Source organism: Ictidomys tridecemlineatus, chromosome X (assembly GCF_052094955.1).
Source record: "Ictidomys tridecemlineatus isolate mIctTri1 chromosome X, mIctTri1.hap1, whole genome shotgun sequence".
Classification (NCBI taxonomy): domain Eukaryota; kingdom Metazoa; phylum Chordata; class Mammalia; order Rodentia; family Sciuridae; genus Ictidomys; species Ictidomys tridecemlineatus.
The window spans coordinates 121,860,460-121,930,597 of NC_135493.1; the positions used below are offsets into that span (position 1 = coordinate 121,860,460).

Below are 70,138 nucleotides of genomic sequence, written 5' to 3' on the forward strand. Positions count from 1 at the left end.
GAACTTTTGGGCTTTGTTTGTACATCCTTGAAGCACTCTGTTAAAAAAAAATGTATTTTCAGCAAGTGCTTCATGCATGTATTTAAACATCTGGTGAATAGTCCTTATATTTTATCACCACAAATCCAGTCTTCATGAATGACAATCAAAAACTGGGAATTTCTTTGCAGCTATAGAAAGAGCAATATATCCAACTGGACATCCTAGGATTACATGATGTCTGGGAAATATTTCAATAAGAAGGGATTGTTATTTGGCGATTAAAAAATACTGTTCTTTAAAATGCATCCACTTAATATCCAGTTAAAGTTTTCAAAATAATTGACCAGTATGTTAAGTGTGTGTGTGTGTGTGTTTAGGTGCTAACTTACTCCACCACTGAGCTACATCCCTGGCTCTTTTCATTTTTTTTAATTACTAAAATTTGAGACAGGGTCTCACTAAGTTGCCCAAGCTGGCCTCCTGCCTCAGCCTCCAGAGTCACTGGGAATACAGGTGCATGCCACTGTGCCCAGGTCTTGTTTATGTATTTTTTTTATATATATATACGTGCAATAATGAGGTGGAACTACCTGGATTTGGTGATACACAGAACCCAGAATAATATCTTAAGAAACATCTTTTGCCATGGGAAAAAAAAAACATCATAATGTAAAAAGTATTTCAAGTAGACGTGGAGGTCATTTTTGCCGCCTTGGGTGCACTTAATGCTGAAAAGCCAGGGAAACTGCCGTTCGGAGTGGAGAGGACAGAGTTTGTATTTCCAGAGTGAAACATTCATTATCAAGCTTTTCTGAATCATATCATCTTTTGTTCAATGCTAAATGATCAGTAGATGCAATAGATCTTTCCTTAATAAACATTACATCAACAAAACTGTGCACAATCAACATGCAGATTACGACTTCTAAATCTGCACTAACAGAGAAGGGGGGGAAAAATAAAAGCCTAGTTGTTTATCAGGGTTAAGGAAAGACAATGATAAAGGGTCACAGTCTACTAACTAAAAATCAGCCTGTTCCAGGAGTGTGCTGAATTTCCATATTATTCGATAATATTGGACAATAATGATATTATTATTCAATAATAATAATAATTATTATTATTATTATTATTGGTGCCAGGGATTGAACTCAGGGGCACTCGACCACTGAGCCCCATCCCCAGCCCTATGTTGTATTTTATTTAGAGACAGGGTCTCCCTGAGTTGCTTATGGCCTCCCTTTGGTTGAGGCTGGCTTTGAACTCGAGATCCTCCTCCCTCAGCCTCCCGAGCCACCGGGATTATAGGTGGGCGCCACCGTGCCCAGCTGAGGAGCAACTTTAAATTTCCTGGCTAAGTTCACATGGGTGTGGCTGGTGACAGAAAATCGCCCATGCTTGAACCTCTGTTGTTTCGTTCTTTCTGTTTTGCGCTTTGAAATTCATACCTGGAATGGTATGGAGTTCGCGTATTGACTTTGAAAGGTCAGTGTTCTTTCATCATCTCAACCAGACACATTTTGTATCTTTCCTCATTATCGAGGACGTGCTTTTGTGCTTCCAAGTAAATACACAGCAGTTTCACTCTCCCTCGTGTGCACACGTGTGTATAAAGGTGGGCACACCTATGCAGACACATGTTGGTATGTGGATGTAGCCTATGGATAGTGACTAAATAGAAGGTCTAGGAGTCTGTGTTTATATACGTGGGTTAGTTTTGTAGCGCTGTGACCAAAATGTCAGACAAGACCAACTTGGAGGAGGAAAGATTTCAGAGGTTCAGTCCATGGTTGGCCGACTCCATGGCTCTGGCCCAAGGGGAGGCAGAACAAGATGGCGGCAGGGCCTGGAGGAGGAGAGCAGCTCAGCTCAAGGGAACTGGGAAGCTTTGAGACAGGAAGAGATTGAGAAGATAAATCCTTCCAGGGCATAGCCCAGTGACCTACTTCCTCCGGCCAGGTCCCATTTCCCAAGGAGTCCATTCAGCCATCAATAGATGGATCCACTGATAAACTCATAGCCCTGGAGATGTTATAATGGCCAAAAAGCCCCACCTCTGATCTTGGTTGTGATACAGAGAATGCTTTCACCATGACACTTTGGAGCACATTCCAGGTCCAAACCATAGCACTAGCCATTCTGTAACTACAGATACAATCATTTCCAATTTACATCTTTATTCTTTAAAAAAAAAATGCTATTTTAAGTCTATATTTTCTAACTTCTTATATAGATGATATATTTCACCTAGATTCATTTTTTTTTCTAGAATAATGCAAACTTGTATATGGATATCTTGGTTGAGGGTTTGGACACCAAAAATTAACTTTTCAGTGCTACATAATTGCTAGAAATACTAGATAAATCCATTGCTATTTCTGTGATAATTTCCCTTATTTGCAGGGTTTTGCTCAATGCAATGTTTTTCTGCAATTTGCAAATAAAATGACTTACAAATAATTAGGATTTAATTTTCCTTTTTTTAAAAAAAAATATTTTTTGAGATGGGGGTCTAAATATGAGTTTAGCACTTGGTTTCAAGTTTCTGGGCTCAAGGTCTTCCCCGCCCAGACTCTGGCGTAGCTGGAAAAACAGGTGTGTGCCACCATGCCCAGCTAACAAATGACCTGGGTTGTTTTTTTTTTTTTTAAGTCATTTTGTATTGCTGCTGCAGGCTTTTTGTTCATGACAGTGTTTTTGTAAAGTCTGGACATTTTAGATCCCATATGGGCTTGTGTTTTGTCCTGGTAACTCTGTTATTTAATTCGAACACTGTGGAAAGATCTGGAATGGTCTCATAGCAGTCTTTGGTGAGTCTTGACCACGCTCAGAAGTTAAGATTTTTGTTCAGATTCAGAGTGCAGTCTGTTTTCTTGAAGAAGATCATGGGCCGTCCAGCTTGGTCATGCGTTGAACCACAAAAGGCATTGAGTGCCCTGTTCCATCTTCCTCTGCAAAGCAGGCCACCCTCAGTGTTAGTTTGCATGCCTCAAAGCAAAGTCCAACAGCTGTCAAGACCCTTCTCCTTCAAGCTGAGTCAATTGAGAGGAGTTCATTTTATCACAGACCAGTATCTTCTTCTTCAATAAGGCAGAAATCCAAGTTGGGACCGTCCTAATCAGTACTGAGTTTGACTTGCTCCGTGCATGGTGCGATTTAGTCTGGGTGGGTCTACGTGCATTTATTTGCTGGTTTGGGGAAAGAAAATCCAACAGAAACCCGGAAAGTAAGCATCAGGGCTGCAATCCTTTCTGAGCAGACGCAGCTGAGGTGGAGAGGCAGAGGTCAGCCAGTGGTACCTCTGGTAGCTGTCAAACGGATAGGAATTGAGCGATTCCCAGAATGCAGTCCTTTCTAGACGTCTGAAGTAAGTCTGAGGGTTCCTGCTGTCACCCGCCAGGGGTGGTGCATTACAGGATGAGTACATTATCCCTGTGCCTGATGCATGCGATTAGTTCACACTGATCCCGAGTCCTGTCCTGCTGGAGTTGCCTTCAGGGATGAAGCCCACGTGCCCCTCTTTCTCAAATGGTGTTTAGAAGAATAACAAGAGCCGCTTCTATTGTAAATCACCCACATCTCTCTGGGCTCACAGAGTCGGTCCACTGGATGCTTCCCTATTGGGCGGTAGAGGAAATCCCACCCTGAACCAACTCTCTTTAAATGCTACGTAGTCGTGATCATGGTGCATTATTTGTTACAGAATATTTGTCAGTAAACCACACTGGACATGTGTGTGTGCAGGCAGTTATTATAATTATTTTTGTTATTTTTATCTAAAAACAAAGCATCACTATAAAAATCAGAAAAAAAAAATGTTTTTAATTTTCCCCAATGTGATTCAGTTTAACTGTCTTTTTTCTAGTTTTCTCTTTTTGTTACGCTCCTCATGCACCTGGAGGGAATAAAGCGATGGATAAATATGTTCCAGAGTATCTAAATGTTTACGAATAACGATGTTAAGTAACCAGGCACGGGAGACGGGAGGATTCCCAATTCTGCTGCCTTCTCAGGTCTGGGGTTACATCCCTATGCACTCTGATGGTTTTGCAATGTCATCCCCTGGGCAGGGAGCTGTATGCACCCCTACTGTGTTATTCCCTGGGCAGGGAGCTGTATGCACCCCTACTGTGTCATTCCCTGGGCAGGGAGCTGTATGCACCCCTACTGTGTTATTCCCTGGGCAGGGAGCTGTATGCACCCCCGTTATGTTGATGAGGTGTACTTCTGGGACCTGCCACTAGGGGAGCATGTCCCAGGGAGTCAGGAGAAAACAGAATGGGCTTCATGGGGACAACAGATGGATCCCTGCCGGAGCCTGGAGCTCACCTGCAGGCCCACAAGCTGTCCTGTGCCTGCTGTTGTCAAGAGCTAGGTTTTTGATTGATTTCCTTTGCTCGGCATTACTGCAGCAACTGATGCGTCCTGGAAGAAATAACCACAATGTGCCTGAAAGTAATTTGGCTCAAAGCATGGCAGCTCCAATAAAATAATGATTTTGTCTGAACTCTAAGGGCCTGCATGAAACCACATCCTATTCTGAGGAAAGCACCGAGGCCCACAGTCCCCTACCGGGAGAGTAGACGCGGGTGGCGTCTTATGCATGAGGTCCCCACCAGTGTTTTGCAAACATTCAGCAAAAGCAGCGAGCCTCACCTGGTGGTGGAGGCAGAAGATAAAATGTAACAAAGAAAAGAGGGAGAAGAAGTAGAAAAAAAAATACCAGAATTGTAAAGATAGAGCACCCGGATGCAGCACTCTTTCTCATCCGTGGTTTTGCTTTCCCCCATTCCAGCTACCTGCATCAACCAAAGTCTAAAGTATTAAAAGGAGACTCTCATAAAGAAACAATGCACAAGTTTTGAATTGCATGTCATTTTGAGTAGCACGATGAAAGTTCGTGCTGCCCCACTTTGTCCCGCCCTGGATGTGAATCATAATTTGGTCCAGTGTATCCACACTGTATATACTACCTGCCCATTAGTCACTTAGTAGCCGTCTCAGTTACTGACTACCAGGGCATCACAATAGCTGTGTTCAAGGAACCCTTGTTTTACAACATTTATTAATAATGAATGCCCCCAAAGTGCAAGAATAGTGATAATAACAATTGGCTATGACTACAAAATATATGCTTTGTGGAAAAGTGGAAGATCTTTAATAGGAAAGGAAAAATTCATGCTGAACTTGCTAAAATTTATGGCAAGTTATTGTTGTTACTTTTTCTTACTGGGCCTAATTTATGAATTAAATTTATTACAGGTTGGGATAGGAAAAAAAAACAGAGTATATGTGGGGTTTGGTACTATCTGAGGTTTCAGGCATCTGCTACGGTGTAGGAATGTAGCCCCAGTGACTAAGGATGACTAGTATAATGGCTGATTAGAGCTGTCTCTCAGCATTGCTTGTATCCATGATTCTTGCCCTATTTCGGTCCCTGTTCTTTTGGTGAGGTCCCTATCAGTGACTCCAGTAGCACGTCTCTTCAGCAAGTTGTTATCTTGAAGGAGAACACACAGGTTTCTTAGATTCATGTATTCTTGCATTTACATAAATGGAGTAATTTTCTGTCACTGAAACTGGAAAAACCCAATTAGTCAGGAGGAAACTGAAGTATGCACTTTGCCAAGTTGCAGATGGCTCCTCCAATATTAATGCCAACACTAGAAAACGTCCACGTGGTGGATTCCAAGTATCACCCCAGTTCCTCTAGAGATCTGGGTGTGGTGTGTGCTTTGGGGGCATAAGGATGCCATGTTCCCCTAGGAATCCAACGACCCCAGAGACGTGCAGAGATAGTTTCAAGGCGACAGAGTTAACAGACACCAGGTGGTGTGGGAATTGTAGGGGACAAACATAGCAACCGCTTCCTGGTGTTCATGTGGGTTTTCAATAACCGGCTTGGAACTTCTCTATCTTGTATTCATGAATTAAATTAAAAAATACACAGGAGGTGGAGGTGGGGGGATCACAGATCCGAGGCTAGCCTGGGTGATTTAGCAAGACACTGTTTCAAAGTAATAAATAAATAAAAAATGGCTGGGCATGGTGGCACATGCCTGTAATACCAGCAGCTCGGGAGGCTGAGGCAGGAGGATTGCAAGTTCAAAGCCAGCCTCAGCAAAAGCAAGGTACTAAGCAACTCAAGGAGATCCTGTCTCTAAATAAAATGCAAAATAGGGCTGGGGATGGGGCTCAGGGGTCGAGTGCTCGTATGCTTTCAACCTTCAGAGTTCCACCTGACCTGTGTTTTATTTGCCACGAGTTCCTCACGGATCAGGAAGGTGCATGCATATAAATCCCTGAACATTTTTGGGTGGGATACGTCATCTCACCTTTAGGCTAATGCATGCCCCTGGACTATAGTTCCTAGAGAGTATGCAGAAACAAAAGTGGAGAAGACTCAAATTGAACTTGAAAATTCGTTTTCCCTTTAGAAAGTAGAAAGAGGGCATTATTATTAATAGCATTTAAACTCTTTGAGTTAAAATATGAACATTTTCCACTTAAAATGAAATTTAAATAATGTAGGGCAGAGTCCTGCATACATCAGTGGCCCATAAGTGTAGATGATACAATGAGTCTCTTGTCTCTGTATCATGACAAAAAAAAAAAAATCAGAATATTCTAACGTGGATTTTCAAGGCCTCGATGCTGTCTTCGTTAGCATTGGGTATCTAGGCTGATCTTGCAGAGAAACCTCAAGGGAAGATATTCTAAAACTTTGCAATCTAATATTCTGTGTCCTTCAACAGAAGTTGCTTCTTCACACAGTCGAAAATCAGGTCCCGATTGTGCAATGCTGTTAGAACACTAAAACGAGACCGTTCCATGTTTCGTGCTGTATACACCCTTGGATGGGCACAGTCTAGGATTCAAGTGACTAACGTCCCAGCTGCTCCAAACTCAAGAGAGACCTTAAGCCAGAGGACCCCACGGAGCCGTGCCAGAATTCCTGACCTCAGAAGCTGCAAGGTCACCAATGTCATCCTCTTGAGTCACTGCATTTGGGGATGATTTGTTCCATAGCCACAGAAAACCAATGCATTTGCTGTACCTTTATTATGAACATTATATTATATCATATTATTATTGTGGGAAAATATAGCACATGTGGCGCACACCTGTCATCCCAGCAGCTCAGGAGGCTGAGGCAGGAGGATTGCAAGTTGGAGGCCAGCCTCAGCAACATAGTGACATCTTAAGCCAACATAGCAACATACTCTGCCTCAAAGGAAAAAAAAATTTAAAAGGCTGGAATGTGGCTCAGTGTTTAAGGGTCCCTGGATTCAACCCTTAGCACCAAAGGAAAAAAAAATTATATAGCACATATTGTAATAGAGGTTAAATCCAGTGTGCTATGAGAAAACAGACAGAGGAACAGTCACTTTTTCCTTTTAAATACCGAGAGCATTTTCAGATGGTAGCCTCTTTGAAGAGAAAAATGGAAACTGGGTGGGTGTCTGGTGATTCTTCCGGCTTAGCAAGTCTACCTTAGCTGGTTTTGAAGGGGAGGCCAGCCTTCCAATTCCTCGTGCGTTTTCCCTAGTGGAGGAAGGAAGAGAAGGTGCAGGTCGGGTCTCTGATTCAACCACGGGCCAGGCACAGCATTTACAGAATACACTTTTCCTCACAAATGACGGGATCTACCTCATTGTGCAGTACGTGGTCCGGGTTATAAATGCCCGTTCAGCCTGATATAAAAGGGTTCCTTAAACGTTTCTTTGGTCTGTCTTTCAGGAAATGGGGATTTAGATAAGTCATAAATAGCTCATAAAGATGTCTTATTGCAGATGACTTTTGTTTTAATGCTCAATTACCGTTTTTTTGCAACTGCATTTCTTTCACTTCCCTGGTTACCTTCTGGCTCTCTATGAGTCTGTGTGTGTGTGTGTGTGTGTGTGTGTGTGTGTGTGTGTGTGTGTGTGCCCCTGCTCAGTTACAATGTCTTCAACCAACACTGCGACTTCAGTGGACCAAGCAGAATCCAGTGAAGCTTCTGGACCTCTCATTCGGTGCCAGACACAGAATGCAAGAGAATAGCTGAGCCTCAAGACTCTTTCCGGAACCTTCTCAGCAGGCTGAACCCACCATAGGTGGCCACAAAGCACACTTGGGGGCATCTGTACTTCCTACGTCTCTGTTGCTTGAGTGGATAGCCTGGGGGAGTGTCCGCCATTTTTAAATCTGTGGTTCTCCACTGTGGTCTCCTGGGGCAGTAGCTACGTCTGTTGACTCATCAAATAGAATAAGCACAATCCGGATCAGCCATCCGCTGGAGACACTCAGATAAAGGAGAGTACTGAAACTTTTCATGATTTATTTTTTTAAACCACGATGGGTCGTCGTGATTAGAAATCCAGCAGTGAGATTTATTTCTCAAGCCTTCATTTCCCAGTAGAAACGGGCCGTGCTCCGGAAGGTGGCCTTGTGGGGTAGATCGCTATGAAGCTGGGTGAGTCTCATGGAGTAAGCCCGCAACACCTGCCCAAAATAAATAAAATACACCCCTGAAAGATCTTTCCATCCGTTTTCTCACACCTTCTATTTCCTCCCTAAAATACTGTCTTCATTTACCATATGGGATAGAGAACCCCCTTTTAAATTAAAAAAAAACCATATAAACACATCTAAGAATTGCAAAACTTTATAAAAAAAATGTTAGTATAATCTAATTATTCACATTTTCAGCTAAGTAATCCGAGGTGAAGACGAAACCCTAAATATACTTTTTTCTGTTGAAAAGTCTCTCTGTGGTTTCCTTATGTTTGGAAACATTCAAAATAATCCTCCAAACCTGCTGGGATTACACGTGTGCAACCTCCGTGCCTGGCAAAAGTATTTATTACCGTGTGTGCCGACGCACTCTCTTAAGAAATTAATGGGTAGGTAATCTCATTCTGGATTTATCGATATCTTCGCTTTGGACATTTTATACAATGCGGTAAGGTTACGACAGAAAGCACGTAGGAAATGCCGGGGATGTGAGAATTCACAGGTGCCAGTTTGAAAGGGTTCTTAAAAAAATGCACCCAAGCCAACAAAGAAAAATAGACGGAGTGATGGACTCAGAAAAGTCTCCATTTGGTACCTGTCACCTTGATATCACGGGCTGCTCAACACCAAAACTAGGTGGATAGACGATGTACAGGTAGTCTCCAAATAGACCACTGATTTCCTATAAGTGTGAGCCAGTACTTATGAGTTGAAAAGGGAAAATCAGTGACTTCCTAGAGGAAAGTTTGGGAGACTCCAGGTTCGCCAGAGGATGAAGTTTGACGTCACCCGTGTTAGGAGAAAGAGGTATCACGGCGTTCTGACTCTCCTACCAAAGACAATACACCGTCTCTTTTGTCACATTCCTGCCCCAAACAAATAAATCAAGAGCAACCCTTGGGGGTCACTTTAAAAAGCTTCTGTCCAAAGACATCCAAGAACACAGGCGTCCTGCGACCTTCAGAAATGCCAAGTTCGTAAAAAGAAAGCACAAGAGAAAAGCAGGAACGGTTCCAGATCCAAGGGGACTCAAGGTACGTGGAATGCGGATCCTGATTCTAGACTGCACCCTGCACCAGGAGAAAACAGGGAAAGATCCAACACGCCGGGGAACTAAATAGCCACACTTCCCAGGGTGAATTCTTGGACTCTGGGTAATTGCACTAGGTTTTTGCCAGTCTGTATTCTTGGGCATCACGCACCAAAATCTTCAGGGCAAGGTGCAGGTGATTCCTGATACTCAGTCTCGAGTTGTTCAGAAAAGAGTGAGCACGTGGGCTAGAGGCGGGAATGCGTGTGCGCGTGGAGAGACGGCAGAATCGAGACGGCAGAATCGAGACGTCTTGTCCAACAAGAGAGGGACATCATTTGTTGGACAGAAACAGATACAGACAGAAATCGATGATGGGGAGCAAAACAGGCAGCTGGCAGAGACAGATGTTGATAAATAAATGAAAGAACAAAGCAGATGTGGCCACGTTGTAACACCTCCCACATCTAGGTGAGCGTTCGCAGTCAGTTTTGTGCAATGCTTACACATCTTCTGTATTTGACCGACTACCTATCTATCTATAAAGTTGTGAGAATAAAAACAGAAACGGGGATGAAAATCCACATCAACGAACCCAAACGACGATGCCTCTCTGGGTGACCAATAACTGCTCTCGAACCGGTTCTGTGTCAATTTTTGTGCTGGCCCATTCTGAGCCAGGGAGATGGTTTTCTGACAGGAGATTTGCACTCTCCTCTTGGTTTATCCGATCTACCAAACGCAGGCCCCGGGAGAGGAACCACCAGAGCTATCCCAACTGGCGAGCTCCTGGTGGTCCATCTCTGGCTCTAACTTCTGCTACATTCTCTAAACTCGAGTCAAATTTCGAAAGCAACACCTCGTGCAATACCATTTATTAGGTATCGAACCTAAATTACCCATGGGGACCTTACCTCGTCCAAGAATTTGTGTTAAACAGTGAAAAGGAGCGCGGGGGCCCCCCCTCACCCAGAGTCATGCCTGATAATATTTAGGTTTCTCAAGCTGCTGGGGATTATGCCGTGGACGTCTCTGTATCATGTCCGGGAAGCCTGCGCTTTTTAAACGGCAATTGCAAAACCTCTGCAGAGTCCAATGCCAAAATGTGAAAAATTGGAAATGATCACATTCTTGATTCAAACTTTAATAGTACACACTTTTTTTCTTTTTTTTTCTTTTTTTACAACGTGCTTATTGACATGCAGTGAACTGAAACACAATGTGGTATTGGCTTCATTCCATGGTCATTCCAAATTTTACATGAAATGTTCACAGCAGGGGCATTATCCCGTAAATGCAACATGAAAAAGAAAATAATTCCCGTGTTGGCTCCCGGCAACGGGATCCAAGTAAAATTGCAGGTACGCGAGCTGCTTGGGTTATTCATACACGTCAATGTCATCCCTGGTTTTTTCAGAAATAGCACTGGCGTGACTTATGTTTTGAGGAATCTGGGCCAGGAACCTTGGGTGCCAATAAATTTGTGTCTATATGGAAAAAATGCATCCTCTGGTCCCCCTGTCTGGGGGAAAAACCACAGAGGCAGGGGAATGACCATGGGGAAAAAAATAGGTTGGAATAAAGCAAACACCCCCTGTGTTTCCGAATGCGTTCAAATGGGTTGTGAGGTTATCACAAGTTGCTAGATCTACACAATGAAGACAGTAGGTGTCAAATACTCAATGGCAAATGCACATAATATCGCAACTGAGTCTCCAACGGTCCCCTCTCCTTCTGTCCCGGTAAGAAGCATGGGTCCCTTCTACACTCACCTGGAAGTCATACAACCCAGGAGTGAGGTGTGAAGTAGGGAGATGCATTTGCCAGAGGATTCCACCAAAGACATGGGCCTGACTCTTCGTCAGCTTCCGAAGGGCCTCTCCGAGATGGGAAATGATATTATGGTGTGGAGGGCGACTCTCTCCAGAGTAGCAGCCGGTGAACAATGCCACGAGGGAGGCAGGTGACAATTGGACGTGTTGAAAACCTTGATCAGGCGGCTGATTTGCAGGAGATATTGGCTATCCCAACAGGCGAGCTCCTGGTGGTCCATCTCTGGCTCTAACGTCTGCTACATTCTCTAAACTCGAGTCAAATTTCGAAAGCAACACCTCGTGCAATGCCATTTATTAGGTATCGAACCTAAATTACCCATGGGGACCTTACCTCGTTCACCATCCCTACACCCTACCGAAATCCATTACCCCGGAAATCTAACACATTTAAAACAAAGGAGAGGATCACCATTAATGTAAGTAATACATTTCCTTTATGTCTCCAGCAAGCTGTATGTATCTCTCCCCGTAGGATCAACAGGGCTAGACTACTTTGTATCGTATGGTGCACTGATGATTTCAGATCCTATCCACGATGTTACTTGCACCCTGCCTATTTCTAAATCACTGAGAATTTTTTTTTCCAGCTAGAATATGAATAAATGATAAGACGGAGAGATGGAAAACAGAAGATTTCAGTCATTCCTTTGTCATGGAGGCTCTGGTAATAAAAATACAAGAGCAGAGAACATTTGATTTTTTTTTAAGGTAATCAATGATCCATAAAGAGGCAGAGCTCACTGGATACACTTACAATGGGGGTCCCCTACGTGAACAGTATAAATGGCCTGATGCATGAAAGATGGAGAAACTCCACGTGGAGCTATTGGAGTCCAAGCCTGCAGCTTTTACTAGCTTTGCCCGCTTCCTCTCCGGTACTGGTTGCAAGCATCCTTGGAGGAATGGAGACCACTAAGCGATTCTCCATGCTTTGCAAGGACTCAGCACCCACTCTCACACACACACGGCAGCGGTGGATCCTTCCTATTGTCTTACCTAAGTAACGGGAGTCACAAGACATGCATCCCTGTCCCTGGATTCCCGAGCCATAAATCTCAGGCACGTCAAAGTGCTTGTGTGAAGATTTCACGAGGTCTGCGTGCTGCTGCCTCAGACATCTGTGTGCAATAGCTCACGAGGTTCTTCCAGGACGGTTACGAGCCACAGGACACCATTTTTCTGCCCTGAAAAGCCAGCGACACGGCAGGATGGCTTCTGTCCCCTCTAGCCTCATGTTAGATATCCTGCAAACCTTCAAGGCGAAATGCATGTGATTTACCCTTTCAGCAAAAATGTCTCTATTTTCAGCCACTTGTTACTTTGGTTAAAAACTCAACCCAGTTACATGTTTTTTTTTGGCGGGGGGGGGGGCGGTGAATACATTATAAGATTAATGCTTCTGCTATTAGCACAAATTATTATGACTGATCTAGCTTGGAGGTATAAAAATCATCAAGACCCCACCCCAGCCTGGGAGTTTTAAACTTGGAGAAGTGCTGGCCTCGACAGATTTCCAAGCTAAAATGCTACTACAATTTGCACTTCACAAGGCAAAGAGAAATGATGCCGAATGGTGTCACTTAGTAATGTTTATTTTCATGCCACTGAATAAAAAGAGATCATTTATATGATAATATGCAGTTGCAGAGTTGAGCCATTCTAGAGACAACAAACGAATAAAACTCATGGAGAGACGTGTGGGTACTGTAGAAAAGTAAATTCATGCGTCATAAATTGCATCTCTGCTGGGAATTATGACTTCGCTTTGAGAAACTGGTAAAATAAAGACCACTATTCTGAGAATTCAACGGGTTCTTTTCTGTGTCTCCTCTGTTTATGCATGCCTAGGTGTTGTGTCTTTGTCACTGAGCCAAGACACGATTCCCTTGGACGTCCTTCCTGGAAGAACCATAGGCGTGATTTTCATTTTAGGCTCATTAAAATCACTTTCAAATAAATGATTCCACAGTGTAAGGTAGCGTGTAGTTTTATTTTATCAAACAACCACTTACTCTGGGATTCTCATTAGATAAGATAAAGCTATAATTCTTATGGTAATCTACCTATAGGTGACGATTATTCTAATCCATCATCTGTGAATAATCTTAGAAAATGAGGCTTAGAAAACACATTGCCCTCCAATGGAGCACAGTGCCACTGGGAGTGGGCGGAGCCTTTAAGAGGCGGGGCCTAGTGGGAGGAGCGTAGGTTATTGGGTGGGCATTCCCTTGAAGGGGATATTGGGACCCTAACACTTTCCTCTTCTTCTCTCTTTCGCTTCCAAATTTGCTCACACATGCTCCCTGCCCCAATATGCTACCTCCCCATGGGACCAAACACAACAGGGGCTACTGACCATGGGCCACTCCCTTCTAAACGTCTCTGTTGTTTACATCCTGCTTTAATGGAGGCAGAAATGAAGACTTCAACGCCTGTTTCTCATTGTCCCTGCACAACATGATTTCCAGAAGTTAGAATTGTTGTTGGGATTACAAAAATAAGCGATACAAATCATAACTATTTAACATCATCTTAAAAGTGTGAGTTTAGGCTGTGTGTGTGTGTGTGTGTGTGTGTGTGTGTGTGTCAGCTTTACGTTGCTATGATAAAACACCAGAGAAAGACAACTTGAAGGAAGAAAAAGTTTTTTATTTTTCATGGTTTTGGTCCATGGTTGGCCGAATCCTTTTTAGATTAGGTCCTGAGGTGAGACAGAGTATCGTGGTGGAAGAAAGTGGGTTATGAGAGCCTTAATCCACTCAGTGCATTCATCTCCTGATGCGGATTAACTTGGCGGTGAATAGCCAGGTAGGCTGTGGCCGGAGGAGATGGGGGTGTCCCTTGGGGGTATATATTATGTTCTTACTGAATGTCACTCACTCTCTGCTTCCGGTGCAATTTCTGGGTGTTTTCCTGCACCACACTCTTCTGCCGTGAGTTTTCTACCTTATCTCAGGCACAGAGCTTTGGGGTTGGCCCTCTATTGAATTGAGACCCTCGAAACTGGGAGCAACAAATAAACTTCCTCCTCTAAAATTGTTAGCAGGTCTTTTGATCGCAGCAGTGAAAAAAAAAATAGCGAAAATAATTGCTAGAAGCAAATTGCAAATTTTGGCAATGAAAAATAGTTCATTGACCAGCTACACTAAATACAGCATAGTGGCAAATGCTAAGACATCCATCCACTCTGGTTCATGCCCTGAAGGACCTTATTGTGTATCTAGGGGGGAACTCCATACATATGCATGGTTGGGTCAGGCGGCAGTGTATGGTAAGAGCAAGAAGACAATAAATTTATTGTGTGTGTGTGTGGGGGGGTGGGGGACACTTCATGATGTGAGGATTAATTACAATTAGTAAACAAGTAGATGAAATTTGGAAACGGGGGCAGAGTTGCAGTTCGTTATGGCTTGGGTATGAGGTGTCCCCTAAAAGTTCACGGGTGAGACAATGCAAGGATATTCACAGGAAAAATTATTGGATTATGAAGGTGTAACCTAGTCAGTGGATTAATCCACTTGGATGGACTCACTGGGTGTAGACTCATAGTGGATTAATCCACTTGGATGGACTCACTGGGTGGTGGCTGCAGCAGGTGGGGTGGGGCTGGAGGAGGGGGTCCCTGGGCTGTGCCTTTGGGGTCTCTGTCCTGTCCCTGGTGGGCAGAGCTCTCTCTGCTCCCTGGTGCCCTGTCCTGAGCTGCTCTCCTCCTCCAGGCCCTGCTGCCATATTGTAAAATGATTGGGTTGTAAGAGGTGTAGACTAATAGTGGATTAATCCACTTGGATGGACTCACTGGGTGTAGACTAATAGTGGATTAATCCACTTGGATGGACTCACTGGGTGGTGGCTGCAGCAGGTGGCGTGTGGCTGGAGGAGGGGTCCCTGGGCTGTGCCTTTGGGGTCTCTGTCCTGTCCCTGGTGAGCAGAGCTCTCTCTGCTCCCTGGTGCCCTGTCCTGAGCTGCTCTCCTCCTCCAGGCCCTGCCGCCATCTTGTTCTGCTCCCCTTCATTAATTCATTTAGACGTGGTGCTGAGAATCAAGCCCAGTGCCTCGCACAGGCTAGGCGAGCGCCCTACCACTGAGCCACGGTCCCAGCCCACATGTCTCTTTTCTCATCCTGATTGTTATTAAGCCTTTTCCAGAGTGTCGGTCAGTCCACGGTTACAACCGCCATCCCCCGTGCCTGGGATCCCGGATGGAATCCTATTTTGGCAGCTGTTAGCAGAACCCTTCTGAGAAGTCTTCTTGGTGAACTTTGCAAGTCCAGAGAAGGCAAGCCATGCTGATTTCTTTTTTTTTTTTTAAGAAGGCAAATTGGATAATGGGAAAAACGTAATGGAAGAAGACAGAAAGGATTCAGGGGTCACAGCAGAGGAAGCTAGATTTTCCTCTTATGTGTTGACACTACGTTGGGCTATTTTCATGGACTTTGTCTTAATTAAGTTCAAAGACAAGCCGATGCTCAAATCCAGATATTATTTGGGGATCGTTTTCTATTAAAGTTAAAAAAAAAAAAAAGTTTTATTGTGAGAAGGAACTTGAGCCTTAAAAGACTTTTTCCCATGGTGGGTTTCACCTGCCTGTGTCTGTGTCTGTCCTGGGGTCTCACCTAAGCGCATTATAAGGTCTTTAGTGACACAGAGACAGAGGACTCATTTGCAGGCTGCAGACCAGCCTCCCTGTCCTCTGTGCGGGCTGCGAGGAGACAGCCCTCTAGTCGCGTCTCCCCACCCCGTGTGCCAATGAGCCAGTGCCAGTGTTCCAAAAAAAAAAAAAAAAAAAAAACCGGATGCAATAGGAGATTAACACAGCACGTCGAGCCGCGTCAAGGACCACAGCGGTTTGGTAGCAAGGGACAACGAGAAGAGACCCCCGGACAAATCGGATGGGCATCTCTTAGTGACTTAGCACTTTTAGACTTGGCTTCCATATTGCCGACAAACTAATAGTTTGGAGGTCATTTGTGGCGTTGGGTGATGGGGTCTGAGTGTACCGCCAAGGGCTCTTGTATAAGAAACTTGGTCCCCAGGGTGGCCACGTTGAGAGGTGCTGGGCCTTCGAAGAAATGGAGCCCAGTTGGAGGTCACTGGGGGCTCTGCTCATGGAAGGGATTCATGCACCTCTCAGAGCTTCTGAGTTGGTTGCTGCAAGAACGAGACGGAGCAGAGGCCATCCATCCATGGCACCAGAGACCCTTCCAGCGGGAGGGGGTCCCACCGCTCTCTCCTCCTCCCTGCGCCTCACTGGACTGGAAAATCCTCCTGCACTTCCGCTCCTGTGGACGCAGCTGCGTGGTTTGTCCTTGGGGGACGCGGACCGGACAAGGCTTAGGAATGAACGAGAACCGTAAACAAGACAGCTTTTCCTCCAGAGAGTGGGCACAACCCGAGGTTGCTGAGGACGCTGAGCTCAAGAGCAAAGATACAGTGTCTGAAGGCTGACGCTCCTGGGTGACGTGGGTGAGGGTTCATTAACGTCCTTGGATTAAAACCAAAAATAAAATAACAACGACAAAAATTCAGGCGACATCCGTGTGTTCGAGCTCTTTGGCTTCAAACACAATGCAAAAACATAAAACCATGAAAAGTGGATATTTAAACGCAGGTGTGACATCACCCCGTGTCTGGACTCCTGGACTCGAGGTTGATCAGTTCCTTGCTCCCCTAGAATAACCAGGACCCCGTGTTTTTGTGCCTACGTGGACTGAATGGGGCTAGACGGACTACGTGAAACCAGAGACTCGGGGAAGGACACTGAGAGATGGCCACTGTGTGTTGCAGGGTGAGTTTGGCTTATATTTAAGGGTGTCAGCTTGGGGCACCCAGTGGTCAGACTCACGGCTAGGAATTAGGATGACCATCTCCTGGCTTCGTGCTAAGTGGGCCACTTATATGTCCAATCTGCTTTATTGCTGTGATTCAAAATCCTATCAAGAGCAATTTAGAGGAGGTAAAATTATCTGAGGATCTTAGTTTCAGAGGTTCAGTCCCTGGTGGCCAACTCCATGGCTCTGGCCCAAGGGGAGCAGAACAAGATGGCGGCAGGGCCTGGAGGAGGAGAGCAGCTCAGGACAGGGCACCAGGGAGCAGAGAGAGCTCTGCCCACCAGGGACAGGACAGAGACCCCAAAGGCACAGCCCAGGGACCCCCTCCTCCAGCCACACCCCACCTGCTGCAGTCACCACCCAGTGAGTCCATCCAAGTGGATTAATCCACTGTTAGTCTACACTTCTCACAACCCAATCATGTCACAATATGGCAGCAGGGCCTGGAGGAGGAGAGCAGCTCAGGACAGGGCACCAGGGAGCAGAGAGAGCTCTGCTCACCAGGGACAGGACAGAGACCCTAAAGTCACATTCCCAGGGACCACCTCCCGTAGCTATACCCTACCTGCCTACAGTTTCCAGTGAGTTAATCCATATCAGCAGATTAATGCACTGATTAGGTTAAGGCTCCCGTGACCCAATCATTTCACCTCCAAACTTTCTTGCATTGTGTCCCACGTGAGATTTAAGGGACTTGTCATCTCTAAACCATCACACAATCTCACCAGGGTAGGGACTACTGAGAGTCCATTCTCCGGGTACCTTCGGCTGGGAACTCTGGGGCATGCAGAAGTGGTTGATTAACCTGAATTCTCAAAAATGTAAGTCATTGGGTAAGTGATAAAAAAAATACAAAAAAAAAGAGGAATTTTAGTAGAGTTCGAGTGGACGTTTGACAAAACTCAAGACGAGATAACATCCTTGGAGTCTGATGAGGAAAAATATAAATATTTTTAGGTAAATTAAGGGGAAGAAAGAGAATCTTCTCTCCTTTTTATCCACAATTTCACTAAAGGTCACAGTTAGGGTAGTAACAGAATATATTGTTTTATATAAAGTAAGGTAAGAATGTTAAAAAGATAGAAATAGGACTATATTTGCAGACAGCATGATTTTCTACATAGAAAATGCTCAGGCATATACGTCGGTCTTAGTCCTAATTACTGAATTTTGCTGGAGTACAATACAAGGCCAGATAAGGACATTTAATTCTTTCTCAAAATGCTAGTAGTAAGCAAATGGAGTGTTAATACCAAAATGTCCTCTGTAATAACATTGCAGCACAGATCATTCTGGGTAAATTCAACAAAGGTCGAGCAAAAACCTCTACTCTGAAACTCTAGAACATTGCTGAAAGAAATGATGGAAAGACACGCCGCCGGCGCTCACAGGTTAGAAGACTCGCCGTGGTCAAACCTCTGTTCTCCGTGGAGTATCTGCAGAGGGAGGTCCATTCTAGGGATACATCAGCAGTCCTTGCTCAGCCACCAAATGCATGTGGATTCGCATTGGGTCTTCCCCCAATGCATGTGGATTCGCATTGGGTCTTCCCCCAATGCATGTGGATTCGCATTGGGTCTTCCCCAAATGCATGTGGATTCGCATTGGGTCTTCCCCCAATGCATGTGGATTCGCATTGGGTCTTCCCCCAATGCATGTGGATTCGCATTGGGTCTTCCCCAAATGCATGTGGATTCGCATTGGGTCTTCCCCAAATGCATGTGGATTCGCATTGGGTCTTCCCCCAATGCATGTGGATTTGCAGAGGACCTACAACCCCGGAAACAGCCCCCGGTAAACACGGACCAGGGCTCGCGTTGCTTGTCTTTGAGTTGCGAAAGCTATAATCATCATAAATAAATCGGGGCTGTGTGGGGTCAGAGGAAGGAGAGGAGAACAGCCCCACGGACCTGCAGGGAGAGAAAATAAAAAAAGCATACGGCCTGCCTTTGCAAGGTCTGACCCTTGATTCTCTGCAGTTTACGGAGAGTAGACAGATTTCACAGGAAACCAGAGACGCACGTGGATGGCAGAAAGGAAAACATCATCCCCGAATGCCTGTGTGATCGAGAGAAGCTTATTTACCCTCACCAGCTAAACCCCCCAGGGCAAGGTCCAGCCGTCCCCCAGGCTAGAGACACGGGGCAAAGAGCCGCCTGAGGCCCGAGCCCTGAGAACGGAGCTACCCGCTTGCTGACCTCCACATGCATCCTGTGGCTCACGAGCTGGTCCACCACCCAGAGAACGCGGGGAAGAAGGCAGTGTCTGCACCTGGCCGCTTCCACGCCGATTTAAACAATTCAAAACAAATGGGGAAGGAACCACTGGACGTCAGCATAGAAAAACAGGAAATCTGAATGCACCCGAGGCAAGAATGGGAAATTCAAAGCCCTAAAACACGTAGAATTAAACAGACTCGTTATTGTGTGACCCCAAGGTTGTCCAAAAAGAGTTTGCAGACAGGACCCTGCACCATGTGTTAATTATAGAAGGAAAATGTTAATAAATCAGGCTTTTCAGAAAGATTCTCATGGAAAAATATCATTAAGGAAATAAAAAATGGGGGTGGGGGGTGGGTAAAAGTAGGGGGGACGTGGTACACTCCATGCCTCTGACCCAGGTCTATGACCTTCAAATAGCATGGCCACACCCAAAGGAGAAAGGCATGAGTCAGAGCGTGGATCTAAGTGTGGATCTAAGTCCCAGGAGAAGCCGCTCGACACCCATTGCAAGGACCAAAATTAAAAAGACTGAGATGATCAGCTGTTGGCAGAGCCGGAGAACAGTCAGAGCTCCCGCATGCTGTTGGCAAGGGCTGCGTGCAAAATATCCATGCCGTTTCCTCCCAAGTTTACCATCTGCTCACGCGACACCCAGCTCTTCCTTGCCCGAGTATTGACCCAGAAGAAATGAAAATATGTGTCCACAGAAAGACCTGTTCACACATGTCAAGCTCCTAACCGCCAACCTCTGGAAACCCTCTAAAGTGCACTCATTTGCAGTAAGGAGGAGTAAACAAATGGAGGTCTATTTATGCAGCGATTGTTGCTCGGCGGCAATAGGAAGGAAGGAAATACTGATACACACCATAGCAACGGATGAGTCTCAGGAACATTTATGCTTGAGGAGAAATCCCCGAGCACAGGAGAGAGTCTATTGCAAAACCACGTTTGCATGATACGCAGGAAAGGCCAAACCCAGCTATGGTGTCAGACCTGGTCCCAGCAGTTGTGTCTTGTGGGGAGAGGAGGAGAGGGATCGGTTAGGCAGGTGCAGGACACAGGATTCCAAGGGGATGCAATGTTCCGTGTTATCATTCCAGTGTGTTCAGACAGTTGTACGCCTTCACAGAGGTCCTCCAAGTGTAGCACCATGCAAATCGTCTTAAAACCTCACAGAAGCACTATATAAAATGCCAGGGTCTCTGCATGAACCTATGGACCTTCTTTTGTGCACTTCCAATCATCTCTAGACTCCTCATCCTACCAATCCTGTGCAAATGCTACACAGATAGTCGCTACCCTGTGTTGTTTAGGAAATGGTGACTCGAAAGGAGTCCGTCAGTGTTCACTGCAAATGCAAATTTTTGGAAAATTTTTTATTTATTTATTTTATTCACTGCACATGACAATGATCTTGGCAATTCATACATTCGAATCAATTGGGGTATCATCTATGTGATTCTGCCATCTGTACAATCAGAAAAAAATGAGAAATCATACCCCAATTGGAAAATTTTTTATAGGTGGTTGGTTGAATTCATAGATATGGAAGGTTGAATATATATATACAAGTGAATAGACATATGTACGTACACCCCTTTACACACACACACACACACACACACATAGAAATGCACACTATAGTTTATACCTGGAATTTCCCCCAAAGGCCCATGTATGGAGGGTTCTGTCGCCAGCTCAGTGCTATTGGGAGGTGATGGAACCTTTAAGAGGCGGGGCCTAGTGGGAGGAAGTTAGGTTATTGGGGGCGTGTCCTTAAAGGAAACTGTGAGATGCTGGCATCTCTCTTTCTGTTGTGCCAGTAAAAAGAAGTGAATGGGCTCCCTCCACCACACTCGGCTGCCGTGATATATGGCCTGAAATAAGGCCCCAAAGCAACGGAGTCAACAAATTACAGAATGGTATCCATGGGTATCATTCCTTGCCCATCAAACGCAAGAGTTTCTCCAGAGAAGGGATTGACCTTGATCTCAGGTGCCTGTGAGAATCCACTCAGGTGTTCCTGTAACACAGCAACACCTGAACATCACCCCCAAAAACAGTCTGATTAAGTTGGGCTGGCACGGGTCGAAATAAGAAACCTGGGTTGCTCATTACATTCTCTTGGGAAACTCTAGAATATTTTGGCACCCTTTGTCTTTATAAGTAAATCACCTCAAGGGTGTTGTTACAGTGATGAACAGCTGGCTAACACAACTATATACAGGGGCTGTAATATTTTCAGCCATGTCTTTGTCTATTTTAATTCATACAAATCCCTTCCTTTCCCAGTTTTGGCAATCCCAAAAGCCTCTGGATGTGAGCCCCGAGTATTGTGTCAACAAATTACAACCTTGTGTCTAACAGCCCCCAAACTGGAAACGACTCAGAGGTCCCCTGACGGACAAGGCATAAATATCGTGTAGAATACACAGACAGTGGAATGTTTCCTGTACTGAATTCAATGAATCAGACGCTCATCCATCATCATGACTAACTCAGGCACGCAATTTTGTGTGGGGAAAAAAAAAAGCAAGACCAAGAAGAGAAGACAATACGGTATTGTCTACATAACTTATTCATACTGACGGTTCTAAATATTATTTACAGATGTGTGTGTCTAATAAGAGGAGAGATGTTCTCAGGAGGATAACAAAGACCAAGTGAGCTTTGGCAGTTATGTTTGGAAAAGGAAGAGCAAATGAGGATATGCAGCCAAGTTTAGGGTCAGTAATTCTGCTGTGATTTGAAAAAATGTCTCCAAAGCTCATGAAGCAAAGTCCTTAATGGTAAAGCCCTTATTATTGTCTTCTGTCTCCCAGCACACTACTATTGCTGTGGTTTGGAGCTTGACTGTCCCTTAAAGTCATGTGTTGAAGACCTGGTTACCATCTTGTGGTACCATCAGGAGGTGCTGGAGCTAGGAGTGTGGCTTAGTGGGAGAAGGTTAGGTGGTTGGGAGTGAGCCCTTGGAGGGGGGGTGACGGGACCACAGACACTTCCCGGTTCCTTTTTCCTTTACTTTGTTCCATTTACTTTGTTCCTTTTACTCTATTCCATTACACATTCCCCTTTACCAGCCTGCATCCTCATAACTCCAAATCAACCCTTTCTCTATAACTCAATGACCTCAGGTATTTTGTGACAGCAACGCACAGCTGACGAACACAACTATGTGTAGGGATCATAATATTTTTCAAGATTGTCTTTGTTTTAGTTCTTACAATCCTTGCTTTTCCAGCTTTTCTGATTTTTTTTTTTGTCAATACAATAAGACTCATGAAACTAAGAAGGAACGATTGCACACACACACAAGCGGGCGTGCACGTTTTACCTGCATTCTGGGTTCCATATGGTATGATCATCTCGAGAGAACGCTGTATACGGGAGGATCTAATTTCACTGCAAAACCAGAATGTTTCCGCGCTTGGTGCTGGAATCTGAGCCGTCATGGCTTCCAGACCTTCACATCTAGCATGATGAAGTGTGAACGGAGGATACCTTTTAGTACATTTAACTGCCTTGGTCATCGGGTATTTCCGACGTGGCCCTCACACTGCAGATTCTCAGCTTACCAAGAGGTTTAAAAAACATCCCTTAAAGTGGGACATACTTTCCTTTCCTTGAGCTCAACACACGATTTAAATAATTCTGCTCTCTTTCCTAGTTTGGAAATGCTCTTCTGTGACAGTCAGACGCCTTCTTACAGAAACCACCGTGGAATGGTAAGAAAATCACACTGTTCCACGCCTGAGTCCCTTGCTTCTTTTGCGAGAACGGGGGTCACAGCCCGTAGATCCACATTCTTTCTGTGCACATCCCAATCGGAGGGGAAGAGATTCAAGGGTGCATCGGGAGGGTTTCGAGAAAGGAAAAGAAACATTTAGATGCATATTGCGTGACCGTCACGTAGATCATTCTATCGCTGACTCCAGCGGCACGACATGGGCATCCTTCTGCACGTGGGAGGAATGGAGAGTCAGGGAGGCTGATATTCCTCCCGCAGTTTCTTAGAGTGCACGGTGCGTGCTTCTCCACTCTGTCCAGCTGCTCCTCACACACACTCCATGAAGCACGCTTCTCCTCTCTTTCTAGCTTCTCCTTCTGCTCCTCGGGGCAAGATTTCCCTCCACTCCGCTCCTTCTATTTCCTTGGCTGCTCCTTTTACATCACATCTCGAGCTACTCCACCGCCCCCCAGCTGCTCCTTCTAGTCGGATTCTCGCCTCTCCCCTTTTCCCAGCTACTCCCTAAACCTACCGGCATATACCTCAGTTCCCATTTGCTTCCCTCCACGTCTAACTCAACTGTTTCCTACCGTTTTCCAAGGACGACTTCACGCCCTTGGCCTTGCTCTGAACTCGCAAATGAGGCTCCGCACCGAGATGGATCCCAGTTTCCAAGTTAATTCCTTTTGAACGTGAAGCCTTTCCGTTTTCTAATCTCTTTGACAGATTCAGTTTCCTTTCCATAAACGTTTTTTTTTTTTTTTTTTTTGAATAACTTTAGGCAAACAGAAGAGTCTCTGGTTTTACGGCGTCTCTTCTGACACCACCTCATATGCACATAGCGACAATGCGTTTTCCCAGGCCTTGGCAGCTCTGTGGGTGGCCCAGAAGGCAGCTCAGATTGGTTTCAGAGCCTGCAAAGAACGAGTGATTCTCTCCACTCTGAGAGAGGATGGGAGGGGTCCTTGGTTAACCTCAGTTTCGTTGGAAATGACAGGCAATTTCCCCCCCGCCATTCAGGCCCCAAAATGCCATCCCTCTTTGATTCTACTCTCCATTATTCCCTATCAAACTCATCACCCAGACCCAGTGACAAAACGTACCAGTTATTTTCCCAAAACTCCTGCCACAGCTACCTCTTCTTGGAGGCCTCCCTGTTGGCCGCCATATTGATGGCTCATTCCATCTTGGGCTTCAACATTGTCAAGGCTGGTCATTTGCCAGCCGCGACCAATGTGTCCCTCACTTCCTCCTGTTGTTACCCATCTCACTATCCCTCTCCCCCAGAACCATCGACTTGAGTTAGAAAAGAGCACAACTTTCTCCCGGAACAGTTTCGGGTTCTCAAAGGAGGTGCCAGTGCAGTCCAGAGACACGCACGGCGTTAAAGGCGCTTTATTATCAGGATTAGCCTGGGATGACCGGTTTTGTAGGAAAACACATTAGAGGTATCAGAGGTTTAGGAAATCACTGTTTAGGGTGTTACTTGCCAGACTTCATCCATCATGTCAAACACTTAACACTTTTGTGGTAAGAACATTTAAAATTTACTCTCTTAGTGATTTTGAAATGCTCCCGATTTTTTTCTCCTCCTCCTTCTTTTTATCACTATACCTACGACACGTGGACCTTTTCTTCAATTCAGATTCTACCTGAATGGCTGAAAATCTGCTCCATCACTGCGGCATTCTTTGAATTTCCCTGGAGTCGAGTTCTCCGTGATTTTTTTTTTGAACACCCGGAAACTAAATTGCACTTACACCCAGAATATTTTAAAAATCTTTGCTCCCCTCTAACCCAAGCATACCTCAAATTATTATTATTATTTTGCCTTGCATTTTTCACATAGCAATTTTCTGCCCCTGGATTGTCTGATTTTCTATCATCAGATTTCTGCCCAGTGCAATGCTGCATCTTTCAGACACACTCAAATGGGACTGGCCTAGGGGAATGAATGAGCCATTCATTGACAGCTTCCGTTTATATCCTCACTCACAGTCTACTTGATGCACTGAAGCCAGGCTACCAAGGGCTTAGGGAAGGCAATGCTGAAGTGCTTCCGGGAGCAAGCATGTGAGGGCTCCCAGATGCACACACAGCTTTGCACACTTGGCACAAGACATAACAGAGGTAGGTGCTCCTTTCTAAAAATCCATTCCAGGAAAAACAAATGCCTTCATGAGATCAGCGAAGAGTAGTTCACACGAACAGCTGAATCTAGCAAATGCTGGAGATGACATGGCACCAACCCAGAAATCCAAATTTGCAGAGCCAGGCACAGCTAAGAATCTTCCAGAAAGACTTTCTACACTATTCCAGTTGGGAACACTAGTATTGTGTCTTCCATGACCATAATGAGATGCCTGAGGCGGAGTGACTTATAAAGAAAAAAAGGTTTATTTAGTTTCACAGTTCTAGCTGCTCAAGGTTGTCTTGACCCGTAAGGACCTCATGGCCGATGGCCTCACAGTGGTGGGAGTGTGGGCCAGAAGGATATATCACTTGGTAGGACACAAAGCCAGAGGACATTAGTATCCTAGAAAGACTGGAATGTCTGAGGGACATAATGACATCTCACCAGGCTCCTCCTCCTAAAGGTCTGAGCACCTCTCACATTGCCTCTCGGGAGACCAAGCTTCCTACGCGGGAACGCTTGGGGCACAAGCCACATCCAAACTCTAGCAGAAGGAAGCAAGCTCATGTCTTCCCCGCAGACTTGCAGCAATGGGTCTGTGTTCCTGCCGACTGTGACAGTGTTGCCCTCGATTGCTATTTCGCAGCTTATTTAGCTTGTGCATGGTGACTCTTTTGCTTGCCACCTACAAATAGCTTTCCTCCCGAGGACTCCCAAGGGCCATGTGGTTCCTGACCCTGGGCAGGGAGGAGGTCAGCAAAGATGCACTGGATGTCCTTTCTGTGGATCCCGACGGTCACAAGTCTTCCTTCAGCTTGCGCCGGCACCAGGCACCAATCTTGAGTTTAAGCCAGAAATGCCTCCTCCACCTGATCCTTCTGTAGCAGGAGACTCCCGAAAGGCACCCACTGATTCTTTGCTTAAGTTACTTAGAAAAATAGAACCCTTAAGAGCTCTTAGTGGACCATCTCTGTCCCCAAGGCGTGTTAGCCTACCTATAAAACACAATTTCATCAAAACCACCAGAAAGAAACATTTTCAATTCTGCTTCTCATCATCGAGCAGAGAAAACATACTCACAGCATCTAGGGCAGCGTCTAAGTTTGCGTCTTTCATGCCAGAACTAGACACTGGGCTCTCTGCCTCCAGCCAAGTGCACATTTATTCCCAAAGTGACCAGTCAATGCATCCTGACGGAGGAAGTGACTTTGTCACTTAAAAGGTCCCTCCCATGGATGCTGAATCTCCTCTGAGGGATGCCCTACTTCTTCCCCTAATGCTGCTCCTGGATTCATCCATTATAAACCCTCCGCTGGCAAGTGTTGCTCCGCACATTATGGGCGGATCAAAAGTAAGGGAGCAGCGCTCATGACACTTTGCACGGTCGGCTGCTGCACAATGCTGTCACTCACGTCAAGGGCCCACGACCCTGCACAGTCGCCACCCAAGTTCCCCCAGGTGCACCTGTCCACCTCCTGAGCTGCCTTCCGTTCTGGCCTGAGCCTGTGGGGAAGCCTGTCACAGGAGGACACACCTTGCCACAGAGGACCCTGATACGAATCGCTGGTGAAATCTGTCATCTCCTCACACTCTGTTGTCTATGAAGAATCAATCGGAGAACTGCAACAATTATGCACAGAGTTTCAAAGAATCCTAATATTATCATAACTATCATTTTCTTAGTTTTTAGAATGAAAACGTTAGAGTTTTAAAAAGTTATTTTTTTTGCCTCTTAGATGGGCAGAGACGTAGGGGTGATTTTGACTATTAAAGTGCAACAATTTCCCCATATTTCAAACTTAAGTCTTTTAAATACAATGAAACCGAGACTTGCTGTGCAGATAGCAAAAGCACCACAAATGTGAATCCTGATAGGAATCAGAGGGCAGCCATGGATTACTTAATTAAAATATACAAGTGCATGAAACTCTTGAGGTGATGTAAGTGACGGAGACGGAATTTTCAGAAAAGGATTCATCTCAGAAACGCCACGTATCCTATTAACCTAAGTGTATTACCAGTTTTCCAAACCACCGACACACGATCTTCGGAATAACGTTCCATATTTAAGTCGGGTGGAATCTAATCTTTGAAAAAATACACAGAGTCACGATATAGCAGGAAAGGAGCAGTTCGTTTCCGTTCGTTGCTGGTCAAAAAAAGAAACTTTTTCCCCCCCTCAATTTAGATCCGTGCCTCACATATTTGCAATAAGAAACGGAGGCCGACGAACACATTTCTTGAGGGTGCGTTTGGGAGATGGTGGTTTTTATACACATTATACAGAACTCGGCCGCTGCTCCGCCACAAGTATGGGGTTGAACCACGACTCGAGGTTTCCATGATCGATGTCCAAATCCAATGAAGGCTAAGGCCAAGAGGGACATGAAGACAGGAGCCCGCGGATCTTCCCATCTTGGACACGGGCTTGGAATTGGGGGATCAGCCCCATTTCTCGGTCGTGTTGGAAGAGAGTTGATTGATGGAGAAACTCATCCCATTTTTCAAGTGGAAGACTTTGCATGGAGGCCCTCATTTCCATATTGGGAGCGCTGGAAGAGTCGGTTTGAAATCCTCCAAGTCTTGCTGTGTCCGTGAATCCAGTCTGTTCTTTATACAGTTCTTCATTTGGACCTAGGAAGGGCACGTTTAATAGGATCTGTGCAGAGCTGCACAAAACCTGCAGAAATCGCAAAATACATCCCTGGCGAGACTCTGTTCTACTAGCTCGTTTGCGTAGCTGTGAGTGCGAGAGGCCGATCCCCGGACTCTGCCTTTTTAAACCACCACGAACAACTTAAATCGTCCTGCTTCCTTGAAGGAGCAATGGTTTTCAGCTAACCAGTTGGTGAGTGTGGGAGGTGCTGTGGGCGCATGGAAGCAGGCAGATCTAGAAAGAATGACGTTTCAGGTTAAAATAAGGAATTGGCATGGAGGAATAAGGATGACCTGGGGATCTGGGGAGCGGCACAGCCTGAGGGTCAGTTTAGGAAGACAGCAATTTCTGAAAATCGGGGCTGGTGTTCGAATGGCTTCAGGTTAATTAAAATAGGGCTTCATCTATGGTCCTCCCCATCTCAGCTGGCCGGGATGGCCGGGGTCAGAAGCTCCCCAAAGTGGCCTGGCCGGTCGCTAAACAAGCCGTAAGTGCTGCTATCATTATTTCCAAGACTAAATCCGATGGCAGGCCTTCTGTGCTTCCCAAGTCAATGGCGAATTAACGGCCTCAGAATCGAAACCACTGCAAAAGGAATCCACTCATTTTGAAGTCAACAGGCCAGATGGCCACCCCACTAAGGCCCCCCTTCGGTACTGAATATCATCTCAGTTTCAAAAGTCCGGGAGCGAATTCTTCCAGAACACACATGCTTACACTTCGGGAGCTAATTTTTAAACGCAGAGAGAGAGAGAGCAAGACCAGAAAAATGCATGGAATCAATGAATAAATGCCATCCAATGATTTGTGAGCAAGGATTCATCAAATACATATTTCTAGGGGATGGGTGTGCGTCCGTTTTCACCTTTTTACGATCCTTAGCTAACTACGAGCACAGACTTCACAGGGCATCAACTTACCCAGCAAGATGGACCACGATGTTAGGGTGTTCGCACAGGTGGGGTACAAAACCCGCTCGCAAAGCATCTCAGCTTGTCATCACTGTGTCGAACCCTTGAGAAGATCAATCTGGGGAGGGAAGGATCTGTTTTGGTTCATGGTTTCAGAGCATTCAGTCCGTGGATGGCTGGTTGGAATGTTACGGTATTGGGGACCACACCTGGAACACATTGAGCCTTCGTGGGACATTCCAGATCCCAACCAGAACACAAGGTGAGTCGTCAAAGTGAGATGTGTGGGATTCGGTGAGTGGGACCCTCCACCGATGCCCGTGGATGGAGTGGGAATGGGTTTGCTGGTGTGGGTCCTGTGGACCAGTAAGAGTGTGGGAGGAATAAAAAACAAAAGTGAAGTGCAGTAAAAACCACGTAACTCTCATTATTTTTAACTAACGTCTTCCCCTTTCTCCAAAACAAAACTGTTCGAGGATGCATTCAGGGCTAGATGAAAGGGGCACATGGGTATCATTGTCTAAGACGTGAGGAGGAAAGATACAAACACAGGAAGAGTTGGGATCTTCTATGATAGAAAGATGACTATAATGCGTTTTATGTAAGCAACTGAGTTGTAGCTCATATTCTGGTTACTTGTGGATGGAAAGCATCCTGTCATTCTTTGGGTATATAGTGTGTGTATGAGTCAGGTTTTGATACTATAACAAAATACCCAAAGTCGGCTAACTTTAAAACAAAAAAGAGGCTTATACAACTCATTGTTCTGGAGGCTGCAGATACAAAGGGATTGGCATGAGCCCAAGAGAAACACTTGAATCCCTTTCAAAGGCAGCAGCCCCCAAAACTCACTCGGCCCCCTCTTCTTAAAGATTCACACCACCTCCCAATTATGTCACTCTGGGGACTAAGCTCCCTCCCAACACTTGAGCCTTTGTGGGGACAAAGAGCATCCACACCACAGCAGCATGAATGAATAAATGAATGGACGAGTGAATGAATGGGTGAATAAATGAATAAATGCATGCATAGGTAAGTGAATGTAAGGATGATGAATGGAAGGCTGGATGAATTAATGAATGGATGAATGAATGCTTAGACACATACCATAGCATTATGAATGAATGAATGAATGAATGAATGAATGGAAGGATGTGCTAATGAATGGATGTGTATGAATGGGTGGATAAATGAATGAATGCATAGATGAATGAATGGATGATGGGTAAGTGGGTGGTGAATGATTATTTAGAACAGTGTTCCCACCAAATCACTACCAATAAATGAATAAATGAATGGATGGATGGATGAATGAATGAATGAATGTTGAGACAGTCCCATGAATGAATGGAAGGATGAGTTGATGAATGGATGTGTGCATGAATGGGTCAATAGATGAATGGATGGATGGATGGATGAATGAATGAATGAATGTTGAGACAGTCCCATGAATGAGTGGAAGGATGAGTTGATGAATGGATGTGTGGATGAATGGGTCAAGAGATGAATGAATGGATGGATGAATGAATGAATGTTGAGATAGTCCCATGACCTCACTGGTTACCAGCCACAACCAAGACTGGTCTTTTCAGGGTAGACGTCTCTCAGTCTCCACGTATCTCCCCTCCGCACTTGCATTCCCTGTGTGTGTCTGGCTCTGTTATCCCTTTGAAGTTCAGCCTCCTCACTAGGGTAACAGTGAAGAGTGACCCATCCCAGCCCATTGTCCCCACATCTTAAATAGACCCCTCCAGTGCTCCTGTGCTGTCTCCAGGACTCTGAAACCACTAGTAAGAACTTTGGAGACGACCCCTTACCTGCATAATTCATAATTTAAGCATCTTTTTTTCAGTGTAGGCAAGTGGATTTTGAAGTGACCAAATTGTGGCTAAGGTTATTTGTAGAAAAAGCCCTTCTCTTATCAGTGAAAATATGGTGAATCTCAAGGGACCTGCTGAAGATTTAGGAAAAGTTTTGCTCTTTCCTTCGGAATCAAGGTGATGGCGCAAAATAGCCCCGACATTGAATGTGGAGGGTGGAGTCAGCCTAGTTTGCTGATTTCTTCAAACGGAAATTTAAATCTACGGTTTAATACGTGAATACTCAGGATGTGTGGCTTTCTTTTCGGCCACAGTTACACAATGACAATACCATCACCATCGTATTTTCGATCGCATATCTAACGTTTCAATATTTTGGTTCTGAAAAAAAGTTTTTTTGAAACAAATCATGTACGTCCTTAAGTCGTATCGAATACATCCTCCTCCAAACAGACATATTTGGTAAGTGGAAATTGCCTCGAACAGCAATTAAACTGAAGGCATATCTGAACAGATGCTTTTATCCTTTTCATTTCTGGAATGAGCTAATCGATAGATCTATAAAGCATTCTTGCACATAAATAAATAGACACTGTTTCTGTCTGCATGGATGGATTGGCGTGGGCCCGACAGCATGGTGATTCGACTTCAGCCCGCGGCCTCCATGGGTGTAGAGGAAGCACAGGGGAATTTATTCGGGGTGAGGTCTGCAGATGGTTTAAACAGGTGCACCGTTCGGGGGCGGGGGGCTTGGGTTGTCTTGCAGTGGGGGCTCAGGGGTCATGCCTCCATAGCAAGGTCTCTCATGCCTGGCAAACCTCAGCAGCTGTTGGTGGGGAAGAGGGAAAGGAATGCATTCTTCATGAAATTTATGGGCTGCCCAAGTTGGTGGCACCTGCACCTGGTTCCTCTTAGTGAAAACACATAAAAGCTGTTTCCAAGAACGCACAGTTGAGCTCTCCGGGTCTGAAAGGGAAGCGCACAGGAAGCGTAAGGAGGTCTGGGGTGTTTCACACGGGTACCCCCGAATCAGCTGACTGTATCCACACTGCCAGGAGGCAGTGGTGCCCCCAGCCGTGGGCCCATGAGACCCTCTGAGAACAAGGAAGGCGAACTAGAGTCGGGGCTACAGTTAATACATAAGGCCCGTGCAAAAGGATTCCAAATGGCCCACGTCCGGCTCTGAGTATATCCAGAAATCTCTCCTCATTCATTCAGTGGAAGGTGATTTGAAGTCATGCAATGCTGAATAAGAAGTGGCGTTCACGACAGGGTTCGTGCTTACACACGGAAACGTGGTTGGGACTTAGAAATCGGTCCCCGCACGGCAAATCCTGCAGCATATTGCACGTTTAATTAACTGCATCCCCCAAGGGGCCCGACACCCAGCTACCCGGTTTCTGACTTCACTGCCGACTAACGAGAGGATGCAACTCACCCTGGTAGTTTGGAACCCAATTGCAAAACTGTAGAAGTGTTTTTTTTAATAATGGTGTTGACACATGTCAATGAGCTGGGCCCTTTTCTTACCACGTGAAACTCCAAGAGACAAAAGAATAGTCCTGAAATTCACGGACGGGTGAGTCAGGGCATGTCTAGGATCGAGTTGGTGAGTGCCCATATCTCACCAACGTGGGCCTCAGTTTCTTCATTTCAACTCGTGCCAACGGCGGTTTCTCTGGTGCTCTCCCATTCTGACTTTCTGGGGTGCTGTGATTCCAGGCAGCCTCCGGACCCTGCAGGGCCGTGCTGGGAGCTCAGCCGTGGCCACTAGACCAGGCTCTGGCTAATGTTCACTGGAGGATTTCTGGCTTTGGATGCCATGAGGTTTTGCAAAAGCAGTCCTAGCTTGTCACTTGTTGACGCATTTATTTCCTTTTGCAGTGCTGGGGATCAAACCCAGGGCCTTGCACACGCTAGGCAAGCGCTCCACCTCTGGGCTCCAGCCGCAGCCCGCTGTTTCTTGATATTGAAAACTTGTATTTTCTGAATGAATAGTTCCCACTCTTTTCTTTGTATCTGCAAGAAACTCTGCTTTGTATTTTATTCACTTAGTGAGCACTCAAAGTCAACACGGGAGTATAACAAGGTAGCGGTGTCTGTGATACATTTTCTTGTTCTTTTTAAAAAATTCTTAAATTCTAACGACAGCAGAATGCGTCAGAATTCATATTACACATATAGCGCACATTTTTTTTGTTCTTAAGTGACAGTATGTAGCAACATCTCTACCATAGAGTAGCAAATACTTTTTAAAAAAATCTTCCAGAAGACAACTATAAAGGAGATAAATGGTTCTGTTTGTTAAAATAAGTCTGTCACACAAACTACAAACTAGATATGGTTTCAAAAACATGTGGAGAGGGGCTGGGGTTATAGCTCAGTGGCAGAGTGCTTCCCTAGCACGTGTGAGGCAGTGGGTTCGAACCTCAGCCTCACATAAAAAAAAATTTTAAAAAAGGTATGTATCCATACATAATTAAAAGAAATAATAATAAAAAAATGGGAAAGAATTCAACCTCAATTGGAAAAAAAAAAGACTTAACATCTGGCTTTCAATTTGTTGGGTCGATTCAAGATTTTGAGAATTAGGACGCTTTGGTTCCTTAGGGGCGTGCAGTGGATATAAGTTGTGATTTGGTTCGCTTTGGGGCCACGGGCATCAAGTGGCCAAACTGTGTGTATCCTCTTCACTTGGCAATTGCACATCTGGGAATCTGTCTTGCCGATATTAAAGGATCTCAATGTGTCATGGATTTATTAATATCAAAAGATATTTGTCAAAGTCTTTAGTCAAACTAAGAAATAGCCCCAATTAGCAAAAGGTCCAGCCACTGGGAAATGTGCAAGTAAAAAGATACGCAGCACGTTACATTATAGTTGATAACACAAGAGGGAAAATGGATTAACAGAGCTTAATAAACACAGAGCAAGTGCAAAGGAACACGATTAGTAAATATGGAATGATCAATGTGGGCGGAATGTACCAGGGGCACGGTCAGGAACTGGCTGACTCCGGCATGACTTTCTGAATTTGCTTGCAGGTACTTCTTGATCATTTCACCACGTAATAAAATGAAATTCCCATCATGGGGTTTGAGTGTTCCCGAGAGCGACAGACTCTCCAATCGTAATCTGACCCTGTGAGTCCCATTAGGCAGAGGAGCAGTGCTTCAAAAGCCAAATAACCGGAGCAGGGATGGGGAAATCGCAGGGGCTGAATCTTCACCTCCTCCAGCCACACCCCCACCTACCCACAGTGACCACCCAGTCAGTCCATTCAATCCAGGGTGGACGGACGAGGTCACAGCTGTCACACTCCAATCATCTCGCTCTGCTGTTGGGGGACACATCACCGCTCAACCACAACAGACCTCAAACTGAATGTCGTCACCATTTTGGAAGTCGGTCTGCAGGACAAGTGAGTAGGAACAGAGGTTAGCAATTAAATCAAACAGCGATATTTGCATTACACGTTTTAACAATGTACCCCATTACACCATCTAAATTTCCCAATTGCATGCTGACATTGCGGAATTTTCAGAGGTGGGAGAAGAGAGTTAAAGAGTTAATTAAAGAAGCCGGCGTGGTGGCGCATGCCTGTAATCCCAACAGCTCCAGAGGCTGAGGCAGGAGGATCGCAAGTTCAAAGCCAGCCTCAGCCAAAGCGAGGCCCTATGCAACTCAATGAGACCCTGTCTCTAAATAAAACACAAAATAGGGCTGGGGATGTGACTTAAGGGTCAAGTGTCTCTGAGCTCCATCCCCAGTACCCAAGAGAAAAAGAAAAAGAGTGAAGTAAAGAGTTTTTACAATTTTGTGTCCTTCATCAAAGACAAAATATTACTTATTTTTTAATGAATGCACAACAAATTTAACGAATAAGAATTCTAGAAATTAAAAGAAAAATAGCTCTTTGATGAATACTCCCTCATCCATTTACTGTCTCAAAGACAACGAATGTGTTGTACTAACACATTATTTGGCCTATGCTTGTTAAAATAATCGCACGGAATAGACATCCTTTCTGTACTAGTTACTGTTTTCATTTAAAAACACAATGAACAGTTTTCTAGGGTGATGCAGATGCTCTCCTATTTTTCACAATCTTCTTAGCATGCCTCTGTGCTGATGTGTAATTGCTTTAAGCACTTCTATTCTCTCCGTGGCCCAGGAATTCACAGAGCACGGCTTTACAAACCATGCGGCAAAGAATCATCCTGTGCGTTCATCCTGTGTGCTCGAGGTACAAATCTTTGAAAAATAGTCACAGAATTTGTTCGGTCCTGGCGATTCAAATTTTAAATGGATCTTCTCTTGAATCACACTGTGCGTACACCAAGAGTGTGCAGAGATGTGTTTCTTCACGCTCTCTCTAACATCATATATTTCTTTGCTGACTTTTTTTCCAGTTTGACAGGTTACAATGGTGTCCTTTGTTCGGTTGCTAAAGTTTGGATTTTACTCGATGGATGCCAGTGTGAGCATTTCTCCCATGAGCATTCTCTGTGCAGTTTATGATTCTGAGGTTGTACGTCATTTCCTTTGTTTCTTTCTTCTGCTGGTTTTGGCAGAAGAAAGAGTTGGAAACTTGGGCATAACTGTGTAGTTGGATCAAAATCATGCACTTCCGATTTGGCTTATTAGGCTTGGAACCTATTAATTATACATCAATGGGATTAAAATGATGCACTTCTGATTGGCTTATTAAACTCGGAGCTTAAAGCTCTTAATTGGTCCGTGCTAGATCCCTCACCTGCCAATCACCTGTGCCAACCACCAGGTACGCCTTTTAACAAACCCCGAGACAACAGACACCCCCTGGCATCCCTCTCTTGGGAGCTCGGCTTTCTTTCTGTTACTCTGTTAGATCCCGTTACTTTGCTCCGATGCTTGAGCCCCGTGGATTTCAGTCTCCGAATTTGCAAGATGAAGAACATCCCCCGTCCACGCTCCATGGGACACTGAGACACGAGGTCTGCGTAGCGTCATTTGAAAAATGCTTTCATACCCCTGACATCGGGACAGCTGTGGCTTCCTGTGATCCTCTAATCTTGATCACGGGAAACCGTTTTTATAACACAAAATGTCCCTATGCCACCTGTCATTTCGGTGGTACCTCCTTTGACTGTCTCGGGTAAACAACCTGTGAGTACCTTTTTCATGGAACAGAAAAAAATACATGTTTTTTTTTTCCCCCTGTGGCTACCGAAGTCACAGGTTGTTAGCGTAACGTAAGGCTTTTCTGTTTAACTAGAGAACTCACGAGAAACAGTTGAGATTTGAGCTCGGAGTACTTTTTCTAAATATTAGCTATTCATTGCTCAGATGTATCTTGCCTTCCAAAGTCATATTTCTAGAATAAATGACTTTCTCGCAGTATGGAGATTACTTAGAAAACTGGGAATGGAACCACCATTTGACCCAGCTATCCTACTCCTCGGTCTATACCCAAAGGACTTAAAAACAGCAACTACAGGGACACAGCCACATCCATGTTTATAGCAGCACAATTCACAATAGCTAAACCGTGGAACCAACCTAGATGCCCTTCAGTCGATGAATGGGCACCGAAAATGTGGTATATATACACAATGGAATACTATTCAGCATTAAAAAAGAATAAAATCATGACATTTGCAGGTAAATGGATGGAGTTGGAGAATATCATGGTCAGTGAAATTAGCTAATACCAAAAAACCAAGTGCTGAATGTTTTCCCTGATACAAGATGCTGATTCATCACGGGGGGAGGTTGTAGCATGGGTGGATGAGATGAACTCTAGATAGAGCAAAGGGGAGGGAAGGGGAAGAGAGGAGTCGCGGGCATAGGAAAGATGGTGGAATGAGATGGACATCGTTACCCTAAGTACACGTATGAAGACACGACTGGTGTGACTCTACTTTGTGTACAACCAGAGACATGAAAAATTGTGCTCTATGTGTGTGCTATGAATCGTAATGCATTCTGTTGTCACACATAACAGATACCACCAAGAACGTCTATGTTAGCCCCTTTAAACCAATATGAATCACCACACTGTCAAGTGTAAGCCAAAATACTAGGAAAAAAAGTAAAGTCTCTGAGTATTTTTTTTTTTTTTTTGGTGTGTGTGTGTGTGTGTGTCTACAGAAGGGGCAGTAGTGAGGTTGGAATATTTTTATATGTTTACTGGTTGACTTACTCTCTGTGGGAAGTTGTGTATTCATGCCTTTATCCATTATTGTTTTTTGATGGCAAAGGCTATTTGGGGGGGTAGATAACTGCGTTAGTCAGTGTTCTGTTGTTGTAACAAAATGCCTGAGATGGTCTTGCAAACTTATAGAGAGAAAAGGTTAATTTTGGCTCATAGTTTTGAAGGTTCTAGTTCATGATCAATTGCTGCTATTGTGTTGGGTCTGCGGTGTGAGTCCATGGTAAAGCAAAACTCTTCACCTCCTGACCAGGAAACAGAAAAGAGAGAAGACAACGTGGTGGTTCCCCAATCCTCTTCAAGAACAAACGCCAATGACCTAAAGACCTCCCGCCAGGCCCCGCCTTTTCAAGGCTCCACCCCCTCCCAATAGCGCCACCTATGGATCAAGTCCTTAACACATGGGCCTTTGGGGGACAGAGGTAGTCTGCAGCAGAAATAAACATGCTCACTGACATGGGAACGTCCGTTTCCAGCTAAAAGCCTCACTGACGTGCAGAGAGCACATTTCCAAAGAGAATAAAGAAAATGTCAGGATTGGTCTTCACATCTTCATTTTTTATTGTCATACCCCAAAATGACAGGATATTGCAAAAAAAGTCACTATTTTATAGTTTTCGACACGTACATTTTTATGTATCTGGAAAGCGGTTCGTTGTGTGGAGTGAGGTAGGGATCCAGTTTCCGTTGTGTGGAGTGAGGTAGGGATCCAGTTTCCATGCCTGTCTTGGTAGGCGCGAGGATTCTGCATCCACCCACCAGGTACCATCCTGGCCTTAGAGGTCCCTGTCTGTTCTTGGTTCTGTCTCTTCTCTTTAGCTTCAAGTTTATAGCATTCCATGTTCCAATGCGATCCTCCGCTACCCCTGTAATTTCTCATTTCATTATTATTTTTTTTTTTGGCTGTTCTTTCACTCCAGATGAATTTTACAAGTCAACAAACGGAATTTTGGCCGAGGATGTTTTGAATTTCTGTAAATTAGTTGCGGCAGGATCAACATTTCCACAATATGGTGTCATCTCGGTAACAATTTACGCCTTCATTTTTCTGGAGCACTTTAATTTTCCTTAATTTTTCATGGTTCTCTTCACATTTTCCATTCATACACTTGTTAACTCTACTCCAGGGAATACAATGATTTTGTTTGCTTTTGGAAATGCAATTTTGTTTGCATATTTTTCTGAGTATTACTTGGGTATGAAAACCATTTTTATATGGATCTCCTTTTGAGTCTGCATCTGCATCTTGTACTTTCTGAATTCCTTAAAAAATCTTCTAGAAGGATTTTGAGTGACTGGCAATTTCACGAGAGTGTTCAAGCATTTTGGGTGATAGCCAAACATTTCTACTTATTCTGATTGTACCTAAAAATATTTGTTATAATCCATGAACCCACGTTGATACTTCATCACTCCGGGATTCACAGTTTGCTTGAGGGCTCACGCTTGGTGTGGCATGTCCCCAGGAAACCATCTCCTCCAGCCACACCCTGCCTGCCTACAATTGCCATTCAATTAATCCACTCAAGTGGATTAATCCACTGATTGGGTTAAGGCTCCTATAACCCACTAATTGCACCTCGAGGCCTTCTTGCATTGTCTCACGCGTAAGATTTTGAAGGACCCTCAATATTTAAACCACACCAACAAGCCTACCTCTACGTAGAATCTTCGGCATTAGAATATCCAAGAGAACCCTTCCATGGCTTTCCAATTAGTTCTCTCAGTGGACGGAAACTAATCAGCGGACAGTTAGCGGCCAGGCAACTGTTGAGAGGGCACAGGAGCCAACTTGAGCTTCACCAAGGTCAGCAAAGAAAGAAGACGGTATTTTACCTCTGTGTGCTTATGTCCACGCAGTAGAGTTACGTCCATGTTTCGTGGTGCCCTTCTACTATCCCTTGAGAAATCAGACATTGGTGTCTACCAGCATCTGGCCACATGTTCATCAACCGCTCAATCCTTGACTCTGCTTCGTGTATTTTTGTTTAAAGATGCCTTCTTATCACATATCGTAGAATCACTCACGTTGACTGCATGGCCAACACCACCGTCACTCACACCTCAACAAAGCAGATGACACACCTGTTTTCCCTGTCAGGTGCATCGCAGCCTTTGTATGCTTAGGAAGATCAGAGAGCACATAAGCATCACGTGGGGGCGCCATTTTGAAATCGCAAAATCACCAGTGAAAAGCGCGATCGTGCAGGCAGCACGGATCTTGGTCTACTCAAGAGCTCCACAGCTCTGCACAAGTCTCTGGGTGACCACGGGAGTGCGATGAACCTTTACAGGGCCTTAAATAAATTTTAGCAAGAAGGTATTTTTGTTTTAGTTACTTTTCTCATTGTTGTGACCAAAAGACTTGACAAGAACATCATAGAGGGAGAAAAGTTTATTTGGGCCTCATGGTTTCAGAGGTTCAGTCCCTGGTGGACCAACTCCATGGCTCTGGCCCAAGGGGAGCAGAACAAGATGGCGGCAGGGCCTGGAGGAGGAGAGCCGCTCAGGACAGGGCACCAGGGAGCAGAGAGAGCTCTGCTCACCAGGGACAGGACAGAGACCCCAAAGGCACAGCCCAGGGACCCCCTCCTCCAGCCCCACCCCACCTGCTGCAGTCACCACCCAGGGAGTCCATTCAAGTGGATTAATCCACTATGAGTCTACACCCAGTGAGTCCATCCAAGTGGATTAATCCACTATGAGTCTACACCAGAGAGAAGAGAGAGTTCTGCCCACCAGGGACAGGACAGAGACCCCAAAGGCACAGGCCAGGGACCCCCTCCTCCAGCCACACCCCACCTGCTGCAGTCTCCACCCAGTGAGTCCATCCAAGTGGATTAATCCACTATGAGTCTACACCAGAGAGCAGAGAGAGCTCTGCTCCCCAGGGACAGGACAGAGACCCCAAAGGCACAGCCCAGGGACCTCCTCCTCCAGCCACACCCCACCTGCTGCAGTCACCACCCAGTGAGTCCATCCAAGTGGATTAATCCACTATTAGTCTATACCAGGGAACAGAGAGAGCTCTGCTCCCCAGGGACAGGACAGAGACCCCAAAGGCACAGCCCAGGGACCCCCTCTTCCAGCCATACCCTACATATCTATAGTTACCACCTCATTAATCCATATTGGTGGATTAATCCAGTAATCAGGGCACATCTCTCCTAGTCTAGTAATGTCACCTCTGAACATTATCATATGGTTTCACCTGCGAGTTCTGGGGGCCAGCATACATCTAAAACATAACAGAAGGCAAACTTGCATACACAGTGTCAATAAATAGTGAGGACGGACCACACACACTCTCTGCCTTATAACCTATGGAACCACAAGGCCTAACACGGGAGTTACCTACAGACCACCTTATTTTCATTTATTTATTCATTTTTTTGGGTAGCATCCTTTGCGTTGAAGTTTGAACTCCAAATAAATTATATAAGCCTGGTAGAAAAGTGGATTTCCCTTCTTTGATATTTTTTTCCCGGACGGCACAAGATCCCCTTCTTGCTGCACCGCGGAATGCAGGAGTTCCCGGCTTTCAGACTCTAGAACTGGAGCGGTGTGCACGGCTCTTACTGGAAACCGCCTCCACCCCATTCCCCGGGTCCTGATACAGAACCAAGCAACAGGAAGCAGCTCACACCCTCCCCAGTTCCGTGCCCCCCGCCGTGAGCCCTGCACTGCGCGAACACGCCTGAGGTGCAGCAGCTGGCACTGAAGTGACTGCTCCATCGCAGACTGCAAGTTGCCCAGTGAGTATTCCGAATGTCCCCTGTCCCACTGGGAATCCGGTTGTCGAATAGCCCCCCCTGGAGGTGATCAATCTCTGCTCCATGTGCCACCACCACAGCCTGGAGGGCTGAAGCCCCCACACCTGTTCAGATGCATGATTTAGAGGGACCCACACCCCACGCTGCCACGCACACCAGCCTCCACGTGGGAGGTCCTTTTGGAGCCCTTTCCACACATTTCTGCCCCATAACTCATCCCACTGCGGGGTTCTAGGACGACTGTGCTTAATCCTCCCCGAGGTCGGAACATGTAAAAAAAAAAATGAAGCAAAATGAGACCTTCATCTGTGTCAACACCAACCAGATGACGTTTTCACCAGACTTGGTTTCCGGGCTTTGGCAGAGCACCGGGGCGATGGAGCCAAGAGCGCACACAGGTGTCTGCCGGCTCTGGCTGGCTGGGTCTGTTAGCTGTGGGTGCCGAGGCATTCCCACGGATCCAGAGGTCTCAGAAACTGCCCGAGGACTCCCATCCGCCTCCACGAACCCCAGATGCTGGGAGAAATCGTGACATAAACAGGGTGACCCCAGGGGACACGGCCACCCAATTTCCTTCACCCTCTTTTCTGTGAACTCTCCAATTCTTGCGTAAGCGTCAGGTATTGGTGGTGACTGCCCTCTCTGTAAACTCACTGGCTATTCCAAGTTTTGTCGTTATTGCGACGAGATGGATTTTCCCATGTGACAAATTGCCCTAGAACAGAACATAGCAAAGAACAAGCATCCCCCGTCTCATACGAGTCCTGGGAGTTGGGGGCCTGGGATCCGCTTGGTTGGATGGTTCTGGATCACGGAAGAAGGAAGGGAGACTTAGACGACCCCAAACAAAGACAGAAGCCACAGTCTTTTTATAACCTCCTCTTGGAAATGAGATTCTCTACTTTCTTGGTGGCCGGGTTCCCTCTGAGTCAATACTGTGTGTGCATGCGCGCGTGTGTCAGGAATCTTTAGGGGCACCTTAAAGGCTGCCTAACACAGCAGGTCCTTGGATTTGAACTCGTAAAAACAAAACTCCGGTAGCTATTACGTGTGTCCTTTGCCAACATTTTTAATCAATACAAACACATATTTTAAATACAAATATTTTAAATCTGAGAAATAAATGACAATGCTCGGATCAGCTTCAGAGTATTTCTTTAGGAGATTAGGCTGAGTGACACATTTATAATAAGTGCTCAGTCAACTTTAACGGCTCCGGAGGCTGAGGCAGGAGGATGGCGAGTTCAAACCCAGCCTCAGCCAAAGGGAGGCCCTAAGCAACTCAGGGAGACCCTGTCTCTAAATAAAATACGAAATGGGGCTGGGGATGTGGCTCCGTGGTTAAGTGTCTCCATCTTTAACACATCCAATAGGCGTGGTTGAGCGTGCAGGGCTACAGCTAGTTGGTCCACAGACCAAGGACCCCACTATTCGTTCACGCCTTCAGACCACTGTTTGCTTTTGTTTCTTCCAACTTTACCCACGAGGTCGCGATTCTTGGGTTAGGGGCCAACGTCAGTGTCTTGAGTTTCCTGTGGTTATAACCCAAGTGGTTTCAGCAAGAGCGTGATAAGAGATGGCTTGAATAAACAATTTAACGAGGCAAAACAACGTGTCTCCCCGTGGGTGGAAGAAATTCCCATCAACGTGCACAAGGAGAGGGGAACAACATGGGCACAGCCTGGTCCGTGGGGTGAGTCACCAGTGCAAGGGAGCTTAGCCCCCGGACTTCCCTGGGAAATTCTAGAGGTCAGCGGGTGCTAGTGACACGTATTGGCTTCCCAGAATGTTCTGGAAAATGCATCTCAAAATCAACTCAGACCCTGTGTGATCTAGCAGGAGTCTCGCACCCACTAACCTCAGGCTATTATAGTTTAGGAATCATTAGAGTACGTTGGCACAAAATCACATTCTTTTTTTTTAAAAAAAAATAATATTTGTAATTGTAGATGGTCACAATACCTTGATTTTATTTATTTTATCTTTATGTGGTGCTAAGGATTGAACCCAGCGCCTCACACACACTAGCGCCCTACCACTGAGCCACAACGCCAAGCCCCAAATCACATTCTTGCCAAGTACGGATACTGATGTTTTCTTACCTGATTTTACCAGCTCTAGATGCAAGACGATTTCTCAACAATTTGCAGGACAATCCTAACCAATTCCTAAAAAATCATCACATGCACTAAAATGTCCACCCTGACACAGAAAAATGGAGATCTCCTTGCTTTCTATGTGATGTGACCAGAAGCAACTTAGCGGGACTCAAGAATGGAGGCTTAGTCCTGAGGTTAACACCACCTGGACCTTCAGTTTCTTCATCTTTTGTGGTCAAGAAATTGACCTGACTTGCTTGGTCTCGACGTAGGAACCTTTACTGACTTTCAGAGGTCAATCAAGTGACACTCCTGTAAAAACACAGACTTGTTGACTCCTAAGTTGATCACATGACTGATTTTTTCATTTCAGATAATAAAAAAGTAGCATTTATTTTTTTTGAGTCCTTTATATTTGACTTTATCAAGAGATTACATAGTCAATGAGGCAGAAAATATTTTTTGTATTCTTTTTCTAAGGAATAAATCAGATTTAGCTTCTGAGGTGGGGTGTATCCACGGATTCCTTCATTTGTGCGTTATTTGAAACGCCAGGCACAGGTAGCAAAGCCTCTTCTGTCTCGGACGCTTGGTTTTGTTCTAGCCTGGAGTCGTTCCTGGACCGTAGCTGGTGGAGTGGTTGGCCCGCTCTCATTTTCCACATTGATGATGCTTGCTGCTTGTGTTTATATCTGAGTTTCCTGTTGCCTGTTTTGCAGGCTGATGCCCGTCAGGTGGTGATATGAGAATAGACGGGACCATTTCTAAGCATCATATATAATCTTCATTCACATGCATTCTGGGCCCTGGATATAGATGCAAAGTACATCATACAAAAACATCATCCTGCAAGGTAGAAAATTGTGGGGCTTACGACAAAATTAAAACATGGATAGGAGACGATTTACTCTTGTGTTGGTTATTAGTCCAGTTTATTTTACCTCAAAGAGTTCTTATCACTGGGAGCATCCCGTTTCAAGGTACGGTTCTGATTGAAAAAAAAGACCAAATCCAAATCGTTAACCAACCCTTTCTAAACTTTCTAACTACCTTTCTGAACAATAATTTAAAATTCCAAATAGGACCACAGCTCCCGTCTTGAAAATAACTGGGATAATCAACCCTCAATATGGTTAGTGGTCATTTCAGGATTATCAACGGCTGAAGGGGTTTAAATCTCGAAAGCTTTCACCTACTGTTTTCTAGATGTTCTTATTATGGAAGTTCAATTTCAACTATCGCTATGACAAGGGTTCTTTAGATTTATGTAGAGTCCTGATGTTGGTTTGAGTCTGTAGAACTTTCTATTAATTTCTATTGATTTTTTTTCACTACATTTAATAATTAAATAATATTTAATTATTATATTATAATATTTAATTATAATAAATAAATAATAATTAAATAATAATTATTTAATTAAATTAAATAATCTTGATTTTTTTTATTCCATTTGAACTCATCTCACAGATGACAGGCTAAGACAGACTGTCTGTCAGCGTTCCATCACTGTGACCAAATACCTGAGATAGTCCACTTATAGAGAGAAAAGGTTTTTTTTTTTTAATTTGCTGTACTGGAGATTCCAGTCCACTGTCTGTTGGCCTCAGGAGCCTCTAAGGGACATTGAAGATCTAAATTTCAGCACAGACCAAACCACAGACATTATAAAACATTTTTTTTTTCATTGTATTGAGTAAACAGAAGTTTTACAAGTCAAGTCTATTGCAGGAAATCCAAAATAGTGAAAAAATTCAAGCTTTTCAGATACTCTGTGTCAGGAACCTTACTGAACTTAAGATCTGTCAGCAAGATTCAGACCTAACATATAGTTCATGCACAATAATTATCGGCCTTCCTCCTGTTTTGTTAGAGACCAGGAATAAAAATTGTGTGTGTGTATGACTGTAATACATATCTATCTTGTGACATCTAACACGATTCTTGCAAGAAATACAGTGTCCAAAAAACCCCTTTTTCCCCATATCCTTGGATCTCGATTGTGATAATTTGGAGAAACAAACAGAACCACATTCAAATGAAGTCATGGTGTATACAGTTTCCCTGAGAGATGTGAAACGTCCCGGTAATTTGCCTGCCAGACTCGAAAGGGGAGATTTGTTTTCTCATGGGATAAGTATGTAAGCGCCCAGTGTTTGTTTTATTCATAACTAAAATGGTTCACGGCACTCAATGCCAATGTGCACAACAATATATTTTGTTTAATAGGGAATATTTGCCCGAGCACCTAGTTCATCTTATGCGCGGCGTTCCTGTGAAGCTGAACCAGTCCCAAGGTAAAACAAATGTTGCTGAATGCATGCATTTACGTAACAGAGCTGTTGATATCTCAATGCCTGAGGGAAGTAATCCTTTAGGAAAAACTAAAGCTCTACATCTTTAGGTTTGAGGTGTGCAGCAGAGTCTAAGGTTGGCTGCTGTGCATTTGCTAAGGTCACATGTAGTCGTCGTCAAATATTCCGAGAAAGGAGGAAAATTGATTTTTTTTTTCCTGAAATAATGGGGATTGTGTCATATGATAGCAACAAACATTTTCTATTTCATCACAGATAAGACTCAGGGTTTTTTCAGGGTTCACAAATAAATCACGAACCCATCAACTTGGAGAAATAGCCTGGGCATCCCTGCTGGGCATGTGCTACTCTGAGCTCTGCTTTTGAAGAGGTCTTGGCTGCAGACTCGCCCAGCCCTCCGCCCCCACTGCATCCAAACGATTCTTTTCCGCACTTCTGGTTTGTACAGGAATCTCAGGAACGTGAAGCATGTCCCAAATGCTGATTATAGGTGGGTGTGTGAAGGAGGGTGAAGCTCCAGGAAGGTCAACATTGGCTGCCCTGGATTCTGATGCTCAGTGAGGTGTGCACCTGCAAACCCCGGCTCACCCTGCCAGGGGGCTCTCGGGCACTGGAGGGTCCCTCTCGGACGTCTTCATGGGCTAGAACCACGTGATTTCTGCTTTTCCGTCGAGAAAAGAGTAATGACAAAGTCCTCTCCGAGCACCCACCGTATACGGCGCTAGGTGACTGTGAAATGTCACTTAGAACTGAGATGTCAAAGAGGTTATAGGTCAAGCCTAGGGGACATTCTGCCCCAGTACCAGGTGCCTCTTCAGAGTTAAGCAGCCGGGAACCACATATTCACAAAATGGCATATTTCTGTCAATTAATGCAGAGGTAGATAGTCGAGCTTTCTTGATGTCCCTGGCCAAGAGACCCATCAGGAGCAAACGACAAAGCCTAAACAAACAAACCGAGAGAGGCAAGCACCTTGCTGTGGGTGGGCACAGAAGCTGCTAACAAGCCTTCTTCTATGGCTTTGCACATTATAATGTCCTTATAAGGCGCAATTTCCACCCCAGGGAGATGTAGCATCCCCACCTGCCGTTGTTAACCCTGCAGCCTAGGAGAAGCAAGATATCAAAGTGAGCATGCTCAGGAGTGTGCCCGCCTCTGCCTGGGAGGGCCCGGTCTTCTCAGCGTGAATATGCATGAGTTTCCCTGATAAAATCCCCTTGTGTCCTTCATCTGGAGAGACGTGCTGACAGTCAAAAACCTCTCAAGACCACTGTTGGCATTCCAAGGCGTGAAAACATGCACGGGTCAGTCTCCGATGCTTGCAGTTTGTTCTGGGCTAAATCTGCGGTCTGACCCTTGCTTCTCAGCTCTTGACCTTTGGGAACACCTGCTCCCCCTGGGCCATGGCGGGATTGAAACAGTGAAACGTCTCCGTTACTATGTGTCTTACAGTCCCGTGAAGGAAGGCAGCATCCTCCTAAGATATCTGCATCCGGGAGAGTCCAGTTCCAGTAATGGACGGGTCAGGACGGAGTCCCAACTTCTCCGACTTCTCCTCCATCCAGTCTGGGAACGGCTTTCCACAAAGGGAAGGGTCAGCCACTCAGGACACGGTCTCTCCCTCCTCATCCCAAAAGGCCTTGGGTTCCAGTCTGAAGATTCCGATTTCTTTTTTTTCCGGGGGAACATTCAAGAAAATGCAGAAATGACCAAAAGGTAAGATAAAGTGATGGGGGTGGGGGGAGGGAGACAGGGGAAGTGACTGGTCCAAGGTACAAAACTCCTCATAGACGGGAGGATAAGGATGGAGACGTGATGCAGAGCGGCGTGGCCATAGTGAATGGCCATGGACGGCGAGTTTCAAAACAAGACAAAGTACTTCAAGAGTCTCGGTGCCCAAGAGGGTGAGCCAGCTGGCTTATTCGATACTGAGCGGTGGAAGAAATTTGTAGTTTGCTTTAATAAACTACTCCCATCATTCTGCCTTAGGAAACAAGAGTTACGACTCAATACAAGTATGGAGATATCCACAGAAAAAAATATTCTCGTATAAATTTGATGAAAGCCGGGCATCTCGCGGTGCACGCCTGTCCTCCCAGCGGCTCTGGAGGCTGAGGCAGGAGGATCGTGAGTTCAAAGCCAGCCTCAGCAAAAGCGAGGTGCTAAGCAACTCCGTGAGACCCTGTCCCTAAATAAAATACAAAATAGGGCTGGGGATGTGGCTCAGTGGTGGAGAGCCCTTGAGTGTTTGAATCCACAATTTTAGTTTAAGTCTCAAGTCATCAAAAAGCTCTTGCAAATGGACCTCTCCACCACTCTGTTTTCCAACAATTTTATAAAATATACCCAGGGCATTTTACTAAATCCTACTAGTTGCACCAACCCCTACATCAAAAAAAGGCATTTCAAAACTGACCAAGACCCCATCCTTGAAGGTGGGATCTTGCAGGAGACGGTCTCTAGGAAAGAGAGATTATTGGTCTTTATGAAGTGCTGGAGCTCAGGGATATTAAGCTAAGGGATTGCTTTCCTAGCTGAGCATTAAAAGCGATATCAAGCCTGTGCATGCTGAGGACCTGCTCATGGGTGGCTGTGTAGGTAGAATCTGAAATTGGCGCTCCCTATCTGTTATCAGACAAAAACAAGGGTTTTGAATTGCAAAATTTCGGTGCAGAGTTCTGGTTCACGGGAGGCGTGTTCAAAGCACTTGCAAGCTGGGGTCTAAAAATATGCAGAAAAGTCTAGACTTGTTCTATTGACTTTAGTTTTGGCTCTTGCAAAAGTTTTATTATCATTTTTTTTTCCTTCTCTTCCTTTCTTTCTCTTTTCTTCACCTTAAAAGAACCTGACTGGCTGGCACGTTCATCAAAGCAATTTACGGAGAAGGCACTTTGACAGATTGCATGAAGAAGGTTGACTTGCGGAAACAAAGGGGTGCTTTGTAACGTACATCAATTATGTGCTTTAAAAAAAAAAAAAAACGGCTACTTCAGAATACTTCAGTGAGACTCTAGGCAGAGCCGAGCGGAGTTTTGACTATTTTTTCATTTTAGCACTTCAAAGGTTTTCTTGGGATCCCGTGGTTGACAAAGCCTAAAGAGGACAGATAGCACTGTGCATTACGGTTTTCCGTTTGCATTGATTGAAATCAGATTTAAGCAGACATGAAGTTTTTAAGTGTAGGCGGTAGAGTGTGGCAGAGGAGAGCAGCTCAGGACATGGCACCAGGAAGCAGAGAGAGAGAGAGAGTGTTCCACTCACCAGGAACAAACTGTAAACAACAAAGGCAGCAACCCCAGTAACCTACCTCCTCCGGCCACCGAGTTAATCCATTCAAGTGGATTAATCCACTGTTAGGTTACAACTCTCAGAACCTAATCATTTCACCTCTGAACTTTCTTGTCTCACACATGAGCCTTTGGGGGACAACTTGGATGCCAACCAGTGCATGGTCTAGCAGTGAGATGCGCCCCCTTCCCCTAAAACCAAATTTCGATCTGTCTCTGTGCTTCTTGGACAGAGGGAGATGAAAAGAGGAAAGGGGAGTCCGTGGAGAGTCCCACAGGGAGAGCAGAGGTAACGCTTCCGGTGTGTGAGGTGCCTGGTGTGCTTTAGGGACAAGGTGGGAGAATTAGCAGCGTTAGTACTTCATTCAAGCTAAGAAGTGATAATAATGAATCAGAAGCTTCAGTGGAAGACACCAAATAAATAAACCAAGACATCCGCATCCCCGTAAATAAATCTGATTACTGGGAAAACTTTTACCCAGGAAATAACGCAAGATGTGGACAGAAACCAAAGCGCTAAAAACGAGAAACACATCATGTCTGCAATGCGGAGGGCTCAGCATTTTTAAGTTCCCCTTCTCCCCAGTGTGATTGACGGTTCCGCGCCAGCCCTATCGAGATTATCAAGGCAGTTTTGAAGAAAACCCATGGTCCCGGACTTGGTTGATCACATGTCAAGATTTTCAGTGAAGCTACCATCATCGAAAAATGTGGAAAACAGAGGCTAGAATCTAGGAAATGTCCGTGATATGCAAGCAACCTATAGCGCTCTCTCTCTCTCTCTCTCTCTCTCTCTCTCTCTCTCTCTCTCTCTCTCTCTCTCAGTATCCACAGTGGATTGGTTCCAGGACCCCCACAGGTATCCGAATCCTCAGATGCTATAAAAGGGTGTGGTTCTGCACACAACTCACACACATCCTCCGGCACACTTGTTCATCTGCAGGTGACCTAAGTACCTAATACAAAACGGATTCCCAACACAAGGTCAATGCCAATGGAGACGCTATGCAAAGAAGTGTCAGAGTGCGTTATTTGGGGAATAATAAGAAAAACCCGGCCCAAGTTCCGTGGAGACCCTATTATTTTTTTTTCCAAATATTTTGATCCACATTGATTGATTCTCTCGATGGGAGACTCAGGGGTACACAGCTCTGACGCTATTTGTGAAATAGGCGATATTAGCTCAAATCGGGTCAGTGTTTTAAAAATAAATCTTTACTTCGACCTCAAATCGACTAATGTGAAAAGGGTCATAGCTCATCTGTCAAATGCAGGTGGTGAAACGTGTAGGAAAAAAATAAGAAAATACATATGAATTTGGGGTGTACGATATTTTTTTTAAAAATACAAGATCAAAATCACTCGCCATGAAAGAAAAACAACGAATAAATTGGTTTTCCATCAAAATCAAAAAATTTTGTTCAGCAGCAGATAGCCTACAGAGAATCAAAGGGGACTGGGGTGTCGCTCAGAGGTGGAGCCCTTGCCCAGCATGCGTGAGGCCCTGGGTTCAATCCTCAGCGCAGTAGGAACAAAAAAAGAAAGAGTTATAATAGTCTCCAAAAGCCTGGACGTAAAGAAATTCTCCAAATCAATACCAAAAAAAAAAAAAATACAACTCTAGTTTAGACATTTCCAAAAGACTTGAAGGGACACTTTTTCCCAGCGAGGATTTCTGAATGGCCCATCAGCATATGAAAAGTGACTGCCGGCCATTCGTCCTCAGGAAAACACCAATTAAAACCACAACTGGCTGACCACCACCCAGCCCCGGGGCTTGAAGGAATCTGCAAAAAAAGATTGACAGTCCCAAGAATTTGCATGTCTGTGGGGCCGTGGAAATTCTAAGAGGTGGCCGCTGGCAGCGCGAATTAGCACTGCCCCTGGGTCTGGTCTTCAGTTGAATACGCAGGTGGCCTCCTGTATCTATGGGCTCTGCCTTTAGGATCCAAAATACTTGGAAGAAACTGTTTGTTTGTTTGCTCTTTGTTGTTGTTGTTGCTATTCACCCTAGACATATACAGACATTTGTTCCTGTCCTTGTTCCCTAAAGAATCCAGTAGAACCACTATTTAATAGTGAGCCATAGAAAGTCACATGGAGAGGATTTGAAGTACCCAAGAAGATGTGCCTGGGTGATGCACATTTTACGTAAAGGATTTGTCAATGCCCTGGATTTTGGCATCCACAGGGGGTCCTAGGACAAATCCCACATGGATATCAAAGGGTAATATTTGAAATATTTCATTGAACTTCGTACTTAAAGATTTGCATGGGTTACATACACTATGCCTAAAACAGGATAATTTAAAAAGACAAAAACACCTTGACTTTACCCCTTACCTAGAAAGCTAAATGTTCCATTTCAACAAAAACAGAAAGAAAGGAGAAAAAAAATGATCTGATTCTGGTTCACGTATTTTTTTTTTTCTTTTGCAGAACCTTGTTCACATGTACATTTTACAATGCATTGCGGCAACACAGTGGAGGGAAAAATACATTTTCTTCACTTTAGTAAGGAAGGAAAAAAAAAATAAATAAAAACCCGGAGGCCATTAAGATGCACAGCAAGGATCGGAAGCATAAAAATGAAACCATCTTCATTTAGGAAAACGATTGCCTTGATCATATTACATATTGCTATTTCCAAAGAAATGGTGCCCCGTCGGATTGCATCGTACCTGACCATTGATAGCTCTCATTTCTTTTTGAATATATCTTACAGTTATCCCCGGAATGAAAATGGCCCTTCAGTACCATGCACAGAATCATTCACTGAATTTGCAAAGACGGGTGATTTTGATGGGAATAAATTCATGATAACAGTAATAACTTCTGAGCAGATAGATAGGGCGGATACTCACTTTAATATCTGCACCTGTGTCCAGTGCAGGGTCTAAAGGCATCTATGCAAAGCTCTGCTGGCCCGTCTAAACGTTCACCTTCTAAAGTGATTCCAGTTCAGCTCATTTAAGCACATCAGCGTGGTCTGAGGAGAAAGCACGCCATTGGCCGTTTTCTGGGGTCAGTAGTATTGGGGTACAAAATAATTTTGAATAAGCATATTCCACAAGGGTCTTGACATATGGAAATACCATCTTGTAGTATCTCAACAAACGTAACTTGGATATTTAAAGAAATGCACGGTAATGGTCCTTCTTTGGGTAGGTAATTCACACGGGCTGGATCTGGGTCAAAATTCGCATGAGAAGCAGAACCAAGATTGGATCATGTGTCTTTCTGGGTACAAAAGCCATGACCTTTACCCGTGCCCCTCAAATAACGTCAGGAGTCAGCATGGTATGGCTGTCAAGGTCCGTGGGCTGCACAATTGCAGGAGAATGGGTCTCTGCTCCAAGTCTGCCCCTCACTAGCTTGCACACACCTTGCACACACCCACACCTGGTTCCTCATATACAGAGGCCAATGATCACGCTGACCTCCTTGGGAATGACAAGTCTGTGGCACAATGATCTCACCTGTGAAAGTACCTGTCTACTCTTGCTGCTGTAACAAGTGAGGTCATTCGTCCATCACCAGAGATTTATTTCTCACAGTTCTCCAAAATGAACTTCTTTTTATTTTTTGGTACTGGGGATTGCACTCATGGGCCCTCCACCCCTGAGCCACATCCCCAGCCCCATTTCGTATTTTATTTAGAGACAGGGTCTCACTGAATTGCTTAGGGCCTCTTTTTTTTTTTTGGCTGAGGCTAGCTTTGATCCTCCTGTCTGGGCCTCCCAGGGGTGCACCACCAAGCCTGGCTCCAAGATAAACTGCTGTGCGCTCCTCTTCTCCGCACCTCCTTTGCTTTGCCTCACAGGGGCTAAGCCAGCGCGTCACTGGCACTGCAGCTGGACAGTTCTCCACTGTGAGCTCACCTGTGCATCTTAGATGTGTGGCAGCTCACCTCTAGTGGCCAGTAGCTTCTCTCTTCCCAGCTGGGACAACAGAAAATGTCTCCCCACATTGACAAATGCCCCGGTTCCCGAGAAAGAATCACATCTTAGAGAAGTGCACCCCCAGGCTTAGAAGGATCTATGTTCATCAACCCAGCAGAGGAGCGGAGACGCTCTGCTCCCAGCTCACCTGGCGCCACATAAGTGATGCTGCCTTTATTTGCCTCCAACGGTTGTCCTGGTCATCCAGGGTGATTCCACTCGGTTCTTACCTGCTCAAAGATGCCTCTGCTGACCCCTCCGCCCAAAACAGCCCCTCCCCACCTGTTACCACCTACCTTCTCACTCTGCTGAACGGCAGCACGCTTCACCACTGAAGGGGAACCTTGCATGTCCATCTGTCCATCCATCCATCCATCCATCCATCCATCCATCCATTCTTCTTTCTTTCCATCCATCCATCTTCTATCCATCTTTCATTCCTTCCATCCATCCATCCTTCCATTCATCCTTCTATCATCCATCTTTCTTTCATCCATCCATCCATCCATCCATTCATGCTTCTGTCTATCTTTCCATCCATCCACCCATCCATCCATCCATCCATCCATCTATCCATCCATCCACCCATCAATCCATCCATCCATGCAACCATCCATCCATCTATCCATCTTTCTTTCCTTCCATCCATCCATCCTTCCATTCATCCTTGTATCATCCATCTTTCTTTCACCCACCCATCCATCCATCCATCCTTCCATTCATGCTTCTGTCTATCTTTCTTTCCATCCATCCACCCATCCATCCATCTATCCATCCATCTATCCATCCATCCACCCATCAATCCATCCATCCATCCATCCATCTATCCATCCATCCATCCATCCATCCATCCATCCATCCATCTATCCATTCTTCTTTCTTTCCATCCATCCATCTTCTATCCATCCATCTATCCATCCTTCCATTCATCCTTCTATCTATCTTTCTTTCCATCCATCCATCCATCCATCCACCCACTAATTCATTCATGCATTTATTTTTAAGACACAATCTTACTTTGTGGGCTAAGCTGGCCTCAAACTCACAATCCTCCTGCCTCAGCCTCCCAGGTAACTGGTACTATGGGAGTGTACACCAAGTCCAGTTGGTTTCTTTTCCTCCTAGTAACTTGGTTCCCATCGGGAGAGGGGCTTGTTCAGTTTACCCTGGTATCTGGGATGGGCTCTTCATAAACAATACCTGGGGAAATAATTGGACTCAGCAAAACAAAGCCTTATTTCAATTACTGGTAATTTTGAGGAAAAAAAACCAAACTCTCTTAGAACCAAAACAACATTGTGATCTATTCATAAGAATAGACCCGGCAAAGGGAAGCCAAATCCAACAACCCAGTGGAACTGGACGTGTGTTTCTATTTCTTACAATGGGGTCCTTGGTTGGAAAACCTCCACCAGCTCCACGGCATCCACCACGGGTTCATCCTTTCACCGGAATCCCTCTTTGGCTCATGGGTTTATTGAGACTCCCGTGGTGCCCTGGCCTCTGGGTACAGACAGGGAGCTGCTTAGTCACAGAGAACTGGAGGCACGTGGCACGTGGCTTATCCATGAGGCAGGAAGTGGGAGAGTGCGGGTCCACAATGGTGAGGGGGTGATGGGCGTGGACCAAGCTCCTGGGGCCATCTTGGTTTTTCAAAGACTTGACTTTTCTTTGAGAGAGACACAGGAAGCCACCGGCGGGCTTTGCTTAGGAGTGACATTCTCTGGCCTCAGTCAGTCTCTCTCTCTCGGTGTTGTACAGCGCGCTCTGAATGTCGTTGTCCCCCAATTCCCAAATTGGACACAGTCTGGAACATGGGGCGCAAACGGCATCTCGAATGTGTATGTGTGTATGGGGGGGGGCCTTTAACGGAGATATTTTCTGTGCACCATCGTCACAGATTTCCTTGTTTTGACCGGACAAATGGACGCTCCAGGACCCTGGCGCCCCTCTATTTTCCAAAGTGTGTTCTGAGTGCACACATTCCTTCCCTGTGGCGTGCAAGACGGAAAGCTCCATACCGTCACGGCCTTGTGGACATCTGCCCACGGTCGGAATTCACTCCCAATGCGCCAACCACACCCCAGTCACCGAGCCACGGACTGCTCCGTCTCTGCTGCGTGCAAGAGATGGGACTGGTGCGATGGCATTATCGGAGACTTGGGTTTATTTTTCCCCTGAAAACATACGACACTCACCTCCCACCTGCGGCTTTATGCAGTGCCGCCAAGTTTCCTGAATGCTTTACGGACTCTCACGATTTCCTTTTTCCAATGGTAGCTTGGTACCCAACAGGGCACGAAAGCCAGTCAAGCACGCTTTTATCAAACCCTTGGGCATAGCAGGGATCAGGCTGAATTGTTTCAAGCAATGAGAATAAGAGAGATCTTGGAGAAAAGTCGATAAATCAAGGCTCAACACAGACATCGCCCCTATTTCCAAAAAAAAGAATTTAGTGTGATCTGATCGTCTTGCAAGACTTTTGTACAGTAGCAACCCTCACTGTGTCTGAAATAATTTTGGAGATTGTGGGTTTGATCCCACTGGCAAAATGTGTCTCACGGTGCAAACTGGCGAGGCAGACGGCCGAACCAACACAACGTTCCTCGGATGAAGCTGATTAAAAGCCGGATGTTCCGACGCCCACTGCGAAAGGCTAAGTGTTGGAATGGCCTTGGGAGCGAACGAGGTCCCGGGCTTGCTCTGCGTCCCACGAGACTCTGCCAGGACTTCTCCCGAGGTGGGCGGTGTGGACCGGAGCCTGGATGTGTGTGAGGCTGGCTTGGAGCTGGGGATCCTCCTGCCTCAGCCTCCTGAGTCGCTGGGGTGACAGGCGTGTGCCACTGCACGTCCCTAATTAGTGACATTTATTAGTGACACTTGTTAGTGACATTTTGTTTTTCTGGAAGAGTCCCTTATTTCTTGAGGAGGCAGAGTGCTTATCCGGGAGACGGTTCAATACCCGACGAGGGCTCCACACTCTAATGTCTCCCTCACTGAGTTTTCTAGATGCATTTTAAAATAGTCAGAAACTGCTTCCTGGCACCTTCTTCATTTTAAAAGGCAATAGAAGCTCGTCGTTATTATTTTTTTTTTAGAGCAGAGATGTTTTTCACCGTGATCCTGAAATCGTCCCATGTTTCGCTGTAATGATAAGGTTGACTGGTAAATGCATTTTCAATTGCTCTGAAGTCCTCTTTTACTACGATTTCTCGGTGTTATTTTATAGGTAAAGACGGAAGCGATTGGTTCCTCCTAAGACAGACCTACTGACGCAGAACTGGGAAAAAGATCAAAGTGAAAACTTCCAAGTATGCTTCCTGCCGAACGACGAGGACCACTTCTGAACCATCGTGCACTTTAAAAACCGTAAGCAGAGCCTTGGTAAATCAAAGGCCAGAGCCGTGTCGACGGCGACGTTTGTCCCGAGGATGGTTTTCAAGAGACGCCAGAATGAATAAAGACATTCAAGGAGACATCAAGCCACTCGTGGGTGAATCAAGAAGACCTCCGACGATTGGTGGGTTTGGGAGCTGAGAGAATCTGGGAGCCCCGTAGCACATGCCACTATTTCATGGCTGTAATTTAGCTAAGAGACACCTAGGCCCAGCCTGTTCTCATCCTCCTCAGCCCACCTGCACCCGCAAAACCCAATCCTCCCGAGACCAGGGCGACGCGTCATCTTAGCAGCACAGAGTAAAAGAGGGGACAATAGTGGCTGCCCATCTTACTGGAGTGAGATGGTATCTCAGGGTGGTTTTGATTTGCATTTCTCTGACTGCTAGCCATGTGGGGAAAAGGTTACTCTTGTTCATTGTTGGCGGGACTGCAAACTGGTGCGGCCAATTTGGAAAGCAGCATGGAGATTCCTGGGAAAGCTGGGAATGGAACCACCATTTGACCCTGCTATTGCCCTTCTCGGACTATTCCCTGAAGACCTTAAAAGAGCATGCTACAGGGATACTGCCACATCGATGTTCACAGCAGCATGATTCACAATAGCAAGACTGTGGAACCAACCCAGATGCCCTTTAATAGATGAATGGATAAAAAAATGTGGCATTTATACACAATGGAATATTAGGCAGCACTAAAAAATGACAAAATCATGGAATTTGCAGGGAAATGGATGGCACTAGAGCAGATTATGCTTAGTGAAGCTAGCCAATCCCTAAAAAACAAATACCAAAGTCTTCTTTGATATAATGAGAGTAACTAAGAACAGAGCAGGGAGGAAGAGCATGAGAAGAAGATCACCATTAAACAGAGACATGAGATGGGAGGGAAAGGGATAGATAAGGGAAATTGCATGGAAATGAAGGGAGACCCTTATTGCTATACAAAATTACATATAAGAGGTTGTGAGGGGAATGGGAAAATAAACAAGGAGAGAAATACAGTAGATGGGGTAGAGAGAGAAGATGTAAGGGAAGGGGAGGGGAGGGGGGATAGTAGAGGATAGGAAAGGTAGCAGAATACAACAATTACTAATAGGGCAGTATGTAAAATTGTGGATGTGTAACCAACGTGATTCTGCAATCTGCATTTGGGGTAAAATTGGGAGTTCATAACCCACTTCAATCTAATGTATGAAATATGATATGTCAAGAGCTTTGTAATGTTGTGAACAGCCAATAAAAAAAAGAAGAAAAAAAAGAGGGGACAATAAAAACACCTGGCATTTGAATCGAGGCTGCAGGACCCCAAATACTTTCCAACGTGGACGCTGCCTCTTGGACCTCTGCTCCCAATTTCTACCTCACCCTGCAGCCACCTCTCTCTCTTGCTCTTCCCTGAGATTGCTGTCCACCCTACCCCGCCAAGGTCCTCAGATTTATTTTATTAAATAAAATAAAAGACTCGAGTCTTTCCCTGTTCACCTTCGCTCATTTTTCCTTGGCGTAGACTTAGGGGATGAACTGCAGTGTCAATGTCCACTCAGAGGACAATAGGGAAACACGGGGAAAGAAAAAGTAGTCAGCCTGGCAAAGGTGACTGTTCCTTTTTCATTTCTCCTTGTTCTTCATGATTTAATATATAAGGCCTAGATTAGCATTGGGCCCCAACAGGTGGTTTTTCCAAAGAGGTGACAAAACCATCTTTAAAGCTAGTTTGGTCAGTTGAGAAACCATATGTCACCATTCACAGATCAAAAGAAAGCTACATGGGAGACTTTGGATTCCACTTTAATGGTGGCCCTAGCAGACAGGACAGATGTTATGGGCCACGGGCACCATGTTTGTGGTTTTTCCACTGTTTACACGTCAAGGAGGGAAAATCCTGCAGACATGACCTTCCTTGTCATAACCACTTGCTTGTTGATCCATCTCCTTCTCTCTCTCCCCGTAGTGATACATAGCATTTGTCAACCTTCTTCCCACCTTATACAGTATACTCACAATGTTTTCCTTTGCCTCTAAGTCTCTACCCACCTTCTCTGCCGGCCACTGTGGGAAATTACCAAAGCTTTCTGGACTGTGGCGTTCCATGTTTCTCCTTGTCTGCACGTAGTTCCTTAAGAGAAAAAAAATACATATTTGCATATGATAAATGTTGATTTATTGATAAACATATACATTATATTCATCTATTTTTTCAGGTGACTGCAATTCCATACGCTAATGCAAGAAATAATGCAGAGAGATTCCCACAGGAACTTCACCCAGTTTCCTGCAAGAGTAACTTTGGGGCAGAAAAGGTCACAATGAGGAAACCGATGTCCACCCACCTTATTTGTATTTCCCCCGTTTTGCATGTGTTTTCTGTAAATGTGCGTGGACTACCTCAATGCGATCCTATTGCACGCTCAGTCCTTCCTCCATAAGATTCGTGAGTTCACTTTAATGCACGACTCTTAGATATTCACCCTTTTCAATTTTAGTTTCCAAAACGCACCGTTTTGACTGAAGTCTCTAAGATTTCCATGTGGCCAAGTTTGCTCGAACTCTCAGGGAGCTTAATTATCACTGGCACTCAGCATGGAACTCTTTTAAGATGGGAGAAGTATTTTTAGACTCTGAAATTCTTTCCAATTAACCAAGTCATCGTTTCTTGTGGAGAATGCTGAGAAGGTTCACTGGAAGGTGGGGTGTGAGCTCTCCGTGATGCATCCCCACACCTCCGTATCCTAAGCACTTCTGATTGGGATCCTCATCTTCCTGCTGTAACATTACATCATGGTCCAATTCTGGACTTTGAAATTACCAAAAAAAAAAAAAAAAAGAAAAAGAAAAGTAAATGTAAATGAATTTGTTGATAACTGTGGGCAAATGTTATTCAGAACATAGCGGAGGGGATTCCTCAAGTATATGATTTCATTTTATTTCAAAGTTCCAAATTGGAAGGGGCAAGCCCTACGTGTTAGTCAGCTTCCCATCACTATAACAAAACACCTGAGATAAGTTAACTTGTAGAGACCAAAGGTTACAGGGTTCACAGTTCTGAAGGTTCCAGTCCATAATCGCGTGGACCCACAGCTTTGGGCTTCTGAGGAGGCACTACATCTTGGTGGATGCACGGGGGCAGGACAAGATCCTCCATATCATGAGCCAGGAGACGGAGACGGAGACGGGAAGGGGCTGGGATGGGTTCTGCTGAGCCAAAGGATCATATGTGCTGGATTGCATTTTCCGACGCACCAGGCAACTTCCGGAGCGTGTTAGAGGGATGAAGTAGGCCAGAGGCGTCTCCTGGGTCCGGCGAGGTCTCAAGATGCAGGAAGCGGACGGTGGCCTCACCCACGGCTGGCAGATTCACGGGCTCCTGCTCACAGAGAGCGCCTTGGGGGTGGCGTTCTTTCCTGAGCAGGGGTGACGGGCAAAATCCCCGCTGCAGACTGGGGAGCAAAACCACATCCGACCAGCATCGACAACACCCCTTCTGCCCGTCTCATCTCCTGTTCACGGGGCCTGCTCACGGCCTGCTGCGGGTGAAGGGTGGGAACTGCACCTAAGAGCGGTCTGCCCCTCCTCCTGCTTCCTGCACACCCAGGTTGGCGGAGCTGAAGGTGAACACAGCCACACAGGCACGAAATAATCATCCATGCCAGGACAGAGACCCCCACGGGAGGCAGAGTTGGGCTGTGCCAAAGGCAGGGCCCGGGTCCTCGGGCAGAAGCTGCTTAAGTGGGTGCTTCCCGTTCTCTCGGGATTTTCTTGTGGCAAATGCCAACTGCCCCCTTTCTCAGGCGATGCCTGTGTGAGGGCCTGAGCCACAGTGGGCGGCGGGTGGTTTTGCAGGGAAGGAAAAGGGGGACAGGGGTATTTTGAGGGTGACTTTGGTTACACGGCTTCAAAAGGTTCGAGGGAAGAAGACAAGTCTGTGGGCTGAGCTGAGACTCAGTCCCTTTCCCACCGTCACAAAGGCGGACAGTTCCCCGCTCTCGGGACCCGAGTGCGCGTCTCCAATGCCTTCCGTTTGGGGACTTTTGTCACGCCTGTGTTTTTCCCGGATGACCTCCTGCGACGTTCTAGAGGATAAGTGGTTTAGGGTTGGCATGCCACGGGGTCTCTGTTGTGGCCACCCCACCCGGCCACGGTGGCCCGCCACAGCCTCGGTCAACAAGAACGGAGTGTGGCATTGCGCGAGTCTTATTATTCCAACTTAATATAAATGGAATCATTTAGTAGCAATTATTAAAAATTTTTTGGGGGTACCAGGGATGGAACTCAGGGGCGCTCGACCCCAGAGCCCCGTCCCCAGCCCTATTTTAGATTTTATTTACAGACAGGGTCTCCCTGAGTTGCTTTCAGCCTCCCTTTGGCGGAGGCTGGCTTTCAACTCGCGATCCTCCTGCCTCAGCCTCCCGAGCCGCTGGCAGATTTCAAAATACCTCCGGTGTGATATCCCTTAGCTTCCCCTCTCCAACATCTGGAACATTCTCCGTGTCTGAGAAGCTGCTCTGGGCTGGTCGGCCCTTCGACGAACGGAGAGCGGTCATGTGTCTTAGGCTGAGGAGTACCGGACAGGGATCCGACAGGATGAGTCCGCAGACACCAGTTCTTATTAATTTTACATTTATCCCAGGACAGGGGCAAGAAGCGTCCGGCATGTCGGAAGCCCCGTCCACTTCTCTGAAGGAGCACAAGTGATCAGAGACCTCCCTCATTCACAAACAGCTCATGCAGAACTTCCTCCCCAGAGACAGGAGCAAGACATGAAACGCTCGACTTTGCACAGACAAGAACCCCGACTGGTTACACAAAATACGTCTTTTTTAAAAAAGAGTCCCTCCGAGCGAGCACACAGCCTGCGGTAACATTCCTATGCCCCGCGGCCCTGCACCCAACGCACCACAGGCCATTTGCATGCGTGGTTCTCGGAGCAGGCACATTTGGCCTCGATGGATGTCGTCACGGACGGGTGCGTCACTGCAGCAGCTCTTCCCGATGTCCATGTGGGTCTTTGAAACCAGAATCCCCAGCTCCCCAACATCTACCCCGAGTCCTGCTAAGGTTTTTGGATGAAGTATAAAAAAAGATATTCACAAAATTCTCCTTCCCCTCTTGTTCGTAACGCACCAAAGAGAACCTCTGTTCCGACCTGGTAAAGGCCTGATCCCCAGATTGGCCCACAGGGAGGTGTGGAGCCAACGGCGGTGAGTCTTAGCGGGAGGTCTTTGGGCCATTGGGATAGTGTGCTCTTGAAGGGTCCTGTGGGACCCTGGTCTCTTCTTCTTTCTTTCTTTCTTTTCGAATCTTGACCACGAACTGCAGAGTTGAGCAGATTTTCCGTGCCTCTGCGTTACCAGAGTCCCCAAATCAACAGGGTGAACCACCCATAGATAGAAACCTCTAAAAACTGTCGGCCAAAAGAAACCTTTTTTCTTGATAATCCAGTTATGTCAGTATTTTCTTACAGTGCAGGCAAGCTGACAGACACAGTCAGTTCAGCCTCCTCTTCTTCCTGACTTTCTGTAGTTTTCCATTCCGAGATCGGCCTTCCCTATGTGCAAACTCTGCATCCTCAGATTCCACCAGCTGCAGATCAAAACTTAAAAAAAAAGACTTGCAGCTTCAGTGAACATTTTTTTTACTGTCACTACACCCTAAACTATAAAAAACGACAACTATCTACATGGCACCTACGTCGAGTTCAGTATTTTAAGTCATCGAGAGATGATTTAAAGCACCTGAGTTATATGCAAGTGCTATGCCATTTGTATAGGGCACTTGTGGATGTGGGCGCCTGTGCGTGTGTGTGACGGGGAGGTGTGTGATGGTGACAGAGACAAGATGGCTGTGGCTCTTGCTACCGAAACAACAACAACCGTTGCATGAAGGAGAGACGCTACCTATGTGATATTGCTTCCCCAGAGTCAGCTGTTAACCGTGTGTCTGTCTCCCCCGATATCAGGTTGTAGATCCTAAATGTACACAATAGTATTTATTTCAAAAAAAAAAAAATGTGTCAGATTCGACAAGTCAAAGAGAAGCATTGGCACCAAAGTGAAAATGGAAAAAAAAAACGCGAGCAGTTTGAACTCTTAACATTAAGTCCATCAACAAACTGCATGGCACCAGAGGGGGTAGCACCTGCCTGTCATCCCGGGGGCTGGGGAGGCTGAGGCAGGAGGATGGTGAGTTGGAGGCCAGGCTCGGCAACTTAGGGAGGCCGTGACAACTTAAAGAGACCCTGCCTTAAAATTAAAAAATAAATAAATTAAAATAAAGGGTAGTGGGCTTTGTGGTTAAGCACCCTGGGCCCTCCGCACTTGTGTCCGCAGGGCCTGGTTCACAACTCCATGTGCCAAAGGCAAGATTGCCCGAGATGGTACCACGTGGAAAACGTGATTCTCAAATGTACGTGGAAAGACAGACGCAGGGATAATCATGAGACCTTTTTAAAGGCTGAATAGTATTCCACTGTGTAGGTAAGACCATTAAATAGGTTCCATGGTTCGTCTTCACGTCAAGCCTCTCATTTACTCTCACGAATGTCCACATGTTAATTCTCTTTTCTGATGCAAGGGTAGAAAATTCTAGATAAAATAAGGCACGGCTTTAAGGCCCGCGGAAGGTTTTACATGTAAAACCATCACTGAAATATAGTTGGTTCCAGCCAACTCCAGGACGTATGGTGCTAAAGTCAAAACTCCTTTTATTTTAAATTCTAGGGGAACTTTCAGAAACTTTAAATCATACCGCTATCGTTCATTCTGTCACTCCGTCCATCAAATATCCTCCTTTACAAGACCAAACGACCAATTCTCTCTTTTTCTTTTTTCGGTACTGGAGAGTGAATGTAGGGGGTGCTTAACCACTGAGCAACGTCCCCAGCACTTTTTACTTTTCCTGTTGAGACAGGATCTTGCTAAGTTGCTTAGGGCCTCCCTAAGTTGCTGAGACTGGCCTCAAACTTGCAGTCCTCCTGCCTCAGCCTCCTCAGCTGCTGGGATCACACGTGTGCACCACCGCGCCCGGCCACATCTTCTTTCTTTGGGGTAGAGGATCTTGTTTGCCAGGAATACATCAAATATGGCGTGGCCAGAGTTTAGGGTTTGGTTAATATTATCCATCAATGTCGAAAATGTGGAGGTGGTTTGGTATCATGGGAAACCGCGGTACCCTGAAGCCGTTCCACTTGCCATAATTTTTAAATGCTTTACAATTATTGGGTACTTATCCATCCTTTGAGGATCACAGGGATTGTACTGAGGAAAGTCCGTGTTGTCAGAGTCCACCAATCAGGAAGAGGAGACCAGAGAAGAATACGTCCTACTTCATGAAACCCCAGCTCCACAAAGTTGAGAAAATTAATTGAGGATATCAGATCCAAACTCCCATCGGCAAAGCTGTCCTTAGGAAAGAGCCACGGAGTCAGACCTGCATTTAAATGACAAATATGTCCTTGTGGCCTTGGGGACAGGGATTCCTATTTTAGGGGATTGGTTTCGTATCTGCGATAACAGTCACAGCAACACTTCTGTAGCGTGCAGGGTCACAAAGGGTTCCACTAAATCTCATGCTGTGTGTCTAACTTTCACATCATTCTCATACGAAAGGGGAACCGTTTCCACTCCCGTTTTGCAAGTGGAAAAAAAAAATCAACGAACAGAGAGGTCAAGAAACTTTACTGAAGTAACACAGCACACAAGATGCGGATACCACCTTGCCCCATACTTTTGGCTGTTCTCTGCAGCCTCCTATTTCTCCTCCTTGATGATAAGACCCGTAGCTTGATCTTAAGGCAGGCATCAAACTTTCAAAACAAAGAAGCTCTTTCAATCAGAAAGAGTCAAGAACAGACAGAAACCCAAGCAGCGCCGTGTGAAAGCATCTTTGGTTCTTTTTTTTTTTTTCTTTTGCCTTATGAACATCAATCAGAGAGGCCCCGGGATCCCAGCTCCGTTCCCCCGCACCTGCACCCAGACTCAAATATGTGCTGCAGTTTACAATGAGGGAGTCCCACGTTTTGGCTTCTCGGGAAACACAAGGTCTCCTTGCCAAATGGCCTGAGGCAGATTTAAGATAAAAGGGCCCTGGTCCCCGTGGTTTTGGAACAAAGTAACCCGAGTTATCACACTGCATCTGGAGGGCTTTTTCTTTCTTTTTTCCCATTTTTTTTTATCGGTTGTTCACAACATTACAAAGCTCTTGACATATCATATTTCATACATTAGATTCAAGTGGGTTATGAACTCCCAATTTTACCCCAAATGCAGATTGCAGAATCACGTCGGTTACACATCCACATTTTTACATCATGCCCAATTAGTGACTGTTGTATTCTGCTACCTTTCCTATCCCCTACTATCCCCCCTCCCCTCCCCTCCCATCTTCCCTCTCTACCCCATCTACTGTAATTCATTTCTCTCCTTGTTTATTTTCCCATTCCCCTCACAACCTCTTATAACAATGAGGATAGCAGCACAATTCACATTAGCTAGACTGTGGAACCAACCCAGATGCCCTTCAATAGATGAATGGATTAAAAAAAAAATGTGGCATTTATACACCACGGAGTATTACGCAGCACTCGAAAATGACAAAATCGTGGCATTTGCAGGGAAATGGATGGCACTAGAGCAGATGATGCTTAGTGAAGCTAGACAATCCCTAAAAAACAAATGCCAAATGTCTTCTTTGATCTAATGAGAGCAACTAAGAACAGAGCAGGGAGGAAGAGCAGGAGGAAAAGGTTAACATTAAACAGAGACATGAGGTGGGAAGGAAAGGGAGAGAGAAGGGAAATTGCATGGAAATGGAAGGCTTTTTCTATTCAGGGAAAGTGCTTTTGCCAGACTAGGAACCTCACCACTCACTGGGCTTTTTAAAACCTGTTTTTACTTCTAACTGACGTGCGTGCGTGCGGGGCACACCCAGGACTGGCCCCTGTGAAGACTCTTCCACGAACTCACGCTGCAGGACAGATCCGTCTGCCGAGATCCTGTGCATGTCCCCTCCCGGATGGACAAGTCCGGCTGCCTGTCCTGGGCGTCGGGGGCACGTGGCAGAATCCAAGCAGCCGAACCCGCACAGTCCTGCTGCGGGCTTGGACGGTGAACGCATCGGCGGCTTCTGGCCACCCAAGTCCTGCTCCTGTCGGGGGGCCTGGCGCAGACGCCGTGGGATAAGCAACATCCATTCATTCTCTTCTCCAGGTCCAAGTGCCACTGAATGCACGGGCAGGAAGGAGCTGATGCAGGCAAAGATGTCAGCTGTGTCTGCAGTTCCAAGAGACACGGACCCCCGACCTCTCCCAATCTTCAACACATTTTCATTTTATACCAGGGATGGCACTCAGGGACACTCGACCCCTGAGCCACATCCCCAGCCCTTTTTTTTTGCATTTTATTTAGAGACAGGGCCTCACGGAGTTGCTTACGGCCTCCCTTTGGCGGAGGCTGGCTTTGAACTCGCCATCCTCCTGCCTCAGCCTCCCTCCCCAGTTGCTGGGATGACAGGCGTGGGCCACCGCGACCGGCTCTTAACACATCTTTTAAATGACTTACGGATCTTCAGTTGCTTACATCTGGAGAATTAACGCACAGAGTTTGGCTCCCTCACTGAACCTTTCCCACGTTCTTAGATTTTAAAGCAATAGCTAGGGAAGAACCCCTTGAGAGCAGACTTGGCAAAGCGTGCCTCTCTCCGCAGCATCCTTCGGGGGCTTCTGTTTTGTTCCTAGGACAGAGGAGCGCATTGCTTTAATGACGACTGTTCTCTGCAGAGCGGACTCTTCTCTTGAGCCTGGTCATCAGCTACTCCCTTGGAAAGCCCATGACTCGATAAAGAATTTGGGTTGTTAGGTCCATCCAGGGCCTGGGAGCGCCACGCTCGGATTTTATTACCTCCGATGTCGATGTGAGCACAAGAGTCTTCCCATTTCCTTTGCTTGTTGGAGAAAAGACTCGCATCATTCTCCATTATTCCTCGGAATAATTGCTTCTTATTTTAGAAAAATGTAGTTTGGTCTATCTTGAGTGATTTTCAAAATCTTTTCAAGGCAGGAGACAAAACCAATATCGAAGAGAGTTTCTTTATGGGGAGGGATGATTTATTTTAGGTAAAATCACAATTATTCATCATTTACCATTTTCAGAACAAGATTTTTTTTTTTTTTTTTTGCTTCCTGACTGGTTATAACATTTCTTCTAGATTTTATTCCTCCATCAATAAACGTAAATCCCCTGTCTGCTAACGAGCATCGAAATACTTAATGATGTTTAGAAATATTTACTTAAAATGGGGAGGATAGGAATCCCAGGGACGAGGTTCTTAGGTTGATAGGAATCGCTCTCGTCGGGCACAGTGTCCAGTCTCTGCGGTAGGTCGCTGGTCCACCTCTGCTGGTCATTGAAACCGTGCTGTAAAACGACAGAGTGCCAAGCACCTCTATCTGGCAACGTCAGGATTTTTGTTTCCATTTTAACTTTCACTTATTTCACTCATACAGTCATGACCGTATGAGTCTCCGTGAGCTGCTGTAACAAAACAGCCCAGTTTCACTTAGAGACCCCAGACGCCGGCTGCTCTCAGCTCTGCAGGCTGCAATCCAGGGTGGACACGGGGTCTGCTGAGGGCCGCTGCCTGGCTCAGAGATGGTGCCTTCTCCTACGAAAACAAGTCCCTCTGCGATGGAATGTCCCAGAACACAGCACGGAGTGGCCCGGAACGTCCAGCCCCAAGGCGGAATCCACCTGAAAATGACTTTGATTGCTTGGCCGTTTCTTCTATCTTGCTACAAAAAGTATCTGAATCTCGAACACATTTCTTTTTCCCAAGTATATCTACGGTAGCCTATGCACCGGTCAAGGGTGGGCATCTCGATTCTAGACCTTTCACCTGCCCCGTCCCCAACAGACTTGGGCAACTTGGCTGTCTTCCCGGGCCTCCGGGAGTTGGAGGGACAAGGACGCTCCCTGCTTCCTGACGTCACTACTTTGGGATGCGATGCACCTTGGCTGACTCCTGCTCCACGCGTTCACCTTCACAGGCCGCCATGGAATCTCACGTCGTCTGCTTTGGAAACAGGGAGACGGGACTTCAGGGTGGCTGAGACTTTACCCACGGACACAGAACCACTGAATCCGAGGCCGATCATCCAGAAAGAGAAAGCGCCCCCGCTGAACCCCGTTTGTGGCTGCTTCATTCATTAGGATAACATTCAGGAGCAAAACCAGGTTCCTGTTTTGAGGGGTGAATGAAGGTGGCACTTACCGTTTGCCTCCTCTTAATGTGTTTCGCAAAAAAAAAAAAGAAAAGTTTTGTTGTACAAGCTGCAATTCAAGGGTAGATACGCTTTTTGTTTGTTGGATTGTTTTTGCAGAAGAAGTGGGGGACAGAACCCAGGGTCTGGTCACATGCTGGGCGAGTGCTGTACGGCTCAGCTCTACCCCGACACATCAAGGATCCGGAGACACATCCTTGTGATCCAAATCACAACAGCGCCCCCTCTGTGTTCTCCGGGGTAAGACAGTGCCGGGGGAGATAGAGTGGGAGCAGGGACCGGAGTCAGGTGGTCTGCTGGGATGGGGACCATACTTTGGTGCTGACCTCTGTCCCTGCATTCTTGTCTGGGCACAACAGCTGGGGACGCATTCGCCCAAAGGACTGAAAGCCACCATACTACGGCGACGCAGCCACATCCATGTTGATAGCAGCTCAGCTCACAAGAGCCGACCTGTGGAAGCAACCGAGATACCCTTCAACCGATGAATGATAAAGAAACCGTGGTAGATGTACACAGTGGAATATTACTCAGCATTGAAAAATAACAAAACCGTGGTATTCGCAGGTACGTGGATGGAGTTGGAGAATATCAAGCTAAGTGAAGGAAGACAATCCCCCCCCAAAAAACAAATGCCGAATGTTTTCTCTGATAAGTGGATGCGGATCCATAAGGGGGCGGGGGTGGCATAGGATGAGTGGAGGAACTTCACATGGGGCAAAGGAGAGGGAGGGAGGAGGCACAGGGGTAGGAAAGATGGTGGAATGAGACGGACATCATTACCTCGGGTACATGTATGATTGCATGAGTGGTGTGACCCTACTTTGGAGAAGTCAAAAATTGTGCTCCATTTGTGTACGGTGAATACAAGACCATTCTTCTTTCATTTATAACGGATCAGAACAAATAAATTAATTAATTTAAAAAAAAGAGTAAAACTTGAAACATTTTTAAGCATGCTCCTTTGTTTAAACTAGGAAGTAAATTTTTGTTTAAATTATACGTACATATGCCCGTGTATCTGAATACATCAGAATTGGACGTCATTAGGAATACTTGACTTTTTTGTCCTACCATGGAAAGGAAAATCCCCCAATAGAAATGATTACCTGCCCCCCCAAGTCAGTACCACCCAAGACAGAAAAACCGTCTCCTGCTCTTGTGTTATTTGAGTTCAGTCAAAATCCCCAGGACAGAGTAGGAAGCCCAGCTGGGCTATAGCTCGTCTACTGACCGTGTGCTGTGCTGCCCGAACCCTGGTGGACTTTGCTACAGGTATTTTTTTTTTTTTATGCAATGCAATAGTGACCACTCCCTGATTGTGTAAGATCCAACCCAATAATAAGGGCTGTCACAAAACAATGTGAGTTTTCATGCAAAAACTCTCCTCCAAAGAGATTTGCTTGGGTTCATTGCTTGCATGTTTTCCGGCAGGAATCTGTTGTAGTTAGGTGAAGACAGAGGATAAAAAGACAGATTTTGGTTCAGTGCTTGGACAAAGATAACCCTGGAACAGTAGGTGTGCTTTGGGTTCTTATCCTACAGTGACGCCAAGTGACACATGTGCAGATGGTGTGCTGTGACAAGGCCCCAGGTCAGCGGTTTGGAGGTTCAGTGGATGGGAGCACAATGTGATCTTGTCTTGTGTTCAAAATCCCTGTAAAGCCGTGTTTTATGGTCCTTTAAGGAGGCACAGTCCACACTCACGGTTTGCAAGCGAGATAGCTTCACCCGACATGCTGTGGACCTTTCAGGGTCAGAGAAGACCCCGGGCACCCAGCCAACCACAGTCCAGAGGCCAAATCCGCGTCCACACGGTGTTTGTAAATAAAGTTTTATTGGGAGACAACCATGCTCATTTTAAAAAAAAAAATTTTTTTTTTTTTTTTTAGTTGTAGATGAACCCAATCAATCTCTTTGTTTCATTGATTGATTGATGTGGTGCTGAGGATGGAACCCGGTGCCTCCTGCGTGTGTGACGTCAGTGCTCACCACTGAGCTACAACCCCAGCCCCCCACGCGCATTTGACTACATATTGTCTGGGTGCTTTTGTGTTCTCTGGGCAGAGTGCAGTGGCCGTAACAGCAACCAGGTCGCGTGCAAAAACCTCCAACGTTTGCTTTCTGTCCGTCGATGGAAGAAAATGCTCACCCCTTATCTACCACATCTTGTAAAAATCCATCTCGAGTATTTTTTTTAAAGTCATGAGAAACTGGGATCTTGCACAGAGGAGAAGAATACCTTGCTTTTTTTTTTTCTTTCGGATACACGAGGGCCTGGGCTGAGCTCACCTGACTTTAAAATATTTGCAATGCCATTAAGTAGCAGTGAGTGGCCTGGTCCTCCTCGGAGCCAAATATTTCCCTCCAAAGGAATCACTGTAACTAAAGCCAATAAATCCCTGAGCTGGCTGAAATGCTGAGCGGGTCAGTCTGAAAATGAGCGCCTTGGCTTCTTCCGTGTTGGCTGCGGCTCAGAAATGCAGCAGCACAAGGCATCCTCGGTGCGAGGGGTTACTCTCCCGTTAGGAAGCAGAGTCCCTTCCCGACCGTGGATTTAGACGCGTTGACTTTGAGAACGGGCCCTGGGACGTGGGTGCACATTGCACATTGTGCCCGTGTGTCTGGGTGCTTCGTCCGTGGCTGTCTAACAAGTATCTGCTTCAAGACCAACAAGACTGAAAGGGTAGATCCTCCTTCCATCATGGACCCAAGAATCATATCCACATATTGGACATTTCCTGTCCAACGGTGCAGCCACGAGCCACACGTGGAAACTTAGATCCCAATCAGCACTGAATGCAGCAAGGAGTTCAGTTTCAGTGATGCCTAGGCATATGTTAAGCACTGAACAGCCCTGGGTTGTTGAGGGCCACCATACTGAATTCAGCCGCCATATGCTGTTGAGGGCTACCATATTGAATCCAGCCCTGGGTTGTTGAGGGCTACCATATTGAATCCAGCCCTGGGATGTTGAGGGCCACCATATTGAATCCAGCCCTGTGTTGTTGAGGGCCACCATATTGAATTCAGCCGCCATATGCTGTTGAGGGCTACCATATTGAATCCAGCCCTGGGATGTTGAGGGCTACCATATTGAATCCAGCCCTGTGTTGTTGAGGGCCACCATATTGAATTCAGCCGCCATATGCTGTTGAGGGCTACCATATTGAATCCAGCCCTGGGTTGTTGAGGGCTCCCATATTGAATTCAGCCCTGT

At 45.7% G+C, this 70,138-nt stretch overlaps 1 long non-coding RNA gene across 1 annotated transcript; it reads right to left on the reverse strand.

Moving 5' to 3' along the window:
* Positions 1-33,381: 33,381 nt before the first annotated feature.
* LOC120890330 (uncharacterized) lies at positions 33,382-57,767 on the reverse strand. Its single transcript, XR_013431931.1, has 2 exons — positions 57,681-57,767; positions 33,382-34,050 (listed from the first exon to the last, which is right to left on the reverse strand). It is a non-coding gene; the product is annotated as an uncharacterized LOC120890330 (long non-coding RNA).
* Between the last annotated feature and the right edge of the window lie 12,371 nt (positions 57,768-70,138).